At 44.8% G+C, this 72,089-nt stretch overlaps 1 pseudogene; it reads left to right on the top strand.

Moving 5' to 3' along the window:
- The first annotated feature begins 37,551 nt into the window (after nt 1-37,551).
- LOC146021319 (piRNA biogenesis protein EXD1 pseudogene) lies at nt 37,552-45,230 on the top strand (annotated as a pseudogene).
- The last annotated feature ends 26,859 nt before the right edge of the window (nt 45,231-72,089 follow it).

Here is a 72,089-nt window from a genome sequence, read left to right as displayed (position 1 = left end):
GCACAGAAGTGGCTGATGATAAATGGCTTTTGCATACATGCACTTTTCTTGTTGCAACATTATTCTGCTTAAAAAAAAAATACATTACAAGAAAGGTGAACTCTCATAGGAAGAAAAATGGGAGTTCGGAATGTTTCAATTTGTAATGAAGTTTTGTAAATGTTGTAGGTATTGAATTCATACACTGTTTAAGGAGATCCCTGAAGACTAGACGGATATAGCTTGTCCCGGTGGAGAGATTTACAATCAGAGCCCTGTTTTTTTTATACCCGGCATTGCAGTAAAATTGTAAATGGTTTAATTTGTTTACGGTGAATAATGGCAATTATGCATTTCATGATAATTTACAACACTGTGGATTTTTATCAGGAGATTTTAGATGCCAAACAAGATGTAACGAATAACACCAATAAATACAGTTTATTAGCGAACATTGGTTCATTACTTTTTCTTATGAAGGGCAATTAGGCAAGTAACATTGTGTCATGATTTATTGAGACATCTCCGCGTAAGGGAGGTTTCTTAATAGTGGCCACACCCACACATACTTGGGCCAATACTGTGGTATGAAAAATCTTGTGGTGGCCCCGCCTCTAAGGTTACGGTGCGTACACGGTATACAGTCGTATTATCGACCACACTTAGGTCGACAGTCTTTAGGTCGACACCGTATGGTAGAAATGCAACTAGGCCGACAGGGTTCTAGGTCGACATGGTTAAAGGTCGACAGGTGTCTAGATCGACATGGGACATGGTCGACATGAGTTTAGGTCGACATAGTGTTAGGCCGACATGGGTTAGGTCGACAGGTCATGAGGTTGACATGGGTTTTTTCACTGTTTCTTGAGCCATGTGCCGACAGGTGGTATTTCATGCCCTACCATCCACTAGGGCGTGGTGGGAGAATAAAATAGTGCCCGAAGCATCACGAGCGAAGGGAGTGATGCAAGGGGCTGCGGCTGACTTCCAACTGTGTCCATGTCGACTGTGTCGACATTCGGTTAAAAAAACTGTGAAAAAACCCATGTTGACCTCATGACCTGTTGACTTAACTCATGTTGAGCTAATGATATGTCGACCTAAACCCATGTCGACCTTGTCCCATGTCGACCTAGACACCTGTTGACCTACAACCATGTCGACCTAGAACCCTGTCGACCTAGTTGCATGTCGACCCAACGGTGTCGACCTAAGTGTGGTCAATAAAACGATCCACACCCGCGTGCACAGAAGTGGCAAGCCCACATTGTCCCTCTGTCTGGGAAATGAAAGAAGAAGTTATCCCAGGCTGGATTATAAAAGGTGCGACAGGGATGGTCCTTCTGCCCCCCCCCCCCTCCCCCACATTAGGGGCCCGCACATACTGTCACCCTGATATGGTCACTGGCATGCTGGCTTATTTTCTCACAGTTCAGCATCGGCTGCTGATAGGTAGCAGCAGACTGGCTTAGTCAGGTTCTGCCCCCCCCCCCACCACTTCCATACTCCATCCTTCCCTACCCCATTTGGTGCAGCCCCAAAGGCCTTAAGTCAGGGCTGGGCAACACCGGCCCTCCAGATGTTAATGAACTACACATCCCAGGATGCTTTGCATTAGTTTTGCTATGTGGCCATGGTGAAACTGATGCAAGGCATGCTGGGATGTGTAGTTCATCAACATCTGGAGGGCCAGTGTTGCCCAGCCCTGCCTTGAGTGATGAGTCCGATGCTTCCTCACTGCACAAATTTAGCATAATCTGTAAATATTGGGCTAACAGTGCAATTCATGTATTACCGCCCTAATGATATGAAATACTCTCACTGCCTTCAAGTTCTCCCAGGCCCAATTTAATTATTGGTAAAAGTGATATATACAGATGGAGCAGATTTTATTGCTTAATATCCATCACCAATCGTCCGGTGTAATGTGGACAACCGATTGGGCAAATCCAATTTGAAAAAAACCTCAGCTACTTTTCGCTGTATTTTAGAAACTACTGGAAAATCTTAAAAGAGGAACAGTTAAATAAATCAAAGGTCTGTTACAGGATTCTTCACTTATCTCATAAAGATCAGACACTGCAATAATCTCTGCTCCATCTGTATACTGTACTTACATTCCTTCCTCTGAGCTTCCATCGAATGCTGACATACTCACTTTTTCAAATGAATAAAAATGTTCTCGGTGCAGCTAAAGCTGCAGAATCTTTCATATTATATCACATTTTTATAAGCATTGATACATGATACATATGGCATTTCCAAATCACATACACGTGTCCTAAGCGAGGAAACAGAAGCGCGTAAATCTCCCGGTGATACAGAAGTAGGCTGCTGACATGCTAAGTATCACTTGGGCAAGGTGTTAAATGTATAGCACAGAGAAGACAGACACTCATCTACATTTATGAAGTGGCTAAAGTGGAAACAGGGCAGCTATTTCTATACGTCTTAGTGTTATGTGTCACTGACTGACACTGTCCCTGATTTACTTGCTAACGGAATGTGGTGTACTGACGGATGACTGCTCAGCAGCGGCTGCGGTGATTTGTATCGCACTCAGAGTGATGACACACAACACAAATATTGTGATGCTATAAGCTTTAGCTATGCTACACACAGGACGGTCCCAACAGCATTGTAGACTCAGCAAAGCAATGCACTGGACCTCCTAACCACCCATTCCGGGGAATAAATTAAATATTCCAGTCCTGCGCCATCTCTACACATACTTCCTTGCAGTGATTGGCTGTCAGAACTCTGATTGGTGGATAGCTCCAGCCATTTAACAATCAGCATGTTAACAGCCATTCGCTGTCTGGGTGCAGGCTGTGAGGCAGGTAGAAAAATGCTGCACTGTGATTGGCCCAGCTTGCTCTTGCTTGAAGGCCCACTGAATCGTAGGGCTCTAGGCAGTGAGCCCATATGTTGAGATGATCCTGGCTACACATGACGTTCCACTGGGGCCTGGATCTTCTGGTTCACTTGGGCCTAATGGTTTGCTTGCAAATATGATGCTTGGGGTTCTGCGCAGGTGCAAGATTCGTTGTGGCCATGTACAGAACAGATCTTGTGATATTGCTTGCAGCCCTCTGTCCGCCACAGCTCTGGTGTTTGGTAGGGGGAGGAGTGGGGGCAGTGCAAGGTATGTTGTCCCTATTTTGAAGGTTGCCTGGATCCGCAGGTAAGCCTTCTTAATCTTCAGCTCCCCCAGGCTGGCTGATGCCTAAAACCATTGTGAATCACGACTGATGCAGCACTCGCTAATACTAACAGGATGTACCATGATGCAGTTCCAGACAAATGTAACAGGCTGTACCATGCAGTAGCGTAACAGTCTGTACCATGCAGTGGCATAACTACAAACATAGCACCCCCTGCCGGGAATTTTTGGCATCCCCCCCCAAAGAAAAGTTCCTGCCCCCCAAGAAAAATAACCCCCCCCCCTTACCCCCATTGCCGCTTGCCGCCGCCTCTGTAAGCGTGACACTCAGATCTACTTGTCTGCGGTCCCAACGCTCCTCCTGACTCGGCTCCTACTGCTATTATGAAAAATCTCCATCACAAAATGTCTGCCCCCTTACAGCCGCCACCTCCTCTAGCATCCCAAAAAACAGTCTGCTGTAGGGGGCGGACATTTTGTAAAGGGAAATTTTTCATAATAGCAGCAGGAGCCGAGCCAGGACTGCAGACAAGTAGTTCCGGTGTGTCCTGGTTACAGAGGCGGCGGCAAGCGGCAACGGGGGGTAAGGCAGGTAGCAGCGGAATGAAAGCCCCCGCAGACCCCCGGCTCCCACACTTTACTCAGCACCTCCCTGCTGCCGCGGGGTCTGTGGGGCTATTGTTACATTACTGGTACCATGATTATGGTGAGCGTGGTTACAGACAGGTGTGTCTCCACACCTTCAAGTAGTCCCTGAAAACTCACCTTTTCAGGCAATCTTATCAAATTCCGGTACCACCCATATAACCAGTGGCGACTCCAGAGGAGGGGCTGCAGCACAGTACAAAATTTAAATAAGGGAGAAACTCCAACTGCCAGTGAGTCAGTTTGGAATCTCAGTTGGTATGGCTCTCCTATATGAATATTAAACAATGCTGCAGTCGCTCCTCTGGAGCCTCCGCTGCATATAACCTCCATAAACTCTCCATCTCAATTACTATTCTGGTTCTTTTTTAAGTTGTTTTTGGGACTGTTATTTTATTTATTTATTATTTACAGTTTCTTATACAGTGCAGCATATTCCGTTGCACTTTACAATTGGAAACAACAGTGATTAAACAAACTGGGTAGATACAAACCGACATGGAGGTAGGAGCGCCCTACTCGCAAGTATTATTTATTTATTAACCGTTTCTTATAAAGCGCAGCAAATTCTTTTGCACTTTACAGTTGGAAACAACAATGATAAAAAAACCTGTAATAACAGACAGACATAGAGGTAGGAAAGCCCTGCTCACAAGCTTACAAGCTACAGTATAGGACAGGGGTGGCCAAACCGGTCCTCGAGATCTACCAGCGGTCCATGTTTTCCAGATCACCTAGCTGGTGCACAGCTGTAGTCAATACTAACGGTTACATTTTCAAACCTGCTGCATTCATTCCTACTATAGATCCACAGGTTGCCTGGAAAACATGCACCGTTGGTAGATCTTGAGGAAAGGTTTGCCCACCCCTGGTATAGGAAGAATAAGCATTGATATCCAAGGACAGATGCCATCTATTGCATAAAGGTCCACCAGATTGCAAAGGTTCTAGGTAGGGCCACCCATCAATGTAGGCCGGGGGTCAGGAAGATGTGAAAGTGAAAAAAGAGAAAATAAGTTTTGGATTAAGGATTTGTGTGGACCTGCCAGCATCGGCTGCCGCTGTTCCAATTGCCAAGCAGGTGATACCCAAGTGGCACAGTTCGGCGGAGGGGGGTGTGTGTGAGCACTGTGGACAAGGCAAGGGGTCATTTTATTGGAAGGGCCCCCACAATGTAGTAGCCCTGGAGCCCTCCTAATCCCTGACCCAGCCCTGTAGGGAAGGGGGGGGGGGGGGGGGGTAAAAGCCCAGACCAACAACTTTTCAAACTCACATGATAAATGTTAGCAGCAATTTCAAGTTCCCAGCAAGCCACATTAGGCAGCAGAAAATGTAACTGCGGCACCTTGAAAGCCATCGCGCTGTATCACCAATTGATTTTTCTTTTTCAATTTCTGTGAAATACTTTTAATAAGGCCAGAATTATTTTTGCTTCTTTATATTTTCTTCTCTTACCTCCCGTACCATATGAAGTTAGCACAAGCCTTAGCATTCATTTTGAAACGCCAGACAATGGGAATTTATCAGAGGACCGTTCAGTGCAATAGATATATCAACAGGAATAAAAATGATAAGCATTAGTCCTTATGTATTTCAAAGGCAGTTTGTGGTGTGTAGCGGAAGATTGATGCAGCCAGCTCCTAAGAATTATTGAATGGCTGAATCACCGTACACAGAGACTCTTGAATTACATTTTTTTCCAGGCAGTGATTTCTTGAAGTGAAAGAACACGATTAAGAAATATATTCGTCTCCTATCTTCGGTCTGTTTGGATAATAAATTTGGCACCAGAAAACATATCAACTAATCTGATTATGGCAAATCACATAATCCTCACCTAATTACGGGCCCCAGTCAGGCTGCGTATATTGCCAAGCGCTGCCCCCCCCCCCCCCCCCTGTCGACCGGATCCCTCGGTATGGTGCGAGCAGATGTGCACACTTACACATCCGCTTGCATGCGCCCCAAAAGCCATTGGTTATTCACCATCAAAGATTTTTTTCTCTGTTCGCTCTGAACGTTGAAGGCCGATTTGAAGGCGGTTGCCGAAGTCATGTGACATCACCCGCCCGTCTGCGTACTGAAGGGCCGGTCCAGTGTTTCTATGGGCACGCTCACCCTGGAAAACCCCCTGCCTGTCAATCAGATAGCGAGCGCCCTGGCGAAGGAACTATTCGCCAAAGGTGCTCGTTGCGGTGGGGGGTTGTACATGCGCATTATCACGCATGTGCAGACCCCCACCATCAGGGTTGGGGGTGAATTCAGAGCTGTGCGAGCAGGTCTGAATGGGTCCCAATGTCCATTGTTTTCATTTAAATTGTTGTCTACATGCAATGGAGGTCATTGGGGCATCGCGGATGGTGTAATGGTTAGTATTACTGCCTCACAGCGCTGAGGTCATGCGTTCGATCCCCACCATGGCCCTAACTGTGCAGAGTTTGTATATTCTCCCCGTACTTGCGTGGGTTTACTCCGGGTACTCCAGTTTCCTCCAACAATCCAAAAATATACTGGTAGGTTAATTGGCTCCCAACAAAATTAACCCTAGAATGTCTGTTAGTAAATAAATAACTAAATTTACTGGAGCGCAGGATGTGATGTTGCACGCATACCAGTCGCCACTGGAAACTAGAAGGCAGGGATGTATTAAGGGTGGAGGGGGTCCAGGACTCCAGGCAAATGGCGAGGCGGCCATTTTGCCACTGATTATTATATTATATTATTATACACAGCCACTGTGCCATTTTCCTGGTGAGTTGTGCTGCGCTGCTGCCACTGAAACCGGGGTGAGTACTGAGGAAATGGGTGCAAGGTGTGTGGTGTGGGTCTGAATGTTCATGTGCATGTGTGTGTGTATGGCATACGTGTGTGTGCGTGCGTGTGTGTGTATATTTTATTTATTTAACAGTTTCTTATATAGCGCACACATATTCCGCAGCGCTTTACAGAGAATATTTTGAACATTCACATCGGTCCCTTCCCCAGTGGAGCTTACAATATATATTCCCTACCACATGTACACGCACACACAGATATTCTAGACATGTATATGTGTGTGTGAGAGAAGCTTGGCAGACGTGGCTTTTGTCTGAAAGGGGACGACCCGGCAATTTCCCAGGTCTCAGGTGTAGGGCGGGATGTAATGTGGTGCGAGTCCGGTGGACATCCAAACCCTAAATTTTTTTTATTTTTTTAAAGAGCCAGTCACTTAGAAGGCATGGTTTTGTCTTGTAATTGACTATACCTTTATAGACCTCTGAGTTTAGCCAGCACTCCACACTGCTGCCGCACAGACACCGTCAGGGGCGGATCCAGGATAAAATGACAGGGGGGGCACCATGATAAAAGAGGGTTTAGGTGGGGGAGGGGCGGTGTTAGTGGTGTCAGTGTACATGCTAAGAAAGCAGCAGAGAGAGGGTGGGAATGGGATAAAAAATAGGCCCTGGTGTATAAAGTACGCAGGCCCACCATGACGACAAAAGTGAAGGATGCAGTTGTGCGCGCGCCGAAGGCACGCTCCGGAAAAGGGTGTGTGACCGCTCAACAGGGGGCGTGTCCTTGAGTGTAGTGTACAACACCATATACAACTTCTACACATTATGCAACAAAATACTAGACCCAAAATACTAGACCCCTTGCACATGATGCCAAATGAAATGAGCCAAAATTCACATAATGCCACATGGATTGAGCCAAAATTCACATAATGCCACACGGATTGAGCCAAAATTCACATAATGCCACACGTATTGAGCCAAAATTCACATAATGCCACACGGATTGAGCCAAAATTCACATAATGCCACACGGATTGAGCCAAAATTCACATAATGCCACATGGATTGAGCCAAAATTCAAATAATGCCACACGGATTGAGACAAAATTCACATAATGCCACATGGATTGAGAAAAAATTCACATAATGCCATACAAATTGAGCCAGAATTCACATAATGCCACACAGATTAAGCCAAAATTCACAATACGCTTCATAAACAGGGACATTGTGTGCCAAAGGCGCGCATTAAACATTTACACCATAATGTCCATTACACGTTAAATTACACGCCATTATGTCCATTATGTATTATGCCAAACACCATAATTATGCTACATAAGTGCTGCTTATCTACATGCTCATTGCCAAGGGTTCCATGCTCATTGCCAGGGGTTCCACGCTTGTTGCCATGTGGGATTACATGCTCATTGCCAAGGGGGAATACATGCTTGCGGTAAATGGGGGACAGCTGCCTCCAGGCAGAAGTGATAGCCACTGACAGTGGCAGAGCCTGGCTGTGTTCAGAGCACTGCAGGTCCCGGCTATTTGAAATAATACCCCTTTCACACCAGAAAATGCATCCCCCCCCCCCCCCTTTAACCAGTTATCTCATTTAACCGGCTATATCTTCGGAACCAACTGACCCATTTACATGAGACAAGTATCATATTGAAGAACTTTTGAGTGGCCTTTGAATGATTTTGGTCCAGTGAAACTGGAACGTTTGATTCCAGAGTAATCTGCCCTCAAAGAACATGAACAGCCATGAAATTACATTAAAAAAATCGGTTTACACGCAATATCTCTGGAATCGATTGACCGATATGGACCAGCCTGGTATCATATTGAAGGCCTAGCGATTTGGAATTTAATGAGATCAGGGAGGGAACTGGCAGCCACCGGAACCGGGTGTGGGTCGGAATTGACGGTTCCCATATTATCCTATGGGGAAAAAACGTTACAGGTTTGCCAGGCGATATCTCGGGTTCCTAGGGGGCTAGAGACATGGGGCTGGGCTCGTTGGAAAGCCCTGGTCCTCAGCTACAAACAAAATGACAGGGAGGGCACGTGCCCGGGTGCCCCCCCCTGAATCCGCCATTGTACACCGTAATACACCCAGTAGCAAAATTCTGGTATTTTTTCAGAGGTGAAAAACCCCAGGTATGAGAAGGAAAATTCCTAGGTCATACTGTTTGTCTGAAAGTGGTGTAATAGACTGTTAATAATACCCAAAAAACCCTGATACCCTTTGTTTTCATATTCTGAACAAAGGTAACAAACACTTCTTTAAATAACCTGGCAGATTGTTTTCTACAGTTTATTTTAATTTGTCATTGTATATGGCTGCGTATATGCTACTGAATGTGACTGCCATATGCGATTTACTTTTGTCTTACAGCATATGCTGCATTGCTTTATATACCCACATTCCTGTCTTTCACTTCTACCTTTTCCTCCTAGAGCTTCATTTGTCTCATTAAAGTTGCAATTTGTCACTGCAGTTGTTGTAGCTCCTGGCGGGAGAGGATCCCACTCGCCAATCTTTTTGATGTCAGGACAATAAGTGAACGACGTTTCAACATCTCATCAATATATGTGACATTATTGTTCTGATGTCTGACTGATAGGAGCTGTAAATGAGGGCGGGCTGTCAGGTTTTTTCTCTTCAGTGTCTATAATAGGAAGGTGAACATGGTACACCTCCCCCAGACAGAGGAACAATCAGCCACCCACTAGGCTCTTAATGAAGAACTAAGCAGAGCTGTCTTTAAAGGGGAATCATGTTTATGATTAGAAGCTAAACAAGCTCTCTATAAATTATTTGCAAGTCATATTTTATAGAAAGGAATTGGTATGGATCAGCTGTTTTGTATTACACTATGACATCACTGGTAGCGCGACACATCATATTCATTTGTATTGCATGAATGCAGGGACAATACTGGCTGCTTTTGTATGTAGTGAACAAATTCTGGGCAGCTTTGATCAGTGGCGGAACTTGTGAGGGGTTGGCCTAGGTGCAAAATATATTATTTGGGCCCCCCGCCTCCCCCCTCCCCCCCCCCATCTTCGCAATTAGGGATGCCAATCCCAGGGCATTTTTTCAATCCCAGGAATTGGGATTGAAAAATACTCAATCCCAGGATTCCCGGGATCCCAGGATTGGCATTCCTGATTTTTAAAAAACCACCTCCAGCTCCCCCCCCCCCCCCCCCAAAGCGACCGCACATTCAATTACTAGTGCAGCAGCCGGAGCAGGAGGCAGGGGTGTGCGGCTTAGCTGGGATGCCTTTGAAAGCAGGCGGTCGCTGGTCTGGCCTGGGACTGCGGAAGTAGGTGGACAGGAGTTACGGGGCATCAGGATTAGCCGGGCAGCGTTTAAGCGGGTGCTCAGATGCTGCCCGGCATTAGACTGTGCATGCGCAGTCTAATCCTGAAATCCCTGGATTGGATACTCCAATCCCGGGATTGAAAACCAGGAAGTTTTGGGGCCAAATCCCGGGATCCCGCCAATCCCGATCCCGGGATTTGCCACCCTATTCACAATATGCAACACAACAGTGGGTGACAGGGAGAGGCATGGGGAGGCAGAGTGTGGCAGGGAAATGCAATTGGTGACAGGGGCAGCAGTGGGCCCCTTAGTCCTCAGGGGCACTGCAGCAATGGTAATTCCGCCTCTGGCTTTGATTTTACATTGACATTTAGGAGTCAATTCACTAAAGCTTCTAAAAATTAGAAGAGGTGATGTTGGCCTTTCTGCAAACCAATTTTTATGTACTACATGTGATAAGACATTTCTCTAACAAAGACTGGAACAACACCTTGGACACAATGCTCACTTATACGGTCCCGACCTCAAAAGCCATATCCATTCACTACACCTTCTTAAGACAGATTCTAGACTATACCAAGATCAAAGGTGGCATGATTACTTGGTTAGATCACTTCCCCACACTTACAATCCCACAATTGCAGAAAGGCCTCCTATACTCCAGACAAACACTCAAAGCCAGTATGTACACCGAACTATTCCTAAACACCTATCATAACTCATATTTATCTCCCGTCAGACGGTTCCACATGGGAACCTCAGACACACACACCTGCCCCAAATGCCACTCGGACAACGCAGACACTTACCATTGTCTGTGGGCATGCCCTATAATTCGCCATTTCTGGTTAAAGGTAAAACGATATGCAGAGGCAAACCTGGTCAACTTTGTCCCCTTTGGCCCAGAGTGGGCAATCCTGGGAATATTTGACCCAAATACCCGAATGACCAAAGAATGCAAAAAAATGCTACTGGCTTTGAGTGCAGCGGGCAGAAAGACCATTCTCCAAGGCTGGATTGATCCCGCACCCCCACAATTCACTTTATTTCGAGCCAAATTACATTTCCTGTTTAGAATGGACTGGGTGGAGGCCATAGTAGATAGAGGAAAAATAGTTGGGAAGTTTTTTATGCTTTGGGATTCATATATACCGACACTCCCACTAAGTACCAGGAAGATGATACACAGCAGCTTACAGTCTACTACATGGTACTTGGGTAGACTAGCCGCACTAGACCCTCCGGTCTCATTGAATGATCACTAATAACTAAACGTAACAATGTATCAGAACTTGTGAAGGAAAGTAAAAGAAATTAAAGATACACAAATGTTTGTTATTGCAAAAGGAAAGGTTTATTTGTTCATTTAAAAACGGAAAACATGGGAATTACTGTAATAATGGAAATAACTTGTAACATGCACGGAATGTCTTAATAAAAAGTTTTGAAAAAAAAAAAAAAGAAGAGGTGATGTTGCCCTAAGCAACCAGGTGTGGTCTATCATTTTCTATAATGCAATGAGAAATGTTAGACAGAATCTGATTGGTTACTATGGTATAATATCACCTCTTCTCATTTTTAGAAGCGTTAGTAAATTTATCCCTTAGGGTCATCTTTCCATCCATTATTTTGTTACTGACAGACAGAAGGCCTTCATACACTATAGCGATTTGGGCTGATTTCACTAATTTCTGACAGATTGGGACGAAAAAATCGGCCCAAATCGTATGTGTATGACATGCCATCGGGTCCGATGTGCGGCCCTGTGCGCATCGGACCTGACCTGCATCAGACCTCCGGCTCAGACCCCCCTCCTGGCGGCGGGAAATAGGGGTCGCATGCAATACATCACATGTGAAAGGACCTTCCTGGGGATTTGATGGCCATACACCATAGTTGCCTACCCTCCTGCATTCTGCAGGAAACTCCCTGACATAGCAGCAATCTCCCTCTCTCCCTCATTAGTCTGACAATCTCCCTCATGTCACCTAGCCCACATTACACTGTTACATCATAGTTACCTACCCTCCTGCATTCTGCAGGAAACTCCCTGACATAGCAGCAATCTCCCTCTCTCCCTCATTAGTCTGACAATCTCCCTCATGTCACCTAGCCCACATTACACTGTTACATCATAGTTACCTCCCCTCCTGCATTCTGCAGGAAACTCCCTGACATAGCAGCAATCTCCCTCTCTCCCTCATTAGTCTAGCAATCTCCCTCATGTCACCTAGCCCACATTACACTGTTACATCATAGTTACCTCCCCTCCTGCATTCTGCAGGAGACTCCCTGACATAGCAGCAATCTCCCTTTCTCCGTCATTAGTCTAGCAATCTCCCTCATGTCACCTAGCCCACATTACACTGTTACACCATAGTTACCTCCCCTCCTGCATTCTGCAGGAAACTCCCTGACATAGCAGCAATCTCCCTCTCTCCCTCATTAGTCTAGCAATCTCCCTCATGTCACCTAGCCCAGATTACACTGTTACATCATAGTTACCTCCCCTCCTGCACTCGGCAGGAAACTCCCTGACATAGCAGCAATCTCCCTCTCTCCCTCATTAGTCTAGCAATCTCCCTCATGTCACCTAGCCCACATTACACTGTTACATCATAGTTACCTCTCCTCCTGCATTCTGCCGGAGACTCCCTGAAATAGCAGCAATATCCCTCTCTCCCTCATTAGTCTACCAATCTCCCTCATGTCACCTAGCCCACATTACACTGTTACATCATAGTTCCCTACCCTCCTGCATTCTGCAGGAGACTCCCTGACATAGCAGCAATCTCCCTCTCTCCCTCATTAGTCTAGCAATCTCCCTCATGTCACCTAGCCCACATTACACTGTTACATCATAGTTACCTCTCCTCCTGCATTCTGCCGGAGACTCCCTGAAATAGCAGCAATATCCCTCTCTCCCTCATTAGTCTACCAATCTCCCTCATGTCACCTAGCCCACATTACACTGTTACATCATAGTTCCCTACCCTCCTGCATTCTGCAGGAGACTCCCTGACATAGCAGCAATCTCCCTCTCTCCCTCATTAGTCTAGCAATCTCCCTCATTTCACCTAGCCCAGATTACACTGTTACATTTTTGGGGAAAAATGGAATGAGAGATAGATACATTTACATTGAATCATCAGCGCCATTTCCCAGCACTTTAGCACTTGTTTATCACTATCCACTTTATCAATCCCGGGATTCCCGGGATTCCTGGGATTGGCCTCCCTAATGAAAAACAATGACCCTGCCCCCCAAATGTCACTATAAAGGCCTTCTAAGCCCGCCCCCACCCGGCCCTGCCAATCTTCCCCATTCCCACCATGCCCATCCTCCCCAACCCCCTGTCCTGCACTGTCACTTACGGCGGTGGTGGTGACAGGCAGCAGCAGGACCGTCTGACTATCTCCAGCGGGCAGGCAGACGGGCAGCTGGGAACGGCACAGGTTAGGGACAGTGTGCTGTGCTGACAGGCATGGTGGCGGCCAGGCTGTGCAGTGTGACGTGATGTCAGGGCCCGGGGTCATGCTGCGCAGCCTGCTTTCATGCCTGTCAGCACAGCACACTGTCCCGAACAGCGGCATCGGGGGTTTGGGAGCAGTCAGCCAGGCAGCATCTGAGACATATTGTAAGGTGCTCAGCGCTGCCCGGCTTTAAACAAAAAGGGAATTTTGCACAGGGGGACAAACCCAACAATTTTAGGCCAAAATCCCGTGATCCTGCCGATCCCGATCTCGGGATTGGCCTCCATAATCTGGCCACCAGAGAGGAGTAGATGGTTGGCAGTGATGGGGTGGAGTCAAACCTGGTTCATTATTAGGCTCCACCCCCTCGTTGTAAAATTTTCATAGGGGGTGGGGCTAAAAGCATGAGATTAGATCAGAATCGGGTCACTAGTCATCGCCCATAAGGATTGAAGGATGAAAGGTATAATTCTCTTCCATTCTGCCCACTTCACTAGTGGGATGTGGGATGGTAGCAGGGGATTGGCAAGTGATTGTTTAATACCATATAACAAGAAATGAAAGTTATCAGGTTCTCTCTCTCCCCTCTGCCATAACACTTAACAGGCAATATTTTGGTAAGACATCTGTATTACGGAATGCTAAAAGATTATGGCCTTCTAGAAAACGAGGCCTGGTCTTGCCGGAGATACCATATATCTGAGTGCCTAGTGAATATGTCAAAAAATTGTGAAAATAGCCAAGCAAACATTTTTATTCATCATAATGACCTGTTATATAGGAAATATCTAATTTTATACATTTTTTATTTGAATTTATATAACATATGTGAGAGACACTGACATTTTTGGCGGATATTTTGTCATCTTTCACAGAGATTTTGGCACTCAAAGGGTTAAGCAAATGCCCCCCTGCCCAAAAACATATTTTTTTTATCAGTGTAAACATAAAAAAACCCCATAAAACATATATGGCCAAGGTTTCGCTAGTGCTACAGTAGCTGTGTTTTGTTTTATTATGCAAATATTGCTTTCTGCAGCTCATCATTCTCCTTGCCAAAACACACACGCATATTCAATTTATGGGAAGTCATTTACTGGCTTCCAGCTAATATCATTAATGTGGGAGAATGCCGCCAGGTCTGTTCCTCCATCACCTAAAGCTTCCAATATACACTCATACAAACCACGGATAATCTGCACGTCTGTCACTGACCTTTGCCGTGTCCAAGCACTGTAAGGATAAATAAAGAGGCTTGTACCTATTGTTATACATTGTGATAGCTTGTAGCTTTCTGGCTGGATAAAAACTCTGCAATGTGCTGGATTTTTACAACCAGCACCAGGCCCCAGGTCCGATCCTGGTTCCCAAAATACGGGGGACAAAACAAGTAGGGGTCCCCCGTATTTTAAGAACCAGCCCCAGGTGCCAAAGTATTCATCCCTACTGACCAGCCAGCCTGGGCAGGGGTCCTGGGGAAGTGGGGACCCCCCAATAAAGGGGTACCCCCCCTCCAGAACTTACCTTCCCAGGTTGAAGCCTAGTGCTGTCCCTGTTACCCCTGGGCTGTGGGTACCTTTCCATGGCGTGGATCAGGTCCTCTTCTGTCCGCTTAGCGGCCAATCAGGAGCCGAGTAGAAACTATGCGATGGTGCCAGGTGATCGCTTTTTATTTTGCCAAGCGGCCGCTTTTGGGGGTGATGTTTTTTTTTTTTTATATCAGGAACGCCAATCCCAGGAATCCTGAGATTGAGCATTTTCCAATCCCAGTTCCTAGGATTGAAAAAATGCCCCGGGATTGGCATCCCTAGTCAAGACGCTTATAGTTAAAGTGCTTGAACCGGTAAATGTCCTGTTTGCTGGTACATGCCAAGACTTCTACTTCCAAGTGGCACTGACGGCTTAACCTTGCTATAGAATATACTGACGGATCCCAGCAAAGTTACACTGACGTGCGATAATCAGCTAAGTCACTTGACATTTTACATTTTGCCATGATGAGTAAACATTGTCACTGCCTCTTACTACTTGTGCTGTTGGAATGGATGGAAGTTGGTGGAATGGGGAGGTATATGTCAGTTTTGGGCTTATGGCTCTGCAATTTATCTTTACTTATTCCCCGTAGAGATAGATCATTGTTTGAGGTTGTTCCAAGAACATTTTCTCCTCCTTGAGACTTAAACCGTAGATAATCGTTTAAAGTGGAAAATATGCCAGATGTGTAAGTAGAATTCATTTTATAGTAAACGCTCAAATAAATACCGGAGGCTAGCTTTTTCTGGAGAGACTGAACTTTAAGACTACTTTTATATTTAGTGATATGAGTGGGAGCTGCCATGTTGCTACAGCTGTCAGTTACTGTAACATGTAACGGTTGACCACTTTTTATGCAGCAATGACAATAGATATTTAACATATCTTTCGGTTCTTATATATAATGAGCTAGAGCCATGTGTCTACCATATAGCAGGAAGAGAGCTGTAGGGAGATCCCCTACCTCTTGCCATTGGTCTAATCCCTCTGAAAAATGTTAGGAGGTAATGGCTGGTTTGCCAGCATGAAATCGAGACCTGCCATGCCGAAATAACAGCCTTCAAGAAAAGGGGTGGAGCTTCAAGGTGGGTGGGCATTGTTTATGGTAGAGGGGCGTGGCCCAGTGTCTTGATCAACCATTTTTCAGGGGTGTGCCCAGCGCTCCCCTAGCTGCAGCCCCCTCCCTCCCTGCACTGAAGAGATGCCGTGCGCAGTGATCTCTGGCTCCCCCCAACTGCCCCCTGCCAATGGAACACCGTGTCCCACTGTAATTGGGACAGTTTGGAGTTATGGTACACCCAGTATCTCCTCTCTGCCGGCTAACCTGCAGATTACGGATGGCCATCGGTACAGTCATCATTGATGGCTGCCATCGATGGTAATAATGTAACCGACCATCGATGGTAACATAATATGCAAGTGATGACCATTGATGGATTTGCCTCTCGATGGTCATCTGTTTTCTTTGTCTGAATGGTCCTTGAGCCAATCAGAGCCTGGGGATGGAGCTGCATATGTCTTGAGGGCGGAGCTATGTGAAGCAACCCAGTACCTTGGAGAAATAACATTTATTTGTTACACTGCACCATCAATGCAGGGAAACCATCTTGTCCTCCCCCATAGATCACAAAAGTATTCTACACCATTAACCATCGATGATTGTGAGTCAGTGGTTGATGGCACAAACAACTCCTTTGTCATGGGACATGCTGCCACAAACCAACTTAATAACAGACAGAAATGTTTCGGCCTTAAGAGAACCTATAACTGTGATACTTTGTGCGCGTACTTCCATCCTTGTGATTAGTATTATAGCCAGGAAATGTTTTTTTCATTATATCACTTGGCACAGCAGTAAAGGAACTGCAGTAGATCACACCATGGCATGTTAGAGTGCACTGTGCTGTAGAGAAATGGGGAACACATGATAGAGCCACCATGTTCAATTAGTACATTTTTAGTACATATATTCTTATTTTACGACCCGGATTATTACGACTGCGTGTCTGTGTATGAAGTGGTTTAGGTGGAGTAAATATAGAACGATGATAAGTCCTAATTGTCACAATTGTTTAGTACATTAATCTACATACAAAGTGCAGAAATCTTTTGCGGTACACAGGGGCGTAACTAGATATTCATAGGCCCCATAGCAAAATTTTGTAAGGGCCCCCTATTTTGCGACTGATGGTGATAAATGTATTTAAAACTTTTATTTGTATTACTTAGACAGTACAGATCTGGGCCCCATAGCAGCTGCACCCCTTGGACCTATGGTAGTTACAATGAGATATTGGCCCTTATTCTGGTTAGCAAACTCACCCGTACTTCGGGGAAATCGATGTTGAAGCTCTGTGCATGCGCATATTCGCTTATGCGTATGTTCAGGGCTTCTATGCGGGTGCCTTTGAAGACTTGCATAGTCTCCGATGCGCTCACAAAGGAGGAAGGGCTTGTAGGAGGCTGGCGGGCAGGCAGGTGGACATTTTCTGGGCCTCCCCATGCAAACGCCCAGTTCTCAGACCGGATGCCGCAGATCTAAGGCAGCAGAGACTGACTTAGATTTGCGAGCACTACAGAAATCATTTGATGGTCGGCTAACCAGAATCAGGATCATTGTTCTTATACAGGCCGTGACTCTGAGGTGCACGCAATGCCGAAGTTCACGTAGATGTCAGATTTCTTGTTACTGCATGTACACAAGAATAATCCCTATGCATTACACAGAGTGTTCACACAGACGCTGTTACAAATGAGGTGCATGATATCACAAACATCTTCCAAAAGCGATGTGCACTCCCGGGTGATGACAGGGAGGTGTTGCAGGAGTGTCTGTGCAATTGACGGAGATACGATTCTATGGCGTGACTGGGGGTGTGTCTAAAGATGCACCAATTGGTATTGCTGTACCTACAGATGCTGACAGAGGGTGTCTCAGCCCACACATGGTCATACGTAGGTGCAGTAGCATCTGGGTGTCCTTCCACCTCAGATTCAGCCCCAATGCTCTTGTGCACAGTGTGTATTAATGCTGCAGGGGGGCTGGAGGCATGCCAGCAGCTCATGGAGTGCTGGCCATGTTCCCCATAGTGATGGAAAAACAGGGGTGTGGATCAAAATTGCGGCACTGCGTATGTGATCCCTTAGGCAGTTCCCCAATGTTCAATAAAGTGCGCATGCTCAGAACCCATTCTGCGCATTTGCAGGACAGGTCCTGCGATCACATCACTACTATACGAAAACCTCAGGCAAAGGCATTTACGAAGGGGGGGGGGGGGGGGGCTGTTGGCTCCTGGTTGTGGGATTCCAAGGACTGTGTTGCAATCCCAAGTCCTTAACCTCACAAGTGCCAGATGTATCAAGCTTCAAAAAGTGATAAAATGGAGAGTGATAAACAGCCAGTCAATCAGCTCCTAAGTGCCATGCTACAGTCTCGGTTTGAAAAATGACAGTTAGAAGCTGATTGGCTGGTTGTTTATTACTCTCCAATTTATCACTTTTTGCAGCCTGATATATCTGGCCCATAGCCTCCTGCAACTGGAAGCTGAATAATGTCAGACTTGCCCCAGTCTTGGCAGCCACATCTTTTCGCTGGCGTACTGAGCTGTGGCGCCACCTCCTCGCCCAGTGCTTTACTCATCAGTCGCCTAAATGGGCATGCTCACCGCGGCACTGACTAAGCAGCGAGCCAGCTTTGGCTGTGCGCCTGGCAGCAGCATCATGACCAACATCAATAATTGGACATGGTATAGGTTATTTATAAGTTTTGACAGTGTCTTGCTTCGTCATTGCACATAATGGCCGCTGAATACATTTCTGTGCTTCTCCCACAATTGGGTACCCCGGTCTGGTTGTAATAGGAACTGATAACTTTGGGGCATATTTATTGTTTTTTGTAGAGTGTCCTTTGTTATTAAAGATGCCCATGGGACGGACCACTGGACGGCAGCAGAGAAAGGTAAGCAGCAGATGCCCTCTTTAACAGCAACAACCATCCCAGGGCTGGTGATCCTGAATGCTTCTCCCCACCCCCCACTGGTACTTTTTGAAATTGCTATTTGCCACCATTAAACCAGAACCATCAGGGGGTGGGGGGGGTCATACTGTGTTGGGGTATATGGAGGAGCTGCGTGCATGATAGGATTGTGCAATACCTAATTAGGGGAAGGGGGAATCTGATAATGCCAGTGTAAGTAGGCCGGGGAGGGTGAATCTGATAATGCCAGTGTAAGTAGGCCGGGGAGGGTGAATCTGTTAATGCCAGTGTAATTAGAGGGGGATCTATTTATTCCACAAAATAAAGTGAATTGTTGAGGGAGGGGCCCTCAAACTGATATATTGCCCAGGGCCCTGTGATGTCTAAGGGCCACATGTACTAAGCTTGAAAAGTGAAAAAATGGAGATTGATAAACCACCAGCCAATCAGCTCCTACTTGCCATGTCACAGGCAGTGTTTGGAAAATGACAGGTTGGAGCTGATTGGTTGGTAGTTTATCACTCTCCATTGTATCACTTTTCATGGCTTAGTACATCTCACCCTTAATCTGGCTTTGGAAGTATGGATTCAGTTTTTAATCCCTCTGCATATACAGGAAATATCATTCCTATACATTATGGTTGTCATGAGAAACAATGATTGCACCCATTAAATATCAAAACTCTTCTACAGGAGTGGGTGGAGCTAGCAACACCCCCCCCCCCCTCCCTCCCTCCAATCACATTTAGGCCATACACTGACAGACACTGCAGGCCACAAATGCATCAGTGTTTACTACTAGTGGTTTTACTATTGTTTAACATTAAGGTGGATGCGTGCAACGTCAATATAAGCTTCCCCAATGTCTTTATCCATAGAAAATACATAGAGTAGAGCAAGATGCCATTGGCACACTGGAAAGTAGGCAATGTAATGCCAGCAAGTACACCGGTGAATAAGACAGCGTGAGAAGTAATGATTCCTATTGTCAGATACTGATATGCACTGTACTCAGGGCCGGCGCCACCACTAGGCAGCTCTAGGCATTTGCCTAGGGCGCTGGCACCTGGAGGGCGGCAGTTCTCCCCTCACCCCCAGCATAGCGAACTGTGGTACCTGTGTAAAAAACTTGCGTCCCCGGCGTCCCTGCTGAGTGCTGGTGCGTGCAGGGGTGTCCGTGCCGCCGGGGGAACCTGCGGCGCTGTTATTTTGTATAAGCTGGCCGCGGCCGGCGGGGTCCCTACGGTGAATAGAAAATAACTAGCGCTATGCGCGCGGCGGCGCGGGAAGCGCTAGTTATTTTCTATTCACTGTAGGGACGCCGCCGGCCGCGGCCAGCTTATACACAATAACAGCGCCGCAGGTTCCTCCGGTGGCACGGACACCCCTGCACGCACCAGCACTCAGCAGGGACGCCGGGGACGCAAGTTTTGTACACAGGTACCACCCCCACCCCCCCCCGGCACCGGGGCGCCCCCACCCCGACTCGCCTGGGGCGCTCCTGACTGTACTGGCAATAAAAATGCTATAAAAACACATGTAATAACATTATCAGTGGGTACAAGGCCCCATTCATGCTGACAAGCTGGGAACCAGGTCATATGACTAAACATAACTTGTTCTTAGTGATGCCAGTATGATTCATGAATGAAGCTGTAACTTTACTTTTCATGAATAAACTTTGCAAACACATGATCACGGTAATGGGTAGATTTATTAAAGCTTTAAAAAAAAAAAAAAAAAAAAAAAAAAGGTTCTGCCCCTACCAACCAATCAGATGATAGCTATTTCTCTGTTACATTCTAGAAAATGATAGATGGATTCCAGGATGGTGAGTATAACTATGGGGTTCTGACTATTTCCATAAGCATGACTGTACCTTTAAATGGGAAGCTGGATGTGGGAGGGCGTGAGCAGCTATGCTAATGTACAATACACAACCACAATTCCCGAAAAGCACGGGCTTAGATTTTATTTGCAGATACAGAGGAAACACTGCCGTTCCCAATCCACGCGTGTCTTGCAGATCATTTTGGCAAGTTATAGCATTGGGCTTTGTCGGTGGTTCCTGGTCTATTTTGTGGCCTGAATTGCAATGGAAATTGCTGGAAAATGAATAAGCCAGTCACCACAATGCGTTAAGCCTGTCTGTTTACATGCTGTAATCTGCGGCCGCAGTCATTTTTTTGTTAGCGAGTCAAAAACGTCAAACTAAATGAAGGAATGATCTGTAAAATGCAGTGGCTATTCAAATGTCAGTATATTAGTGGGGGCCATGAGCAATAGCTGCTCTGTATTTTGCATAAGTATTTCTAATCTCATAGCGCAACCTAGTGGACACTAAGTGAACTGTTCTATCCCAATTCTCATTCAATTAGTCATGTCCTTGTGCCTCCTTCCTCTCTGACATAGCCCCTCTCTCATCATCACTGCAGGTGAAAGGCCCGCAACTGATAAACTCAGAACATCTTGTGATATAACCAAAAATAGGAAAGACTAATATTTTACCCTAGAACAGATACGTCCTGTAAATAATGTCCTACAAGAAGAGCAGACGTAAAGGAGCATTGACTGTGTTCTAAACTGCTTCAGTAGTGCTTGATATAGTTCCCTTCCATATAACTAGGGCCCAGCTAAACAGCACAGTGCTTTGTCATTTGTCTGGCGTCTGTGAATTTAATGGTCCAAGATGGAATATAGACACACTGTTGCAAATGAATGATCCTATATACAGCTCCAACACATACAGTATAATATGGGTACAAATATAATATACACCATTCCAAAACAGATATATGTATATAGTTTCCATATGTAATAAATATTTTGGTGTCTGTAAAGCACCTTGAGTATTGTTGGAGATAGCATGCTATATAAATAAAATTATTATTATTAATAATAATAATTATAATAATAGAAATCTATCTATCTATCTATCTATCTATCTATCTATCTATCTATCTATCTATCTATCTATCTATAAGCTTTAGTAAATATCCCCCTTTACAGAGAATATATGAACACTAACATCAGTCCCTGCTGCAGTGGAGCTTACAATCTATATTCGCTACCACATGTACACGCACACACAGACATTCTAGGGTTCATTTTTGTTGGAGCCAATTAACCTATCAATATATTTTTAGATTGTGAGAGTAAACCGGAGCATCTGGAGAAAACCCACGCAAGCACGGGGAGAATATACAAACTCCGCACAGTTAGGGCCATGGTGGGAATGGAACCCATGACCTCAGTGGTGTGAGGCAACAATGCTAACCATTACACCGTCCATGCTGCCAAACTTTATACCAACCCTCATCCTAGCAGGTGTATTCAATGGGATTTGGGTGCTCTGGCTGTATTACAAAACATTATGTTTAGGTACTGTATACCCATTCATCCAATAATGTGTGTTTTGCTCCTATTTTTATTTCATTATTTAATGTGGACATTAATACCTAAAATCCCCTGAAGTATTTGGAAGGAGGACACAAACAATAAATACACGTAATGCAGACAATTGATCCATTTTTATGAATATTTATGTATCTATGATATATTCCCATAAACGCATCAACAAATTATTTTTCTTTTCAACCTCACTCACTTAGCATATATGGGTTCTAGAACTTAAATTATTTTAGCATAAATAATATTCTCAACATTTGCTGAGGACAGTAAATTCTTGTAGTTTATGTTATTCTGTTTTTATGACTTTTAACACTTAATAAAATTTTATTAGAACACTTTTGTGTTTACAAGGCCACAAAACTCTTGGCAGGCTGTCAGAAGTCAATTTTATTATTATCCTATTGATATATTGCAAGTAATGAAATAATCATGTCCAGAAATGTATCAAAGGCCAAAGGGATTATCTTGGAAGTTAATAGCTTTACAGATGCATTTCTGAGGATATGATTGAGTAAGGTGTCGACAGCAGAAAAATGGGGACAAAACTGCAGTCTATTAACAAGTTACCCAGACTGTGATTAATAAAGCAAATATGAAATAATATGTATATTGAAAAGTAGTCTTCCAGGTACAGTTTACCATTTATTTTTCTAATTTTATTTATATTAATAATTTATTTAAAAAAATAATTTTATAATATTTATATAGAATTAACAATATAAAAATATGGGGAAAAAAACCAGTTCAGAGCATTCAGCTTATTAGGTAGTGGAATATGGGAAAGCTGAACAAGAACATTGGGAATTATTTGGAATTAAACACATGTATCCCCTAAAACATACACATTAAAATTACATTTTTTAATTCTAAATAAAATTGTTTATTTAAAAATAAATATTTTTTAAAAAATCCACCATTTTGTACAAGAAAACCTCACCAAGTAAAGTTAAAATATTGCTGAAAATGTTTGAAGTCATACTAATATTAGTCATGTTAATATTGAATTATTAATATTCTTCTTCTTATTAAAATGATTATTAATATTGTGTCCTACAATGGTATATTAACCCTTTGATTGCCAACATCTCTCTGAGAGATGCTCAAAAAATGCCAGCGTCGCTCACATTTGCTATATAAATTCAAATACAAAATTTTGTGGGGGAAAAAGATTTTTCCTATGTAAGGTAAACATTATGTTTGCTTGGCAAGTTTTAAACCTATTTTGACAAATTCACTTGGCACTCAAAGGGTTAAGCAATAAAAAAAAATAGTAGACTTCTAAACTTTTGTAGTCTGCAAGGGAAGAAGGCAATTGGCTGTGTAGTCATGTTTCTCAGCCTAATAATGTCTGGGGTAGTGATGCATAGAATATAAAGTCAGGGCCACCTGAGGATCTCTGCAATGTTGTATATTGCCCATAGTATTTTAGTGTACCCATAAAACAGTGAACTAATAGTATTCTCTGTAAAAGACATAAATTGGAAACAGGTTGTCATTAAAAGTATACAAATGTTAGAAATAATAGCAAGCAGAGGGGTAATGAAATTACAATATATATATATAAATTGTAAAATAAAATAGTAACAACATACATAAAATATACGATGGAGCCTACTTTTCTCTGCCAAAGTTAGCAACATAGTATATAAATAAAGGGGGTAATTCTATTTTAATCTCTTGTTCTGATGTTGGGGCTTTGCGCTTGCAAATGGCATTGTATGTGCATGTGTAGGTCCCCTTTGTGAATGACTTTGGTGACTTGCACAGTCGCCAAGCTGTTTGTAAGGAGTGGGCGCGGCCCTGGGCGAATGGCGGTGGGCAAGGCCGCCGATAGGGGGGAGCGGGTACTACTTACCCTGGCGCGGGTTTGATGGAAGGGCCGAGTGGGGACCCTGGTCTGACCCCCCTTCCCCTTCCGTGCCTCCCGGGCAGCACACACCTACAGCATATCCTGTGCTGACAGCAGGCTCAGCATGAGCGTCTTACTGACAGTGTGAGAGCTCATGCTGAGCCTGCTGTCAGCACAACATATGCTGTAGGTATGTGCTGCTTCTGCTGAGGGGGGGGGGCAACAATTACACTCCCCCCTCGACTTTAAAGTGTGTTTTCACCCCCCTAAATGTTTTGGGGCGTGGCCTAATCACAGAAGGTGTCCACACCTTCCACAATTAGGCCATGCCCACATAATTTTACCAGGTCCCGGCATACCCCTCAGCTGCCCTGGCGGCGGGGACTGGGTGCTTGGCATTCCCAAGGGTATGCGGGCGGGCCAATGCCTGCCGGGACATCAGCCGCACCAGACATCACAGGACGCCAGCCACCTGTCCCTTCTTCGTGCCGGCGGCTGCAAATAAAAGTCAAAGGCAGGAAATATCATTAGATAGCAGGTTACCATCGAATGACTTCTCCTGCTGCGGAGACATGGGAGGGGATGTGTTTTCGTTACACATCCCCTCGCATGTTAAAGAGGGGATTCGTCGGCGGGGGGGGCTCACGGACAGGCAGCGTCTCTGGTGCCCGTTAAACTGCAATCCTCACAGCTTAACAAGCCAACCAGAATGACCCCCAAAGACCCAATATATGCTAGTATTCCATGGACATACCTTTCTTTTCCACCCCAAATGATTAACTTTTTCAATACATATTTTCTCATCATTTAAACCCCCGATGAATTAACAAGTAAAAAAAAAGTTGCTAAAACTTTATCTTAAAAGGAGCTTCTGGTAGTAACAAAACCTCAGGTCATCTCCCACTCAATCATACATATTTTTCAACTATTTGAAAACTATTGGCATTAGAGGTTGTTATTCATGATTTATATACTTGTATACTATTGGGTAAGCACTACGCCTGTTTGTGTAGCCAAACTTGTGTATTTGCAATTGCAGAACTTTCCAACTGGTTAGGTAAAATGTGGTCGGAGCGGAGTGGCCTAAGACAGGCTAAATACTGCTCATGCTAGGAGGTATATATAATACAGTATATTGCTTCTGCTACAGGACAGGTACTGATGCTGATGATCTGATATGCAGGAAGATCAACACATAAAGGTATCTTTAAGATCACTCATAACAAGGATAAGACTTGATTCAAAATTGATTATTGATCAGAGAATTTGCAAATGCAGTGATTACTAATGACTGTGCATGCTTACCATTGCATTGCGCATGCGCAAGCCCAAATAGCGACAGAAAATGCATATGGATCGTGAACACAATGTGGCCGGAGGTTGACTGACCTGTAGCCGGAGTTTGTGGGTGGATAGTGATCTACGATAGTTGTATAACTCATTTTCAGATTTGCAGGGGGTGTTTTCTCTTTCTGTCTGGGCTGCGGCATGCAACTTTGTAGATCAGCTATCAGGCCTGAATCAGGCCCCAAGTACAAAAAAGGTCTCAACTAAACTCACACTTAAAGGTGTAGATACAGTATATACATATAACAATTTATTTTAAACTCTCATGAGTAAAGAATGTATGATAAACATACCCCACACAGAATCTGTACAATGTAGAATCACATCTAGGTTTCTTTGTAAGTCTAGTTTGCACACCAAAACTCACTAAACTTTGAAAAATTTAAATCTTATAAAGCTATCTTTAGACTCTGATTTTTCTCCCCCTTAATACTTGAATTGTACCTCTCCAATCCCTTGTACCTCTCCAATCACGATCATCGCATTTCGGTCCGTGGGACCTTTTTAATTGTTCGCTTTGTCACAGCAATTGTTTCGGAGAGAAATGATGCAAACACCACATACAAAAAAGCTTAGGGCCCTTTCTAGTGCTGTTCATTATAATATCTAATAGAGAGGAATACTAAAATAAGTATACACCTGCTACTGCAATGGAACAAACATTGTAAAAGTTGAAACCAAAAATATGTCAACAATAAATGACAATGGACAGAATGCATAATTTTTAATGCAATACATCCCACCACTGATCGCATGCATATCGGCATTTATTAATAAATGATGCATGAAGATTTAAGCAAAGGACATCTCTACCGATAGGAACTGTCCTTTGCTGTGTCTGCGCCTATGCCTGATGATGCGTATGGGGAAGGGGACACTGAGAGCAATCCGATTGGTTCCATCTAAATACACATCGCAGAACGGAGGCTTCTACTAAGCAAAGCCATTTACAGATGTATCACGTTCGGAGCTTGGTGCAGATGCAAAATGTGGCGAAACTCCGCAAAATGCATTTTCTCAGGTATTTGACCACAAAGTTAGTCTTGATGCATTGAACCCAAAGTCCCTCTCCATTTATTTATTGTATTCTCTCTCTCTGGGCGAGATGTACTAAAGGGAAAATGCGGTAAAACCCCTGTTTTACCGCATTTTCCTATGTACTAAAACCCGTTCGCAGCGGTTTCGCAGGGCAGGGTATCGCCACCTTTGGGTGGCGATACCCTATAGAAGCCTATGGGCTTCTTTTCGCCGCCCGCCGCGTCGCCGCAACCCGCTGCCTCGCCGACCCCCCCTTTCCCCCCTCCCTTGGGCTTACCTTCTTGCAGGTCCTCCTGGACCCCGGAAGGTAAGCCCTTCCTCCCCCTAGCAACGCAGCCGGACGTCCTTCCGGCTGCAGGGGGAGGAGGAAGCGCCGGGGACAGCTTGCTTAGCTGTCCCCGGCGTGAAAGCTGCAGAAGCCAGCTGGGAGGTGACGGAGACCCCCCGCAGACCACAGTACAGGTATCGCGGGGGGCCTCCGTCACCGCATCGCGATGCCAGCCGCATATGTTAGTACATATGCGGCGGCATCGCGTCGGGGGGGGCGCGAAGGGCGGCGATGTATTTTAATACATCCCTCTCTCTCTCTCTCTCTCTCTCTCTCTCTCTCAGGAGAGGGTGCTAAGCATTCTTGCCTACTCTACCTGAACTTCCAGGAGGCTACCAAAAATTACGTGGCATGGCTGTGATGGTACAAACATCTAGCCACGCCCCTACCCAAGACCAGTTGTCCCACATAACGCCCCCTTACCGCCCACATCTCTCACCGGAGGGGCAGCTGCAACCTTGTTGCCCCTCCTGGAAAGCCGGCACTGCATATACTCCTCCAGGTAGAGATTCCAATACCCTAGACTGGGTGAGGTATACTTTTGCGCTGTATGCAAAATACACCGTTTGCACCAGTACAAAAAGAATCAGGCCCTATTTGTGGACATTTTTAACTAATACTAATTTTAACTATTACTAATAATATACCGCCTAGGACACAACATTATCGTTGAATGTTGCAAAATTGCATAGACCTATTTCATTTACACTTGTATAGACGTCATTTAGGTAACTTGTGTCAGCCGCTCACCAACAAACACTCACAGTATCATTATTTATTACTACCGCCTTTACATAAGTAGTTTCTTTTCAATAAACATTTGTAGAAACAATTTGAACCTTCCTGACATCTTAACGTTTTTTCCTAATTTATTATCAGGATAACTATTTTTAGTCAACTTGTGATTTGAGGTGTTGCTTATCTGTGTACCGCTCTTCTCTGCCAGACTGTTTACATCCAGAGCCATTTGTAGCCCTTCATAGGCCTCTCCCAGACAAGGAAGACATCTGGCTGTCTGTTCTAATTGCATCTTTGCACCAGAAGTTCTTCTCTAAGTACCCTTATTCCCTTTGAACATGAAACTGATGCACAACAGTTTTGAGCCATTAACACAGAGGTAGACAACGGTGGCTTTGGCCTACATTAAGAAAAAAAAAAAAAAGATTTACGATATAGGATGGAACATTCATCCTACTGAAAGGGTTGCTGTTCTAGCCTGCAGTTGGGTTTAATGATACAGTCGTTTCCTCACTGGATCGTTTGCTTTGGTCTTTGAACACTGATAGAAACAGCAACATCGGGAAAATCATTTCCTTGGTGTCGCCTTATTTAATGTTTTTTAAAAGTGTTCTAATACAAATTAGTATGCTACATAAAAAAAAAATCTAGGTATTCCAGTGGCTGGATGAAAGGCTTTATCTGGATTAATGTAGGTTTATCGTGATTTAGATCCTACAGAGCTTACACAGGATGTGACACCAATTAAATCCACGTGGCGTAATTTCGATACAGAGCGATCCTATAATCTGTACATTACTCCACTGAGTGTTACTGACAAAGCATCATTTTTATTTCATAATGTCAGATTTATTAGGTTAACAAGATACTTTTATGTAGGTTACACGGTTTGTCAAATAAAACGCACGTCACCACACAATCATTTCCTCCAAATAGTAATGTCATTGTTAAAACGTAGGACTGAACTGATTGTCAGCCGAGATATACAGCCTGCAATTAGGCTGGGAATGATCTCTGTAGGAGGCAGGCAGTAACAGAAGGTTGGAATATAAAGTAAGATCTGTTTATATTATATATTTCTTATCATGAGAAATCACTGCAATCTACCCGTGCTGAAAACGGTCTTCAGTTTTACTCCTAATAATATTTTCCGTTGATATTAAAATGAACATATTTTACACAGTGGGCATGAATATTTGTAACTTGACCTTTTGATATTAAATCTCATACTTTGATCGTTCTTCATTACTTAATTGAACCTGTTTTTGTTTTTTACTGTGTTATATAATTATAAAAAGATAAAACTTAGTAATAACACTAATGTTATAATACTACCACAAACACTATAGTAATCATTTCTTACTTAATTCAATTGCCAGCTTTACAATTTTGAAGATGTCATCAAAATATACTATTTTACATGAAGCCGACCAAATATTGCAATTTTGGAAGCTTTTTCAGGTATTGGGAAGTTATTTCTGTAATTCAGGGAAACTTAAGTATACTAGTAAAGCTTAACTGTTTTACTGTGTGTGCAGTAATTACTCTCTTCTGAATCTCCATTTTATTGCCGCTGGTTGGGGGGCTGGGAGCAAAATGGTGGCTGTTACAATTTTTACGACCTTCAGAATCATTGCAAGCAAGCCGCTTAGATCCCCTTGTCCTTTGTAACTGTCTCACCTGTGATCTGTAAAAATGATCCCAGAAAGACTTGGTTTGTATAAGAGTAATTATATTAATTTAGTTTGCTGAATGTGGTAAGCAGTTACCTTTTACACCATGCACTGAAACCAATCAGTGATAACTTTAATAAATGTTACTTCTGGCTTTGTTGCAAGAATTTTTGTAGTTTATTTTTTTTTAAAGCACATAATGCACAGTCTATTGCATTCAGTTAGAGAATTCGTTTTATAAACAAGGACTTTGCAATACAACATAACAGAGGGTTAAAACGTTGTGCTTCATGCATATTCCACAGCCGTCTGGATCCAATCAACCACTGGGAAAGTTGTTTCACAAACATTTTGCAATCATTACTACATACTGTTTTTCAACGCTACATAATTTTTTAAGGCCGAAATGTTTAATAAAATTAGATTTAAAGCTGTTGATTTTTTTCCCCTTGCCTGCATTTAATTAGACCAGCAGAGTCAACTGCCTTTTACCAATGGGAGGCTAATGCCTTATCTACTGTGGGGTGCCATTTTGAAATGATATATGTCACAGTGATACCAAACAGAGGAAACAAACATATGTCCAATAGCAAGGGGTAAACCCTGGTGGGGCAACGCAGTGACATCTAAAAGCAAATGTTAAAGGCTTGTTTAATAATTAAATCTTAAATCTATATTTAATTGGTCTTGATGTACAAATATTTCCATGTTGTTAAGCATTTTTTTTGCATAACTTACACACTTATTTATCCATGGAAATATTCTGACAAATAAAGTAACATATTTTAGATATTTTTGGAAAACGATTATATGTCATGTGTATTCTCTTGAGAGGAGTTTCTCCTGTTTTTGTTATGATAGTTCTATAATGTGGGAGTGTTCTTGGGAAATATAATTCCTGTTACTATGGAAACATGAGCTTTTTTTCCCTCCCTGAGGTAGCCTTAGAAAACCTAGTGCTTATCATTATGAAGGGAGCTGTGGTTAAACTAAGTCGGGGCGTGGTCATGTCATATTAGCAGTTTTGAGCCCAATCCAAAAATTCTAATGAAAGTGGATGAGGTTATACCATTGTTGGAAAAAGTCTTTTTTGCTGGCCCATGACCAACTCAGCCCTACTTTTTACCAAGGAAATATCAACCTGCAGGGCATAAAGTTGTCCGGGAGAGGTGGTGGAACTCATTTCTCTCTGTCGCTTAATCCCCTCCCCATTAGGCAGAGCCAGTGGAGTTTGAACTAGTACCACCTCACAATGACAGGAGGTGTAACTCAGCCCCCCCGTTTCCTCCCACTTTAACAGCTCAATGATGTCAGTGTCATCCCCCCAAACAATATTTCACTGTTCATGGGTAAGCAATATGCATTCACAAAATGGTAAATCTAAAATTTGCATGAAGAATATATGAAACGTTGACATTTTCCCAAACTAAATGCTGCGTCACCCTACAAAATATTTTATTTTACATTACCACTCATTTAAAGATGTGCATAAAAAAAATTCTGTTGATGTTGGACTATAACTAATACTAATGTGCTTACATACTAATAAGCTCAGCAGCGGCACAGGGTTCATTTTCTGTCCACCATTAAACAGGTTCCCAGTATGTCAGTCATTATGTTATTATCATATATATTTTTTCTAGAAGGTGGTTTTTGGTGGCGATCCCTTTTTCTCACTTCATACTTAACTATAATCGATAAAAGAGGTACCATTTTAAAGATTAAGTTCTCCGCTTCTGACAAATTGTTAATTAAGAATTGCACATTGTATTGTTATATAAAAATCAAAGTTAAAAATTGACTTTTGGCCCTAGAGTTCTTTCCCTAGATGCGTCGATATGGTACGGGCTATCAAAACCCCTAAGCATTGTTACTGCGATCAAAACAGCATAATTGATAACGTTTTCAATATAAACGAAATCACGGACAATAATGTTTCCAATTTTTATTCACCAGCTATTCTGTGCCTGATTGTTCGACTATCAATGATTTCATAATTTCTAATTTGTTGCCAGACGATACTAAAGTTTACCTAATGCTGGCCACACATTAGAGATGTCTACACCAGTTTACAGCCACCACCAGCAGTTCAACTTTTATTCACTGGTCTCTTGTTTTCATTCGAGGGCAATGTATTTTATTTTTGTTACCTGTGGGGATCAATGTGACTGTGTTTTTTTTTCCATATGGGCACCAATGTTTTTTTTTTTTATTCCTGTAGGGGGCTAATGTGTTTATCCCTGTGGGGGTCTGATGGCCTCGGCAATTTTAAAATCTTGTTTGATTTTGAGTTGAAAAAGGTAGAAAATCACGGTTCTACCCCGAGTGGAGCAGCGAGAGCAGTAAAATGCCACTACTCCTCTGTATTTGTTGGTAGATGGACATAACTGTCCAAGAGCCTGATGTGGAATAGACTAAGGGGGTTATTCTGATTCACTCAGAAAGGCACAATCCCTCTCTAATGGACAAAACCATATGCACTGCAGGTGGGGCTGATGTAACATATGCAGAGAGAGTTAGATTTGGGTTGGGGGTGTACTTCAAACTAATATCTATATTGCAGTGTAAAAATAAAGCAGCCAGTATTTACTCTGCACAGAAATAATAAAAACACCCAAATCTATCTCTCTCTGCACATGTTACATCAGCCCCACCTGCAGTCCATATGGTTTTGTCCATTAGAGAGTGATTGTGCCTTTCTGAGTGAATCAGAATAATCCCCTAAAAGCAGCTGCAGTAATGATGTACTATATCAACCAACCTTTACTGGTTACATGGACATTACATGTAATAATTGTAATTGTTAATAAAGAGAAGCACGTTGACTTCCTTCCTTATTGGTGTTTTTTATTGTTTAAGTCTAAAACACATGTTGCAAGTAAAACTCATGCAGATCCGGAATTATGTTATTATGCAATAATAGCACGATTATGAGCATGTTAACTAAAACACAATTATGTACAGTAACATATGAACTGCAGAGCAATTATACTACTTTTTTAGTTTCACGGCGGCCGATATATCGGATGCGATATCGGTTGATATATCGGCCGATGCGATCCGATGCGATTTTTTACCTGTTTATAACCCCACTATCCACTATGCATGGAGTTGATTTTATATAGTGTGGCGAGTGCAGTAATCCACGTCCCCTCGCGGGGCTCGCTACGCTCGCCATGCTCCGGGCTCAGTGGTTCGCTGCGCTCGCCACACTATATAAAATCAACTCCATGCGTAGTGGATAGTGGGGTTATGAACAGGTAAAAAATTGCATTGGATCGCATCGGATCGGCCGATATATCGGCCGCCGTGAAACTAAACAAGTACCGCAATTATCAATAGAAAGTGCAGTTACTTCTGGCAAAAGTAAGCAGTCATTTTTGGTACTCTTTACCTAGAACGGCGCCCATCGCGGTGATCGCGACATCGCGGGCAGTACATAAACGGCCGCGACGCGATGCCCGCGATCACCGCGATTTTCCCATAGGGAACAATGTTAAAAAGCCAGATTGACCGCGATTTTGCATTCAATGCCTCAATGCCCGCGATTTTCACATAGGAATCAATGTTAAATGGGCTACAGAGCCCAAATAGGCAGAATTAACCCTTAAATGTCCCCCCAATTTTTGTACGCCACCCCACGATCCACGCGAACCCGAAGCGTGGCGAGCGCAGCGAGCCCGCGAGGGGCGGCGGTACGCGTCCTCCGACCTTTTCATGCCCTACTATCCACGTCGGCGTGGAGTTGAGAATAGAATAGTGTGGCGAGCGCAGCGAGCCACCGAGCCCGAAGCGTGGCGAGCGCAGTGAGCCCCGCGAGGGGACGCGGATACCTTCACAGGTAAACGCGTCCCCTCGCGGGCTTCACAGGTGTCCGCTTTTCGCCACGGATACCTGTGAAGCCCGCGAGGGGACGCGTATAACTGTGAAGGTATCCGCGTCCCCTCGCGGGGCTCGCTGCGCTCGCCACGCTTCGGGCTCGGTGGCTCGCTGCGCTCGCCACACTATTCTATTCTCAACTCCACGCCGACGTGGATAGTAGGGCATGAAAAGGTCGGAGGACGCGTACCGCCGCCCCTCGCGGGCTCGCTGCGCTCGCCACGCTTCGGGTTGGCGTGGATCGTGGGGTGGCGTACAAAAATTGGGGTGACATTTAAGGGTTAATTGTGACTATTTGGGCTCTGTAGCCCATTTAACATTGATTCCTATGTGAAAATCGCGGTCAATCAGGCTTTTTAACATTGTTCCCTATGGGAAAATCGCGGTGATCGCGGGTACACGATTTTTATGTACCCGCGATTTACCCGCGATGCCCGCGATGACCGCGATTTTTTACCCCCGACGCCCGCGATTCTAATCGCGGGCGCCGTTCTAGGTAAAGAGTACCTCATTTTTTATAGGCCTCTGTAAAATAGAACCAGCAAATTCATTTTATTGGCCAACTTTATAACAGAAGATATATACAGTATATGTGTGTATATATATATATATATATATATATATATATATATATATATATATATATATATATATATATATAGGCAGACCATGAGTCTAGGCTGCACACACAGGGCAATTTCAGGAGTGCTGAAGCTCACAAAATGGTAGTAATACAAAAATGTATTAGAGAGCCAGCAACATCAATAAAGTACAAAAGTATTTATTAGGCATATAAAGTGCATATCGTAGCAAAAACAAGAATAATGGTTAAAAAGCAGGAGGAAGCGTCTACTTAGCATTATAGCAGCAAGACATCTTCACTACGCCAATCCTCCACCAACCAGTCATGACACCCGACAGGCTGTTTCGGTGCTACACTGCACCTTAGTCATGAGCAAATGACTGAGAGCACACACACATCCTAATATACCCACATGGGTAATCAGCATAAGTCCGCCCACCTGTATAAGGGCGGCAAATGCCTGCAGACACACTGCTCAGCCAGAAGCAGCCTCCAATCGTCATAACAACCAAAGACGTCGGAAGATGGACGGAAGATGGACGGAAGATGGACGGAAGTGACGTCACATCACATAGCAACCAGCAGACGCCGGCCGCCTGGGCGGAAGTCAGGTGACCGCATGTGTCTGATAGTGCCATCGCAATTGAATAAACAGTATGGACTATGCGCAAGACACCCAGCGATATCATCTGCACAGCGGAAACACATATGATTGTTTCACGAACGCTGGCAACTAGATATGATATCCACTGTCACAAAAGGCAAAAACGGTGAGCGGAAAAAAGCCGCTGAACACTCAAGGGGTACAATGAATGCGCGTGAGCACAATACAAAGAATGGACATGGACATAGCACATAGGGCCTTATTTTGGTTAATTTTTTCTGACAAAATCCTTCTTAGATGGGCAAAACCATGTGCACTGCAGGTGGGGCAGGTGTTACTTGTGCAGAGAGAGTTAGATTTGGGTGGGGTTTCACTTCAAAGTGAGATCTATATTGCAGTGTAAAAATAAAGCAGTCAGTATTTTCCCTGCACAGAAACAAAATAACTCACCCAAATCTAATTCTCTCTGCACATGTTACATCTGCCCCCCCTGCAGTGCACATGGTTTTGTCCATCTAAGAAGGATTTTGTCAGAAAGAATGAACCAAAATAAGGCCCATAGAGGTGACCAGACCCACAGCATATGAATAAAGTGAGACAGCAAAAAGAAAAAAAAGGGGGAGGGGAATACAGGTACCAATCAGATAGACAGACAAAGGACCCAAAATACATAGCTAACTAGATATAGATAATAAATGCGCACACATCTAGCATATAGCATATATGAACACCACCATCCATAGTAACTATTCATAAAAAGCAGTGAAGTGACTGATATTCATTAAGACCATTCGGGGTAATACATTTCAGACGATGGATCCAAAGGCACTCCCTCTGGAGAAGGAGCTTATCTCGATCACCCCCACGCCTCAATGGAGGAATATGATCAATCGGTATAAGTGAAAAGTCACGCATGAAATGTCGCAGAGTTGCGAAATGTCGCTCCACAGGGGGCGTGTTGCCATCAATTTTAGTAAATGCTTTTTTTTTATTGAGGAGCGATGTCCTGCAACTCGTTCTTTTAATAATCGAATAGTTTTGCCCACATACACTAATAGGCAGGGGCAAACAATAGCATATATGACATAGCGACTATCGCAATTGAGATGGTGTCGGATGTCATAGGACTGTCCCGTTTTTGGATCAGTAAATTTGTCTCCTAGCATCAGGAACTGGCAGTTCACACAGCCGTGGCATTTCGTAACCCCATTTTTTGTTTGCAGCCATGTTTTGTTCTTTATGGGTCCAATATCAGAGGGCGCTAACACATCCCTCAAGTTACGGCTCCTCTTGTAACAAAAGAAGAGGTGTCTGTATGCAAAAACGTCCGATAGCTGCATCCGATTGCACAATATGCCAATGTTTTAAAATAGTTTTTCGAATATGCGCTGAGGTGACAGAGTATGTACTTGAGAAAATAAGTCTATCTTTATCTAGACTTTTGTCTAGATAAAGTCTATAAAATCCACTCCATGCGTAGTGGATAGTGGGGTTACGAACAGGTAAAAAATTGCATTGGATCGCATCGGATCGGCCGATATAATAGAACCAGCAAATTCATTTTATTGGCCAACTTTATAACAGAAGATATATACAGTATATGTGTGTGTGTATATATATATATATATATATATATATATATATACATTGGAGAAGGAACCGCACTCAGTCCATTAAAGAAGACACAGGGTGGTGCTCCACTTTAGAGGATTATCCATCCCAATAATAGTATTTTAGAGAGAAGTAGGCACTCACCAGCACTGAGATTGTGCAAAAGCAAATAAGTTTTTATTCGTCAAATCATCGGGACATCAAGGAAGTCGACGTTTCGGCCCTCAACAGGGGCCTTTGTCAAGACCAAACACACGGATACAGCAGCAGACAAAGTACTTTGAGTGCTGGTGCGTGCAGGGGTGTCCATGCCGCCGGGGGGAGCCTGCAGCGCTGTTATTGTGTATAAGCTTGTCGCGCCCGGCGGGGTCCCTACAGTGAATAGAAAATAACTAGCGCTTCCCACGCCGCCGCGCGCATAGCGCTAGTTATTTTCTATTCACTGTAGGGACCCCACCGGGCGCGACAAGCTTATACACAATAACAGCGCCGCAGGCTCCCCCGGCGGCACGGACACCACTGCAAGCACCAGCACTCAGCAGGGACGCCGGGGACGGAAGTTTTTTTACACAGGTACCACAGTGCTGGGGGTGAGGGGCGAACTGCCGCCCTCCAGGTGCCGGCGCCCTAGGCAAATGCCTAGAGCTACCTAGTGGTGGAGCCGGCCCTGACTGCCTACACATATATTTGACATTTACTATGCTGAAAATTCATGACACATTCGTATTCGTATTTTCGAATACAAATGTATACGCCATCTAATGAATACGAGTAGGAATCAGTCAGATCCGTGCAGGCTTCAGTGTAAAAAAATAGTTAAAATAAATCATTTGAAAAAAACGGCGTGGGTTGTTCCCCCCCCCCCCCCCCCCCCCAACCATAACCAGCCCAAGGTTCAAAGAGCCATTCCTGGTTTTGAAAAAACACAGTGCAAACCGAGTAGGGGATCCCCTGACTTTTTAAAACCAGGCTCAAGGGCCGGTCCTGGTTCCCAAAATGCAGGGAACAAAATGAGTAGGGGTTCCATGTATTTCGAAAACTGGCACCAGGCCCAACAAGGTAGCATGGTAATGCCACAGCCAGGAGGAGACTTTTTATACAAGTCACCCCAGCCAAACCATTTACCCCCTGACCGGTCAGCCCGGGCAGAGATCCTGGGACCCCCCCCCCCCCCCCAATGAAAGGGTCCCCCCTTCCAGAATTTACCTTGGTGCCCCTGAACAGTGTTTGTGTAAAAAATAGAAAAACTATTGAGTATTGTTGTGGAACTACAAGTCTCAGCAAGCCTGCACCACGTGCAAGGACTTGGAGAACCACAAGTCCCAGCATGCTGGTGTTAAAGGGCCTGCTGTAACTTGTAGTTCCACAACAGTAAAAATAGTTAAACACACACCAAACTTTATTTCAAACATAACCCATAGATACATACATATACTTACCTACCTTGACACGTAGGTAGGTATCCGTCCATCCTCTGGTCCTGAAGATACTCCATATGCGTACCTGTGGAAGGAAACCATCCTGACCAGGGTCCTCTGGCATAGATCAGGTCCTCTTCAATCCCTGTTGGCATCCAGAGTACTTGGCAAAATAAAAAAACACCATAAGCGATGTCAGCACGAACTGGGGAGAAGTCGTCAAAGGTTTGTTTACTTGCGGCTCCTCCCCGAATAGCGCTATTTCCCACATATCGGCCGATCAGGAGCCTCTAGGCGGCCAATAGTGCTATTTGTCTTTGTATTCTTAGTAAATTTCTCCCACTGTTTCTTTTTCTACTTAGACTTGTTTTCAAATATTCCTTTATTGATTGTTCACAATTTTTCAGGCCCCCGTATGTTACTGCAACTTCTAAAAAGTCACAGCCGATCCCCTTTGACCTGCCTGGGAGCATCCTGTGTGGTAGGTTCGCATGCAATATATTGTATTCAATATATCGCATCACGATCGCATGCAATATATCCCGGCAAGTGCTTCTGGAGGCTGTCCGATCAAATCCAACGTGTAGTCCTTGTGATCTAGGGGCTCCAACTCGATGTACATGGGACCGCTCAATGTATTGGATCTAAAACATTTGCCCGATTTGACCCAATTTCTCTGGCCTGATGTGTTGGAATCATGTAAAATCTGGCAAAATGGCATAAGCGTATTGCCAGCTATAGACCAGCTTGTTAGACCTCCAACATGAGTATTCTCTAGAAGAGCTTCTTTTGGAGAACCATAGTGCCATAACCACTACACCATCTCATTCATTCACACTTTTAAGCGAGTTTGAGCAAAACAATTAAAAAAATATCCTGCAAAAATATGAAATATTATGTACTGATAAGATAGGCTTACTTTTCAACCCAGCTGGGGTATTTTCATTTTTTGGGGTGATCTCTTACCATAAGGTGTTACTGTCCCGATGTATCAATGTATCAATGTTGCAGACAATTGTTCTGGTGTTGCTCTCTGGGGATCCAGGTTACGGAATTATGAACAACTTTGATCAGTCATTCATGCATCCAGGGTACTTTTTGGGATCCCAGTGCCACCTTCACCCACAATCTCAGGAGCTGGAATGGCTGCCAAAACATCTCTGTAAACATCAGCGGTGCATTTTTCCGTTTTTACGGTTTGACAGGTGTGCCCTCCCAGTCAAACTCCCCACCTGCCACTGTCCCCGGAGCAGTTAGGCAGTAGCAGTGCTGCAGAAATCAGCAGGAAAATGGTGCGGCGGCCATTTTAACAGAGTTGCTCGCATACAAATAAAATCACTAGGAAAATGGCCACCGCTTATTTTTCCCAGAGACCTTCCCATGCACAGCAGACTGTAGGACAGCACTAGTGTCCCCAATGCCCAGAGTTAGGCAGTAGCAGTGCTGCAGAAATCAGCAGGAAAAAGGTGCGGAGGCCATTTAACCAGAGTTGCTTGCATACAAATAAAATCACTAGGAAAATGGCCACCGCTTATTTTTTCCCTGAGACCTTCCCATGCACAGCAGACTGTAGGACAGTGCTAGTGTCCCCATTGCCCAGAGTCTATAGCGCTGCCGGCCTGAGAGGAGATAGCCTAGATGGAGTCTGCCCACGGCCCCAGAATTTATACTTACAGAATTTCCAAAGCTTTTCTTCCATCACAGGAACCGTAAGAGTTTAAGCATTGCCAAAGATCAGTGGAAGTATTAATCTCCCACTACTGGTTGTTGGCTATTGTTCTGTTATTTTGTTTAGCAACATATTGGTTATTACAAAACAATGTCAATTAGAGGATTGTAGGCTACTGCTCCCCAATAGACTTGTTGGTTCTCCGGAGCGGAGAATGAAAGCAGACATCTGTAATATTGCAGTCTCCTTAGATTGCTTCATCTATTATAAATATTATCAAGGCTTACCATAAAATGTTCTTGCAATATCCTCTTCATATCAATATTTACAGTGCAAAAATGCTGGTAAATAATACATGAGGATTTAAGCATGGGTCCTATTAATTCAGGTTATGGATCCATTCCTCTGCATAATGTCTATCAAGCTTCTGTTTTCTAAGGATTGATTATCACTATTTATTTTTTTAGTACTGGACTATTGAGTCCCGCTTAGTACTTGACTGAGTTCAGTTGGTTCATAGACATCTAAAAAATTAATACACTTGTCTAAAGCGTGATAGATGGCAAATGATAACAGCATCCACCCCTTTCAGGCCAAGGACACATAACCCTTTAATGACACTTTTCTAGCGGTGACTGCCCCCTAGTGGAGTAATTATTTTTATATTTGCCATTTAATTTATTTTACTGTTCATAGTGATTTAAACTTTACAGTCAACACGCCTCTAATAAGAAGCTCAATAATCAGACTTAAGACTCTGATTATTGACCTTGATTATAGCAGTCAAGGTGCTACAGTGGTTTCTTAATTCAAATGAATAAACCTTTTCTTTCCTCCCTAGGAGATAAGTGTATTTTTACCTGGCAGTGCACTGTATGCTGATCACCTGTATGCTTGCTGCAGTACCTGCTTTAATAACATCTGTAGCACATAGTGTGGTTATTTTAATTCTACTCTATATGCATTGGCAGAACTAGTACTTTATCATACTTACCAATGTTCTCGCTGTACTCTCCTGGAGAGAGCCGCCAGGTTGTGGCTGGAGGGGGTGTGGAATCCTACACGGTGGGCTGTACAGGGGCATGGATACTCAATCAGGTCATTGCGAGCACGCACCTGCTCTACATAGTAAAGTGGGGGTCGGGCTACTATGATGCAATTAAGCACAAATCTCGCCATCACCCACTTTGTGGCCAATGCAGGAGGTATGTGGGCTAGGGTGGGCAGCGCGGGCAGGATCAGGAAGACGTCTACTTGACCGGGGGGCAAACAATTTTAGTGAGCCTCTTAACCATTTCAGGAGAGAAGTTAAGTATTGCATTTTATGGCACAGACGTGCAGCGAGGTTAATGGCTTGGCACACGATTTGGTAGTGATTATGCCTATAAAAATCATTAGAGTAAAACAAACATAATATGAATAATATATATATATATATATATATATTTAGCCAGATCCCTCACTCTTCCCCTAACGTTCCCACCCAGCAGGATACACAAACCCCGCCCCCCCAGGGAAAAGTGTTCTATGTGTATAACGTTCTACACACCCCACCCCCTTGACATCACCTCCCCCCGCCATCACCTCCCCCCGCCCAGCCAGGGCTACAGTACATGCCCACATCCACCATTACTCCACAGCCACCATCCACCATTACTCCCGCACCCCCCCCCCCTGCCCCCTCTGCCATCGAACCCCCCCCGGACACCCACGACCCCCCTCCCGCGATTCGCTGGTCCCCCGCGACCCCTCCTCCCGTGATTCGCGGCACCATCTGCGACCCCCCTTCCCCCCATTCGCGGGACCCCCGCGACCCCCCCTCCCGCGATTCGCGGCACCCCCGCGACCCCCCCTACCACGATTCATGGGACTCCCCCTCCCATGATTCGCGGCACCCCCGCGGCCCCCCCTCCCGTGATTTTTGGGACCCCCGCGACACCCCCTCCCACGATTCGCGGGACCCCCGAGACCCCCTCCTTTCACGATTCGTGCCCCCCGTGACCCCCGCGACCCCCCCTCCCGCGAGTCACAGACCTAATTCTGATAGTGTCATACTGTCACACACATGTCCATCAAGCGCAGGTCTCCATTATTCCATTTATTACATTCTATTAATACTTAGCACTATTTTCTTTCTCACTGACACAATTTCTCTAATATTTTAATTACATTTCATTTTTTTTCTAGTTTTTTGGGGTGCCACACCCTGCACCTTAGATATAGCGCTAGGGACCCCCAATATACAGAAAATTCTTGAAGATGGCTTGGGCGCTTAAATCATACATTTGCGCAAATATATGCAACCAATATCTCTGAATTCTATTATCATGTAGTGTTCAAGACTGGTTACTAATATTATTCAGTGAGCTGAGGGAAACCATGGATTTGTTACTTACATAATATGATTAATACAAAGATAATATTTATAAGTTATGTATTCTAAGATTTTGTATTATTGTAATCACTTTTATAGCTGAAACTCAGGAGTATACTAGATTATAACAGGTGTGGCTTTGCCTCCGCTGCCTGCTCTGACTGTACATCACTGTTTTATGGCACCACAGCATTATTTTTAAGGGACCCAATGCTTCAAGAGAGACACCTCTCTCCACAGTGCTTAATCGGAACTTAAAACATTGACTACTGAATAAACTAACCCTTTCTAGATAAACTGACCACTACACATTCAGTTTCCTGCTTATTTGGCTTTCTGCCTGGTTACCGTTTCTGTACATACTTTGTCTAAAGATTTAGTTTAGCCAAGAGGTGATTCCTTCCTTGCATGCCCAGGGCTTCTGGAACTCTTTACTTGAGGAACTCTTGAGGCTTTGGTTCTAGTCTTCACCTGGTTCACGGTGGCCTACGTAAAGTCTTTTGCAGTAGTCTTCTTCAGTAGCAATCACCGCTACCATGTTATCCCTTGAACCATCTTCTCACTACGGCTCCTCTTCTGTCTACTCTGCTGTCAGATTGCCTTCACCCACATCATACTGGCCAATATAAGGTTGCTCTAAGGCTGGTATTATGATTCTGTGTGTCCTGGTTGGTCCACTGCCTGAGCCAATCCCCAGGTCTGCAGTGAGTTGGCAGCGCCTATTTGAAAATGTGACCTTTTGATTGGCAGAGCCTGAATGAGAATGAGATGACCTCATTGCCAGGTAACCCTGCTACATGCACTTACGAGATTGAATAGACACACTCATATGTTTTTGTGTGTGGGAGGGGGGAGGTTAGAGAGACAGCAATGTTGGGGAAGACACCTGTCAGTGCTTGGAGCTGGTGCCCCCTAGCACAACCCCCTCTGCATTTCTCCCAACTGCCCCCTCCAAGTTGCAACCCATCGGCAGCCTCCCTCTCAACAGCCTATCAGAGATAGGGCGAGGGGGACAGAGATGAGAGACATGGACACCGAAGTGACAGCCCTTTTAATATTTTAATATTTATGGAAATCCAACCAATCCATTCTCTTTGCAGCTAATGCCTTAGTGATGTCATAAATTCCTAGTGAACTGATAAGCTGGAGCATAATTTAGTCCTTCCCACAAAATGGCTAACTGCACTATATATACACTGGGTCTGATTTTAATATGTACGGTCTGGCAAAACTGCAGAGAAGTGGCTATAAAATACTGTACATGTAATACGGTAATGCTGAGGAGGCACCTGTAGGAAAAAGATGTCTTCTGTCAGCATCTGCAATCTTTGAATGGTCATAGTCCTTGGCCATCAGCATAAGCCAAATCTTAAGCCGAGTGGCCATAAGAACTGGTCATCCGGATTCAGGAAGTCTGCATCTGATGCCCCCAATCCATTCCCAATATAAGAGGTGTGGGGGGGTGCCTCACACTAGGGATGTGCACCGCGCACTTTTCGTGTTCCGTGAAACACGCTTTGGGTCTGTATCTCGGGCGCTGTTTTGGATTTTGTGTTTTGTGTATCGTGATTTGGGTTCTGATTTTTTTTTTTAAAAGCATAAAAACTGCTAAAATGGCAGAATAACCTCAATATCATTAATTTCCACTCATTTCCAGTCTATTCTGAACACCTCACAATATTGTTTTTAGGGCAAAAGGTTGCACCGAGGTAGCTGGATAACTATGCTAAGCCAAACAAGTGGGCGGCACAAACACGTGGCTCATCTAGGAGTGGCACTGCAGCGGCAGACAGGGTGGCTGTTTGAAAAACTAGGCCCCATAAAGCACATAATGGCCAAAAAAGGGGGTGTGGTACAGGGGTCCGACAGTCGGGATCCCGACTGGCCGGACCCAGACAGCATGGTGGGCGCAACGAAGCCCCTTGCGGGCTTGCTGCGCTCGCCACGCTGCGGGCACGGGGGCTCGCTACGTGAACCACCTATTCTATTCACCCTCTATGGGGGTCGTGGACCCCCATGAGGAAAAATAGCCGGTGGCTATCGGGAACATGGCTGTCTGTGTTTTGACAGTCGTGATCCCGACGTCGGGTAAATGCCTGTCGGGATCCCGACTGTTGGGACCCCATCCGGCACCCAAAAAAAGGTGCAAGATGAAATTGTCCTTGGGCCCTCCCACCCACCCTTATGTTGCATAAATAGGACATGCACACTTTAACAAACCAATCATTTCGGCGAAAGGGTCTGCCCCATGACTGTGGCTTAAATGATTGGTTTGTTTGGGCAAGCAAAAGCAAGTCACCTCTCCCTGCACAAACTGGCTCTATAGAGGCAAGATGTCATCCTCATAATTATCCAATAAATTTTGATGAACATCATCTTATCCACATTTTGTGGAAGCAACCTTCTTCACTGCTCACTGACCAGGTTCCCCACTACACTAAAAACTCTTTCAGAGTACACACTGGAAGGGAGACAACTCAAGTAAAATAGAGCCAGTTTGACTTTGTACAGGGGCTTTCAAACTGCCTTTTTTGTCCTGCCAGTACAGGTAAGGACTGTCTGACATGTCTACTTGGATGCTGTCACCAAAGTAATCCTCCATCACAGTGATGGGAAGGTCCGGCATCACAACCACCAACACCCTATGACTCTCCTTGGGGATTTGTGATAAAATGTCTTTAGGAGGGTGCGGTTGTCTGCAGTTAATGCCGGTGGTGTGTACTGCGCTCGGTCCTGTGCCCCTAATACACGTTTAGCATTGACATAGTAACTGATACCAGCTTCCTAACGAAGGTCATTGGGAAGAATATCAAATTTACAACCACCAGTGGATACTTTCAGGGCGTGCCAATGAGTATTGATGCGAGCCGTACAATCACTTTAAGAAAAGTTAAGGATTTAGCAACTGGGAAAGAAGTGCCTGGAACAAAAATTCTCTTTGGGCATACCATTCTGAAAGTGGAACCAAGAAGAATCGTCTGGTCCTTCAAGTCAATAGCCAGAAAATACAGCTAATGAAAGAGATAAAACTTTATCACAAGAGAGCATTGAAGATGCTGGGAAACCTGCCGGGGAAGTGAGAGAGCCTGATCTACCTGCACCACATGGGATGCATGTATCCTACAGGCCATTAAACGGGCAGTTGAGGATGAAGTTGCAGACTATGTTGTTGGTCCTGCAATTCGACATCTACAGAGCCAGAAAGTCCTGAGCTTAGCCTAGGTGCAGTGGGAGTGAACTTGTGTCACCATAGAAAGTTGTGCTGGCTGCAGGTGGTTACGAAAAGATGTGTTTATCTTTTTGATGTCCTACTCTTGGGGGCTGGAGTTTTCAGAAACGGGCTACAAATGGTGCTTAAAGACAAAAGCATTCTAAATGTGGTCCGTGACTGTCGCTGGCTGGGGGATGTCTCGTCCCACCAATATGGGGTGGTTCTGCAATGTCTTTGATACATAGGTAGGAGATGCATACCTGTTCTTCATGGAAACCGGGGGCTTCCTTCCTAATCATACGTGTTCACATAAGGAATGTTTGACTCAACATCTCAACATTCCGTCTTCACAAGTTTCATTCCTGACTTACAAGCAAACTTTAATAAAGGATAACCCCAATGTATGGCTTAATCGTCCAATGTCTACACATTTGCTGAAAGTCTTACACCACTTGGCTCTGCGCCTAGTACTGTTGGATGCCATGTTAGCTGATTTTATATAATTGGTTGATGGGTATTTAAATACATATAGCCAAGGAGCAGCGGATGATTTGAGCCGCACTGAGATCTGCTCTGAGCTTTTTTTTTTTTTTTTTAATCAGATGAACAAAAGGTAATTGGTGTCAAATAAGTGTGAAAACAGGTTGAAAGGGGAGTTTAGGGTGGGAGGGGGAGAGAAAAAGAGGAGGGGCAAGGGAGGGGGAAGGGGAGGAAAGCCTTGCCTGCCCAAGCCATCCGCCCCCTTTTTTTATTTTTTTATTAAGCTATTGGTGGGTCTTGTAAAAGTATTCTGGTCTCATACCAGAGAGTTGTACGGAAACATTCATGAATTTGTTGTTTGATGTCAGTTGGTAAAGTGTCTATATAGCTCTCCCATACCTCGAAGAAGAGTTTTGTTTGAGATTCTTTATGTAGTGTTGTTTCAGTCCATTCAAGCTTAAATATTTGGAATAATTTTTCTTTGAACATAAGAAATGAGGGAGGTATGTTGGATATCCATTGTTGTAATATGCATTTTATTGCTACCGCAGAAAGTTATAACCATAGGCGAATCTAGAATTATGGTAATGGGTGGTCCCAGAAGCAGACATAACAGAAGGGGGACCTTTGCGCGGCGTAGCCGTGCGGCAAAAAGGGGGCGTGGCCCCATGGAAAGGAGGCGTGGCATCACAAAAAGGGGTGTGGTATTACACTTTAGACCATACACGGTAATGCCCATTACACATTTTAGCAAACTCCGTAATACCCATTACACATAATGCCACATGCCGTAATGCCAATTACACATTAGGCCACACACCATAATGCCCATTACACATTGTGCCACACATAATGATGCCCATTACATACTATATATCAAACCGTAATGCCCATTACATATTTGCCACATAAGTCCTGCTTACCTACGTGCTCATTGCTAGGGGGTTCTTGCTTGATGGCACCATAGTACCCATTACACATGATGCCACATACCATAGTACCCATTACACATGATGCCACACACCATAGAACCCATTACACATGATGCTGCACACATAATGTCCATTACACATGATGCTGCACACATAATGCCGCTTACACATGATGCTACACACCATAATGCCCCTTACACATTAAGCCACACATTATGAGTAATGCCCCCACATACTGCCACTTGTAGCGTTCCTTAAGCAATGCCCCCAAAAGTGCCACTTACTGTAAATTTTTATATGAGCATTCGCTGCTGCTGCAGGGAGAGATGGAGAGTGGTGCAGCTGCTTCTATGGGGAGAGGAGCAGAGCGCAGCGCAGAGCACGCTCCCACTCCCCTCCTGGTGTCCCCTCTAGCCGAGTGGACATTTGAAATATTATGCGCGCTGTTGTGCGTGACGTTGGGGGAGCACACCGGGCGCCGGCACCACATGATTAAAGGGGGGCGAGCTAAGGTGAAAGCGGGGAGAAGAATTGGAGCGGAAGCTGCAGGGGTGACAGTCATTGACAGCTGGGCAGAGAGCAGGGGGCTGCCCGGCTGTATTCAGAGCACTGCAGGTCACGGCTGTTTGACATAATACCCCTTTCACAACAGAAAATGCAGGGATTTACCCGGGAATGTGGTACCAGGATCATGCAGGGACATTCCCAGGCTGACCCCTTATACACCAGCCTAGTCCCTGCATTTTCTGGTGTGAGGGGGAGAGACAAACACTCCCCTCTCCCTACACCCCTTTAAGCTATATCTTCGGAACCAACAACCCCTTTACATGAGACCAGTATCATATTGAAGAACTTTTGAGTTGGCTTCGAATGATTTTTGGTCCCGTGAAACTGGGCTGTTTGGTTCCAGAAAAATCTGCCCTCAAAGAACATAAAATGACATTTAAGAAATGAAAAAAAAAAAAAAAAAACGGTTTAACCTCAATATCCCTGGAACCAATTAACCCATATGGATCCAGCCTGGTATCAGATTGAAGGCCTGGCGATTTGGGTTTGACTGACATCAACCTTGAGCTTCAGTGATGCAGAAGGGGGAACTGGCAGCTGTTGAACTGGGTGCGGGTCGGAATTAGCGGGTCCCATGTTATCCTATAGGGAAAACGTTCCAGCTTTGCCTGGCAGTATCTCCGGTTCCCAGGGGGCTAGAGACACGGGGCTGGGCTCGTTGGAAAGCCCCATCCCTCAGCTACAAAATGGGCTAATGGGTGGTCCTGTGCACCCCCGGACCACCCCCTAGATTCGCCTATGGTTATAACAACAATTTTTTTCCATCCCACTGAAATTTTTGGGGTGGTTGGCAAATATCCCAAGATGGCCCATTCTGGTGTTAATAGTAGGTAGTTTACTAAATGATCTACCGCAAATTTTCTGACTGTCATCCAGAATTTTTGAATAGCTGAACTACTTAAATCTAACATACGATTAGTTGTTATGGCCATACCACAATGGTCCTCTTCACCATCATGTGTTTCTCTAGCGACTGAGAAGAGCAGAGTCATATCATGGAGGCATGGTGGCCAAGGGAAGTGCATGCCATGACAAACCCACAGTATTGAACTTTGCCATGGGGCATGGCCAGCAAATAGGGGGCATGCTTAAATGAAGGGAAAAAACTAAAGTAGTGACATTGTAGGGCCAACTGGGAGGATGAAATATTGGGGGTTCACAAAAGAGCCACTGAAGGGTCGTGTCCTGCTTCCAAAGGGGGGTGTCCCCAGCCAAGATAGGATACAGAAGCGCACACTGGGAGGGTAGCATTTAGGCAAGAGTTTAGGACTAACAACTTCTACCATGGGGACAATTCTGCCCATCGCGCATGAGTAGTGGCCAATCTGTTCATGTTTTATTTATAAGGCACCGCAAAGCTTCTGTGGCACTGCAAACATATCAAGACAACTGAATTACAGAGCATAAGTCCATTAAACTGCAGCTCCACACCTTAGATTCTGACCCGTTAATGCCTCTCTTCCATACATTGGCAACTGATAAATTTAAAACATCTTCCCTTATGAACATATTATGGGATCACAAAGCATCAAACATATTGACTAACATTACAGCACATTGGAGCGCTGACCTATCAACAGAAATAGATGAAAGATCCCTAATTGCCCACTTTCCTCTCACAATGAAAATTCTCCAGTCCGCATACCTCCAAGAAGTGCATTTCAAGACGATCCACAGATTATATATAGCCCCAGCTCAGTGTAAACCTAAGTCCCCTGAGGCCACTGGGAGATGTGTCCAGTGTGGGATGATGGACGCAAATTTTTATCATTGCTTATGGTCTTGTAGGAAAATTCTGAAGTATTGGAGAAAGGTGATACATTACATTAACTCACTATTTGGTTCAGCATAGATCCCCTGGTGTGCTTGTGTCTTAACTTCCGCAGATGGCCCTCCCTATCCATCCCACTTAAACACACACCCCTTCTCACAATCATACTCACCCTCTCGAAGAAGCTTATTGTGACCCATTGGATCAAACCCTCTACTCCCTCTATAAACAAGCTAAAAGACCGACTCCTTCAACTTTTACTATTTGGCATCAGGTCTCTTCAATTCAGTTCTTCTCCCTCCATAAATTTCACCAAAAATGGGACTCGTTTATCAGTTCATTAGACTCAGAGTCCCCCATATTAGCCAACGTCCCGACCCTCAACGCTAGATAACATTCACCTGGATGTTGAGATTAGGATCGGCATCTTTTGAGATCTCTGCCTCTGGGGATGTTGGGGTCCTGATTCGGGAGATGACAGGATAAAGACGTTCAAATGAGCTTAACCCACACCAGACCTGTCGGGCTAGCTGTGGAAGCCTATATTTATCTCTCTTACTCTCAAACTCTGGACACCATACCTTTACCTGAAAGTTACCTTGCTGGGTCCAGCGATACGGCGCTCCATGGGGGGGTGGGTGGGTGATGCAGTGGCTCCGAGTTGCTCCAGGGGGTGGGGGGGGAGTGGTGGTCACAATCAGTGCCGCTCACCTCCATCCAGGGGGGGGGGGCAGCTCCAAACTGCCGCCCTCCAGTGGCCAGTGCCCTAGGCAAATGCCTAAGGCTGCCTAGTTGTGGCGCCGGCCCTGCTTATCCCCCCCTAAATACAACTACTATTGAAATTAGTGTACTTTTCTAAGTAAACCATAACTTTATTGTTGATCAGAGTTCCTTTTCCCTAAAAGTTATTATTAATACATGTTAAATGTGACGTAATTGTTTAACTAACTATTTAAAATGTACAAGGTGAACATTTTCTTGATGTAATCTACATCTAGTCATCCCTATGTGAAATTCAGAATGCCTGTATACAGTATCTGTTACATTCTCATATCATGCAAAACCAATAAAAAAAATTGAAATCAAAAACTGCAGCTCCACATAGTGAAAGTACAAAGCAGAGAACAAAAACATACAGTAGCATCACACAGCAGGTGAGAACATGGGCATACACGACTGCAAAATGGCAGAAGTTATGACAACAAGTGGACAGGGAATGGATGGGATTTCAACCAAACCACATGGCAGAAAGAATAATTCAGCCTAAGACATGGAAGACAGACACAACAGACAGGAACATAACAGTACTTGTGAATAAGATGAAAGCATGCAGCGTGAAGGAAGTGCAGACAGAACTCATCCAGCAGTAGGCATACATGGACACGGAAGGAGAAGGAGTGTGGAATGACACAAGACATAAAGGAGGGGACCTTCTTGTGCGAGCTTACATTCTAAAAGGAGCCAGTAAAAGAGACAATTAGAGCCAAGTGGATAGGCCAAGGAGAAAGGAGCAGCCATCTTGGGTGCATATATCATAGGCAAATGCAGGGGGGGTTCTGGTTGTCCGGAAACCTCCCTCCTCTTGGCAAGTGCCTTAAATTATTCAATAGCACTTGTATATAATACTAGGTGATTCATCGCGCCCTACGGGCGCTCTTCACACCGTCGTAAGGGACTGCGCCCCCTTAATTTGTGAACGTTTGTATATGAGAAAGATGGTTAGAATTGTATGACAGATGCCTGTATTGCAACTTGAGTTATAGGTGAAATGTGTTACATAGAGAGCATATGATGTGGAAGGAGGTGTGTATTGTTTTGTTTAATTAAAAAGCGGTTACAGAGTAAGATGTACATTGATAGTGTGGAGGATACAGTGACATTTGTGGGTGTGGGGGGGCTGTGCGTGAGTGTTGTTGAGGTGAGTGTGTGCAATAGTATAGTAGGGTGTTCTTGAGTCAGCAACTCCCCACTGGCGGAGGTCACGACACAGCAAAACAGGGGGGAAGTTGGGGGGGGGGGCGCGAATCGCGGGGGGGGGGCGCGAATCGCGGGAGCGGCGGGGAAGTGGTGCAGTGAATTGCGGGAGGGGGGGTCGGGGGGGGTTGCCGAGAATCGTTGGAGGAGGAGGGTCAGGGGGCCGGAGGTTGCCGCGATTCATGGGAGGGGGGGTCACGGGGGGTGCCGCAAATCACTGGAGGGGGGGGGGTTGCAGGGGGGGGGGGGTGGCACTTCAATGGTGTCCATGTCGACACATGAGAATGAATATGAAAAAAAAAAGAAAAAGAAATCTTCAAAACTCATGTCAACCTTTGTCGACCATAGCCATGTCAGTCTTTTGCATGTGCCATTTAATCCTGGGGTTGCTGTAAATCGCGAGGGGGGAGGTGGGGGGTGTCCACAAATCGCGTGAGGGGGGTTTGCGGGAGGGGGGTGCCGCGAATTGCAGGAGGGGGGTCGCGGGGGGTGGGTAACGCGAATTGCGGGAGGTTGCCGGGGCGGGGTTGCTGTGAATCGCGGGAGGTGGGGTCGCGGGGGCGCTAATCGCGGGAGGGGGGTTGCTGGGGGGTGCCGTGTATCGTGGGAGCGGGGGTTGCGGGGGTTGCCGCGAATGGCGGGAGGGGTGCCGCGAATGGCGGGAGGGGGGATAGCAGGGGCGGGGGGTGCCGCGAATGGCGGGAGGGGGGGTAGCAGGGGCGGGGGGTGCCGCAAATCGCGGGAGGGGGTCGCGGGGGGGGGTGGGGGTGCTGCAAATCGCGGGAGGGGGGGTCGCGGGGGGTGTGTGCCGCGAATCATGGGAGGGGGGGAGGTTGTTTTGCCGTGAATCGCGGGAGGGGGGGGCGGCGGGGGTTGCTCATCTGGTGGCTGTGGAGTAGGTTCCTGGGCAGCATGGGGAGGCAGAGGGTGTCTGGCACTGTGGGCTCACTGGGCTGGTACTCTGTCATGTGAGTGTGTCATGTGAGTCAGAGGCTCCACCCAGCGTTAGACACACACTCACACACTTTGAGGGACAGATGTAGCCAAATATATAAGAGATGATCAATAGAGCTGCAACCACAACATGCAGTGTAAGGAACTGAGCAGAGCTGCACATGTACCAGCTTCTTATACCACATTTACTGTATGTGTGTACAGTATCTCAAACATCGCAATGGACCAGAGAGTAGCTGCAAGGAGGAAGAGACAGAAGCATTACCATGAAGTGGGAGATTGTGAACTTAGAAAGAGCAGTATGGTTTCTGTTATGTTTGTGTATTTATTTATTATATGTTTAACCTTTTCCTGACCACTTATCTTAATTATCTTATTATAATCTTACATTTATATTATCTTTATATTATTATAATCTTATATTTAAATGTTTGAAAGAACTTATACTATAGACCATCTGTACTGTTAATAATCAATACTGTATTCCATACGGTATCCAGTGTATACAAAGACCAATTTTTGGGGCTGTTCACACTACCCCAGACTTGCATACTTACTTGAATCCCTGCAGAGTGGATTACATTTGGAAACCCCCTGCGTTTGCCACTGTCCATAATGGAATATGATGGAAATCCACTGGTGAGAAGACTGACGTAGCAGAAAAGTATGTCAGGCAATGACAAGTGCAAGAGGACGGTAAAAGAAGGTATGATAAGCAATACGACGAGCTACCGGATGCCGGAGATATCATTCTCTGGTCGCCGAACATCGAATCATTTCTCTAGGGCTCATAAATATAAGTCAGTGGAGACCATTGGAATGCCCAGCGGTTTTCTGGGGATGCCCATGAAATGCTGGACATTCCCATGGGTGCGACCTGAGTCCAGTGCCCCACGCCCCCGGGATGCATCGCTATGTGCGAACGACTCGAGGACTTTGCAATTTGCCGAAGCCATTCGCCAAAAATCTCAGCACATGCGCATAAAACCTTATGCCCATATGCAGCAGCAAAACATCGGTCCCCAAATTAATTAGACTGAACCCCATTGTCTGTAAGTGGAGTGCGCTGCTGCGCTATCTCCATAATGTTCCTTTCGTGAACCATCTGTCCTTTACCAAAATGGCCACCGGTAGGTCTTCTGCTCATGGGCGGCACTTTGTTTGAATGTGCCAGCTCTGTGGAGACTCTGTGATGGCCACCAATAGGTCTTCTGCATATGTGCGGCACCATCTTGCCTCTGAGTACCATGAGTATGGCTGTACAACCTGTGCACTGCAATAAAAGCAACAAACTCCTACTGTATCGAATTCTATCCGCCTGGAAATAAGAAAGAAGATCCAGAGTTCAAATACTTGTCTGAGAGGTGAAATGAATGGTCTATGTCTATGTCATAGGTGAGTCTATACGTGGTGGGGGCAACTAGTCCATGCCTTTGGTTGGGGGTGACTAGTCTGTGCCAGGGGGGTTGGAGGGACGTAATACCTGCCCAGGGCTGCACATACCTATGGCTATAGGTTAATTAAAATGTGCCTGTCCCTAATATACTGTAATACTGAAAGAGCAGCCATTTTGTCCAACCCATCCGTTCTCTTTGCAGCAAATGCCTTAGTGATGTCACTAATTCGTAACGAACTCATTTAGTCCATCCCACAAAATGGCTTCCCGCACTATATAAAAGAAAACCCAAAGAATATCATGGATAGAAAAATAATAATACTATGCACAAAAATAATACAAAAATCACAGTTTTTATTTATTTATTAAAATAAATACAAACAAGTTGTCCAGAAATATCCCGTATCCATCGCTTTATTATTAACGCAGAGTCCTTTGGCATTCCACCACTTCACAGACACCAAGCGGTTTGTTGGCATTCAGTATATGGCACCGTCAGCATTTAATGCCAATGGGACATGTAGCGCAAGACTCCGCGTACCGATGCTTTGTACGACGGACCTTCAGGCACAGTACGCAGTATTAGCCATCACTATGAAATATGATTTATTGGACTTTCTATGAATTAGAATGCAGAATACAAGCGGGGTTACGTTATCTTGTAACTGTGCCTGAGCACATTAAAAAAAGTAGCCAGTAATTGCCAACTCATTTCTGCTACTTAAATATGCTTACATAAATATATGATTTAATGCTTAACTGGTGCTGAGGGATCGTTACTAGGCTTTAGGAACAGGATAGTGTTTGCTAAGCTCGTTTTTAAGTTCCAATATGATTAAATACGTTCTCAATCATGTTGAACAATTTGAACTGTATACCTATGTAGACAAAACTTTCCAAAGCTTTGCCAATTAAAGCAAGCACAGGCGGAGAACTTTACACTTCAGGGAGGGAAAGAGTTGGACATACAGAATAATGCAAAGCACCAGGCCAAGCAATGCTGGATGTCTTCCCTGGTCACGTGTATGGGGGACCGTGGGAATGCCGTAATTATCCACAGAGGGACAGGATTCATGCCCAGGTACATTATTCATGGAAATGTAATAAATGCAAAGCCAACAGCAGATCATAGATATGTAAGGCCAGTGGTATTGTTCGTGCTGAGTAAAAGCAAAATAAACTACAATTACTGTTCAGAGTAGAGAGCACTACTGTGCAGACTCTATAGTGTTCCTCAAGGGAGGCTTCAGTCCTTGTTCCAAGATGGTCACTCACATGAGTACTCTCCGGTGGCGGTTTTTACCTATGGGCTGCAGGGCTGCAGCCCCCCCAGGTAAAATCCGCCACTGTCTCTGTCTAAAGTGAAGCCAGATGCAGTCTGTGTGACTGCGCTGGCTTCACTGTGACTGGCAGTGACTTCCTATTGGAAGTCCGACCTGCCAGTCACTCAAGGCATCCCATCGGGAGGTGTTCCCTCCCTCCGGGATGCCTCTCTCTGCGCAAATGCGTGGCAGCCCCAAAACGGGTTCTGCGAATGCGCAGTACCGTAGACCATACTGCGTATGCAGTATCTATGCACAGTATCTATGAAATTAAATTGCGCTGGCCCCGTGCAGGGGACTGGGGCAGGGCTGGATTATAATGGGGGCACAAGGGGTCAGTGCCCCTGGGCCCCCCTCTAGCTAGGGGACCCCTGTGGTTGGCATGTATTTTTAAAAATATTGTATTTTTTAGCTAAAGGTTTTGTGCATGGCAGTGGGGTAGTGCTGCAGCTTCACCTATCTGCCAATGTGACAATGATTAATGGTGCTGAGCATTGGGAGCCAAGTGTGCAGTGCATTACTGGGAGTTGACTAATTCCCATGACACTTTGCACCAGAGAGACTGAGACGTCTGTGCTGAGCTCTGATTGGTGGAGCTCATTACATGCTTCTCAGGCCCATGGATAACAGCAGCAGCAGCCTAGTCATGGGAGGGTTTTTAATCAGAGGCCGCACTGGGACTGTGAGGTCTCCTACAGAGTAAGGTGCAGAGGGACAAACACAGGCTTTTCATGTGGTATGTATGTACTGTATGTATGTATATATATATATATATATATATATATATATATATATATATATTCCCTGAAGTTACCCATTGACCAAGTTTATACTGCCTTTACTCTTTGTTTTGACAGTGTAATATTCCCCCATGCAGTTTGCGGCCAGTAATGACAAGTGCAAGGGGGCCCCCCTGTCTAAAGTGCCCCGGGCCCCCCGAAGGCTTAATCTGGCACTGAACTGGGGTGCACATGTGCGGCTTCCGGGGACGGCGGTAGTGGCTGGAGACGAAGTGGCTGGGGACAACCACGGAGGTGGCCGGGAACAACAGTGGCTGCGGAGGGGAGGGGGGGGGGCATTGCGGCAGCTCCCCCCACCTGCATAATGGTAAGAGCCGCTACTGTGTACCATGCACAGCGCCATGTGGTCACTGTGTTAGAGTGCCACAGTGGGAGACAGTCGTTATCTCTTTAACTTTAGAGAGAGATGAGATTACCTGCCTTCCAAAAGCATTTCCAGTGTCCTACATTGTTACTGATACCTGCACACAATCTCCGGCTGGGGAGCTGTAGCACAGCCTGCTCCAATAAAAGCTGAAGTTACTCTCCTCAACCAAGCCTGGGGTTTAGTACAAAATTAGAGTTTTCAGAGAATTGGCTGCATTTTCCCTTTAGCACATTCCACCCTATGGTCCTTATTCTGGTTCACTCGCAAAGGAAAATTCCTTACACATGGTTTTGTCCATTTCAGAAGGAATTTGCCTTTGCCAGTGAACCAGAATAAGGGCCTATATCCGGAAATTTTATGTGACCTGTTACTTTTTCAAGTACTGTAGTTAAAACACGTGATATTTGTCTTGTAGTCTGCATGGTCGCTCACAGATATAAGTCTGTAACCTTGGTTACAAAGTTCTTTGGTTGTGACAGGCAAGAGAGGAGAACGATAAATCTCTTTTGGAACTGAATTGACAGATGTCAGCTGCATTTAACATTACACAAGTAGAGTGTCTTCAAAAAACTCTAAAGTATGTTTAATTTCCACCAAATGGTAACATACTGTACAGTTAGGGGTATATTTACTAAAGCTTCTAAAAATATTAAAATATGTCATGTTGCCCATAGCAACCAATCAGTTTTTTTTTTCTATTATTTTCTAGGATGCAAAGAAGAGAAATGTTAGAAAGAATTTGATTGGTTGCTATGGGCTGCAAACCCCCAGGTAATTTCCACCACTGTTTTTTGCATGTCAGCCAGATGCAGTCTGTGAGACTTCCTATTGGGAGTTCAACCTGCCAGTCACTCAAGGCAGTCCCATTGGAAGTGTTCCCTCCCTCTGGGATGCCTCTCTATGCGCAGCAGCCCCAGAAACTGACAATTCTGCGCATGCGCCGGACCCAGGACCCCGAATATGCCTCCGGGGGACTGCTGCAAAAGCAGCCCATAAAGGCTGGGGCCAGCTCCTGCGCAGTATGTAAGAAGCTAGTGCACATGCGCTAACCCTGTGTCGGGGACCGGGATTTGTGGCAGCAGGGACCACGAGCACAGCAGCGGCAGCAGCGGAGGGGGGGGCCCGCATTGTGGCAGAGGTAAGAGCCGCCGCTGCCTGCCATCCACTAATGCATGCGAGTGGAGGTGGTACACTTTGACGGTGTCCACACCAACGATGTCGACATTTGGGACCAAAAAATGTGAAAAACTCATGTCGACATTTTTGACTATGGACCGCGCCATGCTTGTGTCAACCTTCCAACCATGTTGCTCTTAGCCATGTCGACCTATTTCAGGGGTCCGCCTAAGGCCCGGCGACCTTCAGCGACCCAATGACCCATACCCAAATAAATAACGTCAGTAAATATTTACAATAAAGACATGTTTTTGTTTTTTTTTATGAAAAGAAACATTTTGAACAATTGAGGCAAAAATTCTAAACACTCTTCCTTCTCTTTAGGCCCCCTGCAGTGTTGATCTTATGAAAGTTTAAAATCTTGTCAAATTTCGTAACAATCTTCTGCACCCATTCATCAAACACGACGGCATGGATGTCAACTGATTTAACATCGCTCGTTTTTTTCTTGTCATATAAAATTATAGAAGCCCACTGGATAAAATAATAAGGTTGACCTAGAAATATCACATGGGAATGTGAAAAATACAGAATGATAATTGCAACAGTACCATGCAATTCAACCTCCCCCTGCTGGTTCTAGACCTGTCCGGACGTTTCCGTACTCAATGATGCAAACATGTTGGACTGAGATAAATCACTTCTCGTAACATTTTCCTCTTGGAAAACCACATATGAAACTAAATGAGACGTTTTATATATATAGTAGCAAACAGTCATAGGTACATTTCGTTTTGAGAATACCATCTATCTTATCAGCGGAACACTTTCTGACAGAGAAGAATGATTGCTGCACTTCATGTTATATTAAAGGGAGAGCTCATGTACATGCACAATTGGGAGAACTAAAATATCATTCCGGCATCCTGAAAATACAAAAAAAATGGGAGAAAGGAAATATAATACAATTAACAAAATTAAAATATAGAGCAATGCTCAACAGTATTTAATGAACATTCATTTGGGAAAACAGAAACATAATTTGATGGCAGATCTAGTGTGCCCCCTTTTAAACCTTTATATAACCTTAACCCTATTTGTTCTGTTCTTTGCAGTGGTGTTGCTACGGTGGTGTGGGCAGCCCCTGGGTGACACCAAAGTAGTGCACTGTAACATTATGTGCGGTACTTGGCTCCTCTCATAGTGCAAGTGCTGGCACTGCAGTGATGAAAACAAGGTCATGCCTCCTACCCAAAAGTCCACGCACTCTTCCCACAAGACCATTTCCTCTACCCACAAGACCATGCCCCCTACCCACAAGGCCATGCACCCTTCCCCTCACCCACAAGACCATTTTCCCTACCCACAAGACCATGCCCCTTACCCACTAAGCCCCAGTAAAAAAAACATTTCAGCGTTTAGACAGAAATAATACAAATACATTTAAAAATATGTGACTCCACCTTGTTCTATTCTTTTTATACACAAGTTGTCCTTCTACCAAGCATCAAAATAAAACCAGTGCTGTTATTCTCGGGATAACTCAATCATTGGTTACCTGAATCTCATTTGTGCAGGGTTGGGAATTGCGTGGGACTCCAACTTAATTTATCAATAGAAAAGTGCAATTTAATATTGATACATTACATAGTGTTCTCATAATACATCTATAAATAACAAAACACAAAGAGGGTAATTTAATTGTACGAGATTTCCCATCGGACGTTGCAGAGATGCCCACCTGTGCACGTATCAGCTAGTTACAGTAGTGCCAACTTGGTAAATTCTCCATGCGGTAAGATGGAGGCTTGGAATGCTGGTAGGAGATATGTTCCCAGAATGATTCCATTGTATTTTCACCTTGTAGTGAGCTAGTTACCAGCCTGACAGATTTAATGGTGGATTGGTTTGGTCCATTGTTGCCACAATAGACGCTGTTCTTTTCCTGAGCTCTACTACTGTATATATCAGTAACATTTAATGCCTGGGGGTGGAATGTCCAATTCTATAATATCAGTTATGTAACAATTACTCCAACCAAAGTCTCCTGTGAAACACTAATGTCAATACCATGGCTGGTAATAAATATGAGATAGTTGTAGCCACAGCCGGGAGAGTCAGCATCGGCTGTCAGATGGTCAAACTATTGTTCCATCACTCATCCTATTGCTCCATCAGTCCATCTATTGCTGGCAAGCCTGAAATTATGGGGAGGCTGCAGAGGCTTACGGATACCATCCAAAAAAATAATTGTATCCATTAAATATTAGCGCTTTGTTTCCTTCTGGGTCGTATTTCATTATTTATTTCCCCTATAATCAGTTGCTGGCAGTTTCACGTTTTAGAAAAACTTTCAATGCAAGGTTTTGAGGATAGGATCCGAGGTAGTTCTGTCTATGGATAATATTTATTTTTATATTGATCCGGAACACAGTGTAACTAATGCCCCATACACACAGTGTGATTATGACTAGCTTTCAATTTGATTTTGACTTTATAGTCAAAATAGAATCGAAATCGAATAGACATCGAATGGTTTTCAACCGCATTCGATGCCGACTCGATCCCGATTGGAAGCCCCGGAGGATCGAATAGAAAAATAGGCGGTGTAGGCAAGACTATATAGTACAGATCTGTACTATATAGTCAAAATTATATGCGTTTGGTTGCTGTACAATTCAATCCCGATGAAATCGGGATCGAATGGCAAGGCAATCGAACCGTGTGTACACCCCTTAACTCATTCTAATAAATATTTATGTTTTCTTGGTCAAATATACTGTAGATTTTCTTTCTAGCTTGTATTTTAAACTGACTAAGAACTATCTCAGCTAGGATGGACCATTGTGGATGATCACTGTAAAACTCATTCAATCTGAACACACTTGTTCATAACATCTGTGACTACTAGTGACTTCCATAGGTTTAATGGTTCTTCAGGGAAACTTTTTGGTAATAGTGGCATATTAATCACCCCAATTTTTGTTATCAAACTCACTGTGATCTGCAGCAATTCAAGATCAGTCTGGTTCAGGCGTAGGGTTGCCACCTCACTCATCTTGGATTGCTGGAGACTTTTCCCTCCCCTCATTAATGCGCTCCCGGAGAAGTGGGCGTGGTCCAATAAAAGGGGCATGGACTATTCAAAACTGAAAAAGCCTCCTTGAGGGTTGCCACCGGATCCGGGAGAATCCTGGAAATCCGGGAGAGGTGGCAACCCTATTCAGGCAGGTCACTGATGACCACACCTTCCATGCCCCATGTGCTAGCAATTGGTGCACCCAGGATTCAATGTTTGTTTGTTTTTTTGTAGGGGAGAGGAAGGGCTGTAGGCAGACCAGCTCTCTGGAAGCCACGCTCTCTTTTGTATGTTCCACTAAGCTGGGTGGACTGGTGGTGTCTATTTATAAGGAAGTTCACGATCAAGAAACATAATACAGGGGGCATCAGGATATTGGTCTTTGCAAGCTGCCTCTTGTTTTATACTGCTGTAACTTGTTCCATAAACTTTTGTTTATATCATGTATATCATGTCATATTCTATGAAATTACATTTCCATCACATTTACAATGAAATAAAATGGAATTATCCTGGAGACCTGAGTACTCTGCTAGTATTGAAGAAAGGTATGTTTATTTATTGAGGGCTGGCAACAGAATTCATGGGGCCCGGTACACTGATTTCTCAGGGGCCCCCAACCACGCACACTGATTTTAAATATGTGGCTTATTCAATGTATGTTCTTCTTATTAGTATTCACTACGCAATGTAATAGGGGAGGGCGCAGTATTTTGCATTGTGCGGGACAGTGTGTTAAACTCTTAAGTATGGGTAGCCGGACAGGTGACCAGACCGAGAGGGGTAAATAGATTGGGTTCCAAGTAAGTTCCCTTCCAGGAATCCAGGTGTGTGGGTAGGCGACTGAGGCCTTTTTAACTCATTTCTTACAGCCCCTGTCCCCTCAGATCCTTGAGACCTCTCACAAGGTCGAGGCCCGGTATGAGTGTCCCCTTTGGCTCCCCCCTGTCGCCTGCCCTGTATTTATTGCACCAAGTCAGTGACTTGGGGAAGAGGTAGTCACATCACAAAGACACAGTGGGCAACTTCAAAATGATCCTTGTCTAAGAAAAAAGGACAGGTTAAGCAGTACACTTCATTAAATATAGATCATATATTTTTACGTTCAGTTCGTTATGCTAAATGTCATCATTTATTATGGTTTTGGCTTCTATTAAAAAGTATATAGCATAATAAACTTAAGCACTGGTACAAAATCACATTATGTAGTGAAATGGTAGTTGTACAGATCACACAGTACAATGTAAGGAAAGTAGAAGATTATACATGAAACACAAGACCGGAACATCCTCCCAGATTTTTTATTGCCATTCAGGTAATGTGTGTTTTCTTTATGTCAATGCAATTTGTCATAATTTGCACTTTTAGACAATAGTATTTGATTAGTATTTGCATTTTCATCCAGTATCATCTTTCTCTTTCATTTCTTCCTCGCTGAATTGGTGCCATTTACCTAACATTTAAATCTAACAGCTGGGATATTTCTCTCATTCCACTATCCGCCATCTGTTGTGGTAAGGTGGAGGTTTGCGCAATGTGTGATTTTTAGGGGTTACTGCGGAGCAACTAATGCTGCGTGTGCTTCTTCCTTTCCTATCATCGGTGTTCCTGATTATATATATATATATATATATATATATATATATATATATATATATATATATATATATCCAAGCTTGATCAAATATTTCATTGTTTCTGGTGTCCCCAAAACCACAACAAAACAACATATTGCTGAAGGGTACTGTGTACATAAAGCAGAAATCTAATTTAAATTAAGTTCTTGGAAAGATACTTTAGGATTAGTTTGTATTTTAACTGCAGTAAATGTGTAATAGACAGAGATGTGTGTGGACCCGGCAGTTTTGGCTTCGGTTCTAATTCATCTTTGTGGGTTTTTTTTTTGTAAAACTACCCACAAGTCTCCTGGTTTGGATTCTGATTTTGGTGGGTTATTATCATTGATTCCATCCCCGGTATGTTCGCATGGGTGACCAATGTTTATGGTCTGCTCATATGTGCATGTGCAGGGCTTCAGTGCGGGCACCTTTGCCAGCTTGCATAGTTGGCGTAGCACTCGCACAGGGTGGGCGGGGGGGGAAGGCGGGGGGCAGGAGGCATTCGCATGTGAATGGAATGCATTTCCTGGGCATACCCACGAAAATGCTAGGTGTGCCCAAGAAAATGCTGGGCGTCCCCATGCCGGGGGCAGGCAGCTGACATCATAGGATGCCAGCCGCCCTGTTCTCAGACCCGGACGCTGTAAGTCTAATGGTGCCCATACACTTATGCGATCAGATGCGATGTCCCATCGCATCTGATCGCACCCTTGGGTGCCTTTATAGCACCCAATGTCGCATGCCATCTTGTGATAGCACATTGGGTGCTGGAAGAGGGCAGACAGGGGGCGGCAGAGTATAGTGTAGTGCTAGCATAACGCTAGTGGGCGGCAGGGGTCAGCAGGGGTGGAAGAAATGTTTAAAACACTGGGCTGCCCTCTGATTGGATGAGTTCTCTCAGCCAATCAGAGGGCAGCCTAGTCTTTTAAACAATTCTGCCACCACAGTAGCACTAGTGGGCGGCGGAAGAATTGTTTAAAACACTGGGCTGCCATCTAATTGGCTGAGCTTTCTCAGCCAATTAGAGGGAAGCCCAGTGTTTTAAACAATTCTGCCACCACCGCTGACCCCCGACGCCCAATGATCCGGGACCTGACCTTGACGGGAACTGAGGTCGAGACTGCTCCCACGGCAGGAGGAGAATAGCATGCACTTGGCACATGTGAGTATCTGCCATAGGTTGATATTCGTCATGTCAATTTGATCATTATCTCGACATTGACCATGTCAACTATCATTATGTATACAGTGATGAAATGTCAACATTGTATCTTGGCAGACCAGTGGTAACTTACTTTCTCATGTCAGCTGCATCTGCTCTGTCATCTTCTGGGTCCTGGCGGCCATGTGGCCATCACTTCCTGGTTCAGAGCTGTGATCTTTCAGGGTATTTCCCCGCTATGCCTAACCCCTACCCCTCACTCTAGTGCCTACTGTAAATCCTCCCCAGTCTAGTTCTATGCCCACCTCTTCATCTTAAAAAAAGGCTAACCCCGATGTCAACATTATAGCAATGTTGACTTTTCAATTGTTGACATTCTGTGAATAACAAAACTAATGTTGACATTGTTACTGTCAACCTTTTGACTACATCCCGTTCTATATTTCACGTGCAACAATAGATCGAAATGTCTTTCTATAGCCTTAGACTGTGATGAGCCAAGAGAATGCACATGTGCAGTTTATATAAGCCTGCGTAGAATACTGTGTGATGAGATTTGGTTTCTTTCATGATATACTGTACCGTTGTGTAGAACCTGCGGATTTGTATCTCATCGATGACAGATAGCAGAGATGTCTGCACTTTCTCAGACACGGAGAAGCATAAATGGAATCTCAGAAGAGCAGATGATCTGCGTTATAAATGCTCTGCATTCCCTGTTTACAAATATGTAAAGTTTGTACTAGATTGTAAGCTCCTCCGAGCAGGGCCCTCTTCCCTCTTGTTGTCAAAGCCCTCTTCTCTTCACATTTCACTCACAGCTCTCCTATACTCCAACACTCAGTGACCATCTTTGTCCGCATACTCATCTCCATCATTGGCCTCAAGCCTCTAGTTGTATGTTAATTGAGTCCTCACTACTTACATTTAAGCTGTAATGTGTATTGATCTGTGGCGCTCTGTATTTGTACTGTATTTTTGTTATTTATTCAATGTTATGCCAAGTTTTGTCTCCCTGTATTGTTCCTTTGTACGGCGCTGCGAAACACTTGTGGCGCCTTATAAATAAAATTATAATAATAATAAAAAGTGAATAGGTGTAATGGAATAGTATCAGTAGTATCGGATGGCATCCCATAATAAGGGAATTAAAAAATATATATATATAAATAAATATATCTTATATATCTATGTCTAGTGTCCGTGTGTAACCGAAACACTGCCATCTGCTGGCAGTGAGTGAAACTACATCTCTTTCACACATACAGAAACACAAAGGCAATCACAAGGTAGCAGACTAGCTTTTGAAGCTTTTGCTTTGAGCGGGCTCAGCTTACATATGTATAATATACACATAACTTTGCTCTGTCTAGAATCTAGACCTGCAGCGCTGAGGTGTGACTGGGCGTGCCTAGAACTCCCTGTGCATCCGGGCAGCCCCTCCTTGCACTGATAGCTGCCTTGTGCCTGCGCACAGCATCTACTCAGTGATCACAGAGAAGCCGTGATCAGCGTTGCCCTCAACTGTGCCTCCCACCAGCGGTACTGATAGGACTGTCCATCTGCAATCGGGACATTTGAAAGGTAAACATGGAGCCACACTGATTCATTGCGCCAGGGCGCCTAGGCAAGGGTTTTGGCGTGCCGCTTTTGTAGCGTGCTCAGACACACTGAGGTACGTTGAGGAACACCATACAATATCCATGCAATATACATCGCCACTGCTGGGTGGATAATGCTCCACTAATCCAGCGGCAGATTGATATACAGGACAGTACAGATGAAGCCGCACCATATGCCGAGAATGGGATGTACTTACGTGTGAGATGCTCGTGCGTCTCATTCTCGGCAAACGGCACTGTGGCTCCATCTGTACAGTACAATACAAGCTCGGGCTAATAGGCCATGTAATGTACAGTAGGCAGGTAGAGCATCCGGGGCAAATTATTTCATAAAAATAGGGACCTGCAGTTTCCGTAGCTGGTGCAGCATACAGTAAGCACTGATCGAATGGGATCACTCTTTACATAGACTCATGAGCACAGGTTACTATCACCAGGTGTCTAGGCTAGTCAGGGCCAATGCAGGGTACCGGAGCGCCCCGGCGGGGGGGTTAGAAGATGGGGGTGCCGGGCTACTGCTGCTGTCGGGCCGCTCTCCCCCCAGCTGGCGGTTCAGGTCATGTAGGTTCCGGCTGTACAGTTGTGCGACAGGAACAACTGAAGTGACAGGAAGTGACAGACTCTCACTTCCGCCGCCCGTACCTCCGGAAACCGGAAGTGAAGTCGCGGCATTCTCCGCGAATAGGAGAGAATGCTCTCTATGGAAACACACTGAACCACCAATGAAAATTAACTTCCGGGGAGGTTCCGGTACTCTGATGCTTATCCCGCCACCTATTTTTCCCGCCTTTTTTTTACCAAGAGACTCGAAACGCGTTGGCCCAGGACTGCTGCTATCACCTTAGAACCCAGCCCAGTGCTAAGCCTGTGAAGCCTGCAGGGTGGATCTTTTTTTGGGAGACTCTGCTTTTGCCATCTGTGGCTCCACCACCTACACTGGGTGAGAGGGATTTATTCATGTTTTTTGTTCTTATGTGCTTTGTCCTTGATGTTTTTTAATGTGATGAGTTTTCCCTTTTACCAATAAAATGCCTGTTACCTATTTGCGCCCAAGGAATTTTTCAATTTCTTCTCTACTAGTCCATATTGGGGTGTCCTGGAAAACACCCAGAATTATTCCAGGGCTGCATTGAGAGGTGCGCAGGGGGACCCAGTTCACCTACCAAACTTCCAGGTCCCTCTGTGCTCAAGTCTGGCCTGCTCGTACTGTATGACATTCTAGCTGTAGCGTACATCTGTGTTCAACCAGTGTAGCGTAATGAGACTCATGGACAGCAGTGTCCTTACACATATGGAAACTATACCGTTGCTAGCTTCATACTGTAGGTTATCTACGCGCCACATTGACCCGTCTTGGCACTCCATTTGCTGGGAATGGGATGCACAAGCGTCTCACGCGAATGCGCGCTACATTCTCGACAAGCGTACTGTATATTCGCTCACTTGTTCCCATAGCCCGTTATAAGAAGCGTAATGAGACGCACGTCTATGCATTAAAATTTTGGGGAGAACAATTTCTATATAACATACTGAACAGTACAGTATTGTACAGTAAAGTCGTTTTTGCACTACACTTCACGAATGCGCAATGCGGATTCTTTCGCTATACAGTAGCACTGTGCATTAGACATCTATCGCATGCCAAGTGGTGATTTTCAAAAGCGACATCTGGTGGATGATCACTGGTATTGCACTCATTCTTTAACGCCATTCGCCAAACACCAAGCTGTGCAAATTATTGCGCGACGGCATGACAAGGCGTGCAGTGGAGAGTTGGCAAACGCCATAGGCAGGCCAGATGAGCATGGCTCCATCTGTATGTGTATAGTATTGCTGTTTACTTTATTGTCCTACTCTCCAGCCCTCTGTCATCTGTCTTTCCTGATCTTCTCCTGAATTTTCCAAAGTTTGGGGCCACTTCACAGCCCCGTTTTCGATGGTGGGGTCTGCGCATGCGCGAATATCCGCGTGTGCAAACCCCCATGTATCACACTCATCGAGGCGTTTACACTTGGAGGGGCGAGAGGGGGGCGAGCAGGGGGCTGGAGTAGGGGAACACCCATGCACGTCAGGCGTGTGAGGGAGATACAGAGTGCACACCGGGTGTCAACAGACCCCATGAGAACAATTGAAAATGAACAAATGTAACCAATTTGTATAAAGGACAGTTTTTGTCCGTTTTCCAGTGTTTTGGAACAAAAGACCAATGGCCATTGCCATTATTGGTCAACAGTGACTAGGTCGACACCTAAGAAAGATCGACATACCCTAAGTTGAAAGTGACAGAAGATCGACACAAGCTTAAGGTTGACATGTACATGCTCGACACTCAAAAGGTTGGCACCACTTTTTCATGTTATTTTGAGGTTAATGTTGACATATGTATGTGTGCCACTCACACACCGCCTGCCCTGCTCGCTGCACTGCCGCTGTCCTGGACACTCAGTGCAGCACCCCCACACTCACTACCCCACTCACCAGCTGCAGCGCCTGTCTCGTTACCCAGCCGCACCGCCAGCTGCACCGACTACATAAGTAAATGTGCTCAATCCCGGGATGCCAATCCCGGGATTGAGCATTTTTCAATCCCAAATCCCGGGATTGAAAAAATGCCCAGGAAGTACAACATTGATTTAAATAGATTTAAAATTGGTAGACAGACATCGACCTTCTCCATCCGCGTGCCTATGTCAGAGTCAGGGCAATGTACAGGCATATGGGCAGCCTGCAAACCCACTTGAGTCTTTCTCAAAATCAGGCACAAAAGCAAATGATTAATAGGATTATATGGATATATAGTTAAATTGTGACCTGAAATATTTGTTCCGTTTCATGTCACTGAGCTGCCTATGAGATTTCCAGATTAGTTGTTCTGTAGAGGAGTCTCCATGTGTGTAGTCATGATTTCCAGTATGTAGATAACCACTAGGTCATGTGCCTACAGCTAGAGGATAAGGGACATACGGTAGACCAGGAATATTTTCCTGTGCAAATGATGTGACAGGAAGTGACACAGAGCCGCCTTATGTAACAGCGGTTTGTTGGAAAGGGGAAGAGAAGCCAGCAAGAGGCAGAGAGAGAGAGAGAGAGAGAGAGAGAGAGAGAGAGAAGTCCTTCCTATATGCAGAACAGTGCCAGATCTCAGTAGGTGAGAATGATGACACAATAAAGTATTTCCCGTGTGTGTTTTTCATTAGCCTGGTTTTGTTTTTCTTCCAAGTGCTGTGGAAACAGAACAGAAGCCCCAGCTTCAGCCAGGAGGCAACGGTCTCCTTCCGATGGGAATTGCAGCTGTACACATAGGAGGGGGGAACCTCGCAAGGGCTGTTTCCAACACCTTCCTAATGGAAATAATGATTTGCAAAGCCCAACTTATACCTTTGCCACATAATTAGTCGTCAAAGGGCTTGAGATGAAAAACATCACTTCAGCTCCCAAATCTGCGAAATCCACAAAGACCTTAATGTTTCACCCTGTCTTCCGAATCTGGAGGTATATGATTATTAAATGGGCAACATTGGTTAGCGATTAAAATAGCATTTGAATCAGTCAGCACTTAATATTCACTTCTGTAATGCATTTTAATGGTTATTCCCCTCGGATCAACATGTTTTTCTATGTAAAATGATTGAAACCATCTGAGCAAAATATGTAATAGGGCAACTTCTAAAGCTCTTCCCTGCCGCAGACCCTGCTATAATTACAACTCGGCGTTCAAATGATTTTCTAACTGCAAAGGACAAAAATGAAAGAGAAATGTCTTTGAAAATTGGTTAATTGCAAACACAATCAAAATTGTTTGATATTTATTTATTATGACTTTGATTTATTTCAGTACTTGAAAAAATAATAATTTTTCTTGACATAGACTGTAATAGCAACAGTGACCCTTGTGCAAATTGTGGGCATGTCCTTCACTCAATCTAATCGGACACATACAGATTTTTCCCAAGGCATTTACATGATATATTTCCTAATAAAGGATTATTCCGAAAAGGATTAGGCAGTTGATCCCCAAAATAGTTTTTTTTTTCCATGTAGCCTAATACAGAAGGCTGCATATGCCACGCACTACAGAATACACCAACTAGCCCGTAGCCCCATGGGCCAAATGTATCAAGCTTCAAAAAGTGATAAAATGGAGAGTGATAAACAGCCAGCCAATCAGCTCCTACATGCCATGTTACAGGCTGAGTTTTAAAAATGACAGGTAGCTAAATTTTGGCACCCCTCCCCCTTTCCCCAGTTAAGACCCCCCTCTCTGCCTTACCCCTCCGTGACTGGCCTGCCACTGCATCTGCTGTGGCCGGGAGTCAGGAACCACAGATTTACTAGCCTACGTCCCGATGCTTCTCCGGGCTCAGCCTCCTTACAAAAAAATGTCCCTTACAAAATGGCCGCCCCCTGACAGCAGACCATTTTTAAGGATGCTAGAGGATCTGTGGTATTTAAGCCCTGCTCCTCCTGCGGGTGATGGCATTTTGCAGAAGTGGGGCGGAGCTTGATGTCAGAGGTCCTGCCCCAAACACAGACGACCCTTGCAAGTCGCATCTTCCGGAATGGAGAAATCCAAAGTAATTAAGTATGCAGGTTATGCATGTGAATGCGTGCGTCATAGTCTGTGGGCACACTTGCTGCACCAGCTTTGCCATGATTGGAATGCTTGGCACAAAGCTGAGCAAGGCTACATCAATATTTTATGCTATGTATCTGTATAGCATTTGGATCATACTTATCTACTTTGTAAGTGTGATCTCCGGTAGAAGCCACTTCAAGGGGCAAGACGGAATGGTCTTGTCCAGGGCCGGACTGGGACCAAAAATAGGCCCTGGCATTTTGAGCACAGAGGCCCAACTGCTTCGTGTCAAAAGGGGGTGAGGCCGGGGACAGAGCTGCAGCTCCCGGGGACAGTACGGTTACTAAGCTGCCTGACGGGGACACCTTTCTGACTAAGCTAGGCAGCCCTTGGGCTATGCTGACAACATAGCTTAGCCGACACTGAAAACGTAGCATAGCCTGCCGCAGTGAAACTACACAAGTACCAAACAAGCTACCAATGACACGTGGCAAGGAAATGCTTAAGCCTTGGCCCGTGTTTATTGCTGGGGGTCCTGCATCTCATAATGAAGATGAAAGCCCTCCTCCCAGTAGAAAAGTAAAAAAAAAAATCAAACTTGTTAAGGCACAACTGTGCATTCCTGTAAGTTATCACAAATCCCCAAGAGGAGTCCAAGTGTGTCCGCGGTTGCGATGTATAAGCCTGGCCTTACCAGTACTCTATGGGTAGAGGAGGCTCCTTCCACTATTTCCACGTCCTCTGCAAGTGTTGGGAGGAGCAGGGCCAGTCAATGGGCTGACATTGTCAAATTCAGAAACTTTGGCTAAAAGCGTAGTCCAGCGACACCTAGCTCCCTTTTCTCTGTTGTATTCAAGCGCCTGCAATCCACACCACCAACACCCTCATCATCAATTGCCTCCTCAATCAGGATTGGAAGTAGTCCTGTAGGCAATGTCATAGGCATGATTAATTCATAATGACATACTTTACGAGACTGAAAAAAAGATGTCAGTCCATCGAGTTCAACCTATCTTTTAAATTACACTATAATATCCCTTTGCTCTATGGCTGATATTTACCTTAATGGATCTCCCATTATATATTCTAATTAACAGCTGGATCCCTGGATGTCATTCTCCATTAAACATTTGTCTAACTCATAAATGTATTAATTGAATCAGCCGTCACAACCTTTTCTGGCAGCCAATTCCAAATCTTTACTGCCCTAAAGGCCCCCATACACTACACGATTTGGGCCCGATTTCACCCGATTCTGGAGGATCGGGCTGAGAAATCGGGTGAAATTGCCCAAATCGTGTATGGTATGACATCCAATCTGATCCGATGCGCGGTCCCGTGCACATCGGATCAGATCTGGATGTCGGACGGTCTGCACATAAGATAAATCTTATGTGCAGCCGGCATTGATCTGGTCTGTGGGCGTGGGGACCGGAGAGCAGGGTCCGGTCCATGTGTGATGAGAGAGGGTAGTCACCTAGCGGCAGGAGAGGTGGCGGGGAGCGGGGTCCGGTCCAGCTGCAGGAGGGGTAGTGAGCTAGTGTGTGGACTGGAGACTAGGTAGCGGCAGCTGCAGGCGGGGAGCACGGAGCGCACGGCGCATAATAACAGAGTCCGGGTAGCGGCGAGAGGGAGAATAGGAAACATCCTATTCAAAAGACTGGGCGGACGCTGATTGGCCGAGAGCTCAGCCAATCAGCGTCCGCCCTGCCCGCCCAGTCTTTTGAATAGGATGTTTCCTATTCTCCCGCTCGCCGCTACCCGGACTCTGTTATGCGCCGTGCGATCCGTGCTCCCCATCTGCAGCTGCCGCTACCTAGTCTCCAGTCCACACACTAGCTCACTACCCCTCCTGCAGCTGGATCGGACCCCGCTCCCCGCCACCTCTCCTGCCGCTAGGTGACTACCCTCTCTCATCACACATAGACCGGACCGGACCCTGCTCTCCGGTCTCTGGTCCCCGCTCCCCCAGACGGACCCTGACGCCCCCCCGCCTGCAAGCTCCCCCAGACCCTGCTCTCCCACAGCTCCCCCAGATTTACATGTGATAAATCGATCCGATTTATCACATGTAAAAAATGGCACATCAAGTGCCAAATCTCAGGGGAAGTCGGGGCCGACATTAGGCCGACTTGTCCTTAGGACAAGTCGGCGTAGTGTATGGGGGCCTTAACTGTGAAGAATCCTTTCCTTTAATGTGTATAAAATCTACTTTCTTCCTATCTGGGATTCCTCCTTAAGTTCTATGCCTACTCCTGCTGTTGTTGTTGTAGTACTTTAACGTAACAATTGACTGTTTAACAGTCCTTTGTAAGGGCTGCAAGATGGGGGTTGGAACCGCACTGACAAATAGTAATATAGTAACAATTTATGGAAAGACCAATGTAAGGACTATGACGAGTGTATTCTAATAGTCATATGATTGGTGGTGCACCCACGGTTTCAGTATGGCAACTGAAGAAATGTTTTTTTGTTTGCTCAAGGGAGGGCAAACACAAGAAAGAAAAAAGGCTTTGTGGGCGCACTCTTATTTATGTATATTTGTAATTAGTTTAAAACATAACTTTTATTTCGATCAGTTAATATAAGATGACAGAAGGATAGTTTAAAGAATTGGTGGAGATTAGTGTGATAGAATTATATCAGGTTAAGTGCCACTTAATAATGGCAAAAAAAGGGGTTTTTTTTTTTAATCAAAATGTTGTGTGATGGTCGTATAAACTTTTCACACTTTAATCTCCATTCGGCGCATCACGTCCTTATCGACATTGATGTATGGACAATGCGACTTTGGGCGAAAATGAATGGTTTGGATCCCTTATTCGGTTTGATAAACCGCAGGGATATATGTTGCCCCAGCTACTGTTGAGATGGTATTATTGCAGCTTGTATTGCTTAAGCAGTAGGCGTCTCCAGTACAATTTAATTAGGGATACCTCTATTGATACCACACCAGGGGTTCTTCTGGGGTCACCCACAGGAATACTAATCTGGCCCGTCACTGCTTAGCTTCCAAGTTCGGGAAGTTTTTGGGCAGTTCCAGTGAGGTATGGTGGTATTCTTGTGAGGGTTAATTCCCAATATCACAATTGTCTGGTTTAACTGCATCAAAGCATTGATAGCTGACTCAATACCTGTTTTTTATTTGCCACAATTTTTATATTCAGTTTTACCAACTGAGTATTGGTAATCGATATTTTTGAACATCCGCATCAGGTGGAGAAAGAAAAGGGGGGGGGGGGGGGGAAAGAAAGGGGAGAAAAAAAAGGGGGGAGAAATGGGGAAAGAGGAACAGTGATAGATTTGATGGATAGCGGAAGAAGGGGGGGCACAGTGGAAATGGCAGGGAGAAAGTGAAAAGAGACAGAAAGAGAGAGAGTGCAGAGTTCTAAAAAGTTTGATATTGATAGGGTTAAATACCTATATGCTGGATCTGGGTGGTCTGCTAAATCAGGTGTTTACAAGTTTTGAGTGGGTTTAAACCAGTGTGTATAATGTATCCACAGTGTTACCACCTGTTGATTATCGCTCCTTTTCTATGTAGGTTAATACACAGTTTTAGATACCTGTTGATTATTACTCTTTTTTCTATGTTGGTTAATACACAGTTTGAGATACAGTTTTGCTGACAATGTAACAATAGTTAACCATAGATGAATCTGCAGCAAGCAGTTTAGCTGACAAAGTAACGATTGTAACCATAGGTAAGTCTGCAGCAAGCAGGTAGTTCAGTCTCGAA

The sequence above is a fragment of the Crinia signifera genome, chromosome 7, assembly GCF_055691185.1.
Source record: "Crinia signifera chromosome 7, ASM5569118v1, whole genome shotgun sequence".
In the NCBI taxonomy this organism is placed as follows: Eukaryota; Metazoa; Chordata; class Amphibia; order Anura; family Myobatrachidae; genus Crinia; species Crinia signifera.
The sequence above is the reverse complement of the archived record's forward strand: the minus strand, read 5'-3'. Positions and strand labels throughout refer to the sequence as shown.